This window comes from Myotis yumanensis, unplaced genomic scaffold (genome assembly GCF_028538775.1).
Source record: "Myotis yumanensis isolate MYYU_CA2020_CCGP unplaced genomic scaffold, mMyoYum1.0.hap1 SCAF_4, whole genome shotgun sequence".
Lineage (NCBI taxonomy): Eukaryota > Metazoa > Chordata > Mammalia > Chiroptera > Vespertilionidae > Myotis > Myotis yumanensis.
The window spans coordinates 106,356,367-106,425,454 of record NW_027223755.1 but is presented as its reverse complement, the minus strand read 5'-3'; the positions used below and the strand labels follow the sequence as shown (position 1 = coordinate 106,425,454).

At 53.5% G+C, this 69,088-nt stretch overlaps 3 protein-coding genes and 1 pseudogene across 6 annotated transcripts in view; 3 read left to right on the top strand and 1 right to left on the bottom strand.

Moving 5' to 3' along the window:
• LOC139009542 (zinc finger protein 250-like) overlaps positions 1-14,334 on the top strand; it is a 19,946-nt gene extending 5,612 nt beyond the window's left edge. The window contains exons 4-6 of the mRNA XM_070413807.1: positions 9,275-9,573; positions 10,119-10,232; positions 11,136-14,334. Of these exons, the coding sequence (XP_070269908.1) occupies positions 9,275-9,573; positions 10,119-10,232; positions 11,136-12,052 (1,330 nt within the window). The 3' untranslated portion in view covers positions 12,053-14,334. The remainder of the gene's footprint in view (positions 1-9,274; positions 9,574-10,118; positions 10,233-11,135) is intronic.
• LOC139009331 (small ribosomal subunit protein uS14-like) lies at positions 2,645-3,396 on the top strand (annotated as a pseudogene).
• A 3,867-nt stretch (positions 14,335-18,201) lies between the features above and the next one.
• Positions 18,202-20,819, top strand: ZNF768 (zinc finger protein 768). The gene is made up of 2 exons (XM_070413579.1): positions 18,202-18,576; positions 18,870-20,819. Exons 1-2 carry the CDS (start codon positions 18,492-18,494, stop codon positions 20,339-20,341), a joined length of 1,557 nt encoding a protein of 518 aa, XP_070269680.1. The 5' UTR covers positions 18,202-18,491; the 3' UTR covers positions 20,342-20,819.
• Positions 20,820-26,832: 6,013 nt separating this feature from the next.
• On the bottom strand, positions 26,833-63,073 carry ITGAL (integrin subunit alpha L). 4 transcript variants are annotated; one of them, XM_070413571.1, is made up of 31 exons: positions 62,927-63,073; positions 61,710-61,812; positions 60,693-60,787; positions 60,514-60,581; positions 58,524-58,641; positions 58,270-58,400; positions 57,213-57,358; positions 54,023-54,155; positions 53,704-53,854; positions 51,326-51,399; positions 51,099-51,231; positions 48,152-48,303; positions 47,686-47,823; positions 47,013-47,210; positions 46,736-46,866; positions 45,050-45,210; positions 44,795-44,946; positions 42,936-43,025; positions 40,660-40,716; positions 40,491-40,564; positions 40,101-40,242; positions 37,901-38,011; positions 37,706-37,785; positions 37,515-37,601; positions 35,942-36,017; positions 31,339-31,452; positions 31,084-31,140; positions 30,900-31,001; positions 30,458-30,553; positions 29,658-29,768; positions 26,833-28,211 (listed from the first exon to the last, which is right to left on the bottom strand). In XM_070413571.1, the coding sequence occupies exons 1-31, from the start codon at positions 62,979-62,981 to the stop codon at positions 28,041-28,043; spliced, it is 3,507 nt and encodes a 1,168-aa protein (XP_070269672.1). In that variant the 5' UTR covers positions 62,982-63,073; the 3' UTR covers positions 26,833-28,040. The 4 variants fall into 4 exon arrangements, with proteins under 4 accessions (XP_070269672.1, XP_070269673.1, XP_070269674.1 ...); XM_070413572.1 differs by having other exon boundaries at positions 30,900-30,998; XM_070413573.1 differs by having other exon boundaries at positions 40,660-40,713.
• Between the last annotated feature and the right edge of the window lie 6,015 nt (positions 63,074-69,088).

Genomic DNA, 69,088 nt, shown 5'->3' with positions numbered 1-69,088 from the left:
TTCGATTCCGGTCAAGGGCATGTACCTGGGTTTCGGGCACATCCCCAGTAGGAGGTGTGCAGGAGGCAGCTAATCGATGTTTCTCTCTCATCGATATTTCTAACTCTCTATCTCTCTCCCTTCCTCTCTGTAAAAAATCAATAAAATATATTTAAAAAAAAAAAAAAAAAAAGGAGTGGGAGGGTGTGAAGGCGAGGGATGACCAGTACTGGGGAGGAGTGGGTCAAAGAGAAGGTAGAGCTGGAGAGGAGGTGCCACCAGGGAGGGGGGGAGCAGAACCAGGCACAGTGTGTCACGCACAGCTCTGCCACCAAGGTCAGCATGAAGCACAGGATGAGTGCTGTCTGCTCTTTCTCATTTATCTCTTTAACAGAAACCTAGTAAACATTTACCATGTACTAGGAACTGTTCTGTGTGTCAGGATATAGCAGGGAAAACTGACACAGGAATCCTCTTAGAACTTACCTCTGAGTGGCGGGGAAGGGGGGAGAGTAGTGATAAGCCAGTATATAAATAAGACTAGGTACTGTATTGCAAATAATAAGCACTACTAAGGAACTAAAACAGAAGATGTGCTAAAAGTGCCTGTTGCAGATGGATACCCAGGCCGGACTTGGTAAGGATGAGACATTAAAAAAAAATAAAAGATTTTTATTGGATTTTTGAGAGAGAGAGGGAGGGATAGAGAGAGAAACATCCATGTGAGAGCGATCACATCAATTGTCCACCTTCTGTATGGCCCCCATCTCCTGCATACCCCCTATTTGTGATCAGGGACTTGAACGGCAACCCTTCAGTGCAAAGGATGATGCCCAACCAACTGAGCCACATGGGGGAAGGGTACAGGTCACAGAGCTTTTGCTTGCCATGATGCAAAGTTTGGATTTAATTCTAAATATACTGGGAGGTCAGTGGGTTGTTTTTATTTGCGGTAAAATATGCACAACAATTTACCATTGAAAAAAACTTTAAATATGTTTTTATTGATTTTAGAGAGAGGGAAAGAGAGAGAAACATCGATGTGAGAGGGACATATCAATTGGTTGCCTCCCACAGTGTCCAATCAGGGCTGAGGAATCCGTCCTGCAACCTAGGTAAGTACCCTTGACCGGAAATAGAACCCGAAACCCTTTGGTGCACGGGCCAATGCTCTAACTACTTAGCAACACTGGCCAGGGCCTGAATGACATTTTTTTCCCCGTGACATGACCCCTAAACATAAGCCTCATACTTACTTTTCATGATATCATAGCCCATCATTTAAAATTTTCCTCTTTACATTTACACTGAGTGGCCAGATTATTATGACCACCTGACGTTTGTAGGCAAATTAGCTGTACACTGCATTGTATGGGATATGGAAGCCAAAGGCCTGTTCAAACACCTTTGCTGTCTGCAGTTACCAAGATAAAACGTCTCCAATTCGCACAGGGACACAAGGATTGGACAGTCGAGCATTAGAAAAAAGTCATGTGGTCCGATGAATCACGTTTCCAGTTGCATCATGCAGATGGCAGAGTGAGAATTTGGCAGCAACAGCATGAAAGCATGCACCCCACATGCATGAGTACAACCCTTCAAGCTGGTGGGGGCAGTGTTATGGTTTGGGGCATGTTTTCCTGGCATGATTTGGGCCCTTTAATTTGTGTGAAACAACGTCTGAATAGCACAACATACCTAAGTATCGTTGCTGATCAAGTTCATCCTATCATGTTGATGGCGTATCCAAATGGAGATGGCTTCTTCCAACAAGACAATGCGCCATGCCATGGTGCTTGTACTGTGCAGGAGTGGTTTCAAGAACATGAGGGAGACTTTACCTTGCTTAGGTGGCCCCCACAATCACCAGATCTCAATCCAATTGAGCATTTGTGGGACGAAGTTAAAAGAGCCATGAGGCAGCTGGTTCCACAACCATCAAATCTCACAGAACTGGACAGTGCTATTCATCAGGCATGGTGTCAGATTCCTCACATCACCTTTCAACATCTCGTGGAGTCAATGCCAAGAAGAATCGCCGCAGTATTGAAGGCAAAAGGTGGCCCAACGAAGTACTGATGGGGTGGTCATAATAATCTGGCCACTCAGTGTATATGATAATACAGAATTGTGTGTATGTGATCAGAAGCAGCTCTTCTGACCTCCTAGGTCCCTGCTTCTTGCACTGCCCCACATTACAACTGCATCCTGGGAACCTGGTCTAAAATCTCACCTCTCTTTGGTTGCTGAGATTATGCCTTCAGTCATTTGAGGCACTACAGCATGGGTTCTGGAGTTGGAGGCCTGGGGCAAGGTCATCCCTCCGTGCCTCAGCCTCCTGATCCAGAAAGTACCCATCTCTGTAGTGTGAGGGTCCAATGAGTTAACAAGCAAAAGCACTTACTGGTAGAGCAGAGGCTGGCATACAGGAAGTGATCATTCAAGGTAAGCGAAGATTACTAGTCTTCGTCACAGAAGCAGCTGCAGCTCTTGCATAGCCTGCCGTTATTCTGTTAGGAGAGCTTGGAATTGGGAAATCAGGGGGCACATTTAAATCATTAAAACAATGTGCCCTCATCCAGTAGCTCATCTAATTTTCTATGCAATCATAATTGAATAAAGAACCCAGTTCAGCCATTTGCCTCGCTGCTACAGAGTGAGCAAGATGGGTCACCAGCAGCTCTACTGAAGCCATCGAGGAAATTCGGCCAGGGTTCTCCTCCTTGCCGCGTCTGCTCAAACGGCCGCGGTCTGATCCGGAAGTACGGCCTCAACATGTGCCGCCAGTGTTTCCGTCAGTACTCGAAGGACATAGGCTTCATAAAGTTGGACTAAGAGAACTTCCATGAATGGGTCGTTCAAGACATCTACCTTATGGCAGAATGCTATCTCTTTGTACATAAAACAAAACAAAACCCCAGTTCACTTTCACAAGGCCAGCAGGGTCAGTAAATTTAAAATTTCATGTTGCTTTTCTGGAACAGGCCTGCGGAGGCAGGAGGAAGTGGTGGAAAAGGCTGGCATTTCGGAGTCTAAAGACCCCGAGTCACATGGGCTGCCTGACTTTGGGGAACAAACGGGCCTTAGTTTCCTCTTCTGCGAAATAACTGGACTCTAAGGCAGAGAGGCACTCGGCTCAGTGTCCTAGTTAAAGACACAGTAAATGTTGGAAATACCAGATATAGATAATAGAGTGACACATGCATGCATAGAGACAAACAGGCCATCTCTGGAGGGATATTTAGGAAACTGTTAAGAGGAATAGGGTGGGAAGAGAGAATATTATTCTATACCTTGTAAATGAAAAAAAAAATTGAGAAACGAATTGGCTTGCCAAAAAAATAGTTTTTATTAAGGCCATGGAGTGGGCCTTCTGGCGGGGATTAGGAAGTGGACATCTGGCCAGTGGCCCCCTGAATGCTGGCCCCGTGTCCCCCTCTGCTAGACCCCTCGCCGCCGCGGGCGCACGCGCACCCCAGCCTCCCCTTTCACCCGCCCACCCCCCAGGGCCCCCAAGGGAAGCCGAAGTGGCCGCGGCCATCTTAACTGTGGGCAAGGGCGCTTCCCAGGCCGCTCGCGGGACAGCAAGAGAAGAAACTCGAGGAGGTTAACAAACCAGGTCATCAACATCAGACCCACACTGGAGCTGCTAAACGCCTTCCTCTAAAAACAAAGACGCCAGAGAACCACCATCTTTTCTGAGGGCTCCTTCATTTCCTCGGTCCTGGGATCACCGAGTCCGCATAACCAGTTCTCGGCGTCCTAGAGCGGCCACGCCCGGAGCGAGTTCCGGTCTCCTAGGTCCCCGGAGGCCAAGTGCCCCTCCTGGGAAGGGGGCCGCGCATGCTCCGGGTGCGCGCTTCCGGCTTCCGCTTCCCTGGAGGTGCCCGCGAGGGTCCTGATGGGAGGAAGCGTGAGGTGGGAAGACCAGGCGCGGGAGCTTCGTGGCCGTGGCCGAGTATTTCCTCCCCAGGAGTGGGCTGTCCGCTGCCCGCGAAGAGGGCCCTGGCCCGCACGGGATGCGGCCGACCTAATGCCACCAGGCGCGCTCCCTGAGGGCCGGCCATCCCTGATCTCTGAAAGGGGAAGGGGGCAGGTGGGACCGGAAGGAACAGGTGCCCACTCGCCCCACGCCGGCCCCAGGCGGCTCCGTTTCCTGTGACTCCCGCTAGATTACCCTAAAATTCACAACTGCGTCTCCCCTGGCCGACCCCTCCAGTGGCTCTCAGGACTCCTGCAAACGGGTCAGAACCTGTGCCACAACACCAAGGCCCCGGGCACGCCGCCCTCCAGTTCAAACCAGATCTCGCTCTCCCTACAGGCAAGCGATCCCACTGGGCTGCAGGTAAACCGGACCGTTGGTTCTGAGACACGCCTCTAGCTCAGTGGGCCTGCGCTCTTGTGTTCTGCACTGTACACACCACACCTGCAAACCTAACATCCTTCCATGCCCTTTTAAATGCTGTCTCCAGGAATTCCTCTCAGAGCGCCTCTGCCCCATGCAGAAAACCTCCGAACGCCGCTCTGTGTCTGTACAGACCTGAGCAAAGTCTGCCCAAAGGCCCACACCTGTGCCAGCAGAGCTCATACCTTAGTGTAAAATTAGTGTCAGTTTAGAGCAGGAAGCTTATCGTGGTTCACCAATACCTCCAACACCTAGAACATCTCGATGCCTGAGGAATGCATAGGTAGTATTAAGAAATGTATTGTTTTTTGGTGTTGTTTTTTTTTTTTTTTTTAGTGGTTTAGTTTCTTCCCCAGGATTCCCAGACCCCAAAACAGCCCTCCTGGGTAGAGCAGGAGACCCAGCTGTGGGGTGCAGATGCTCAGGATCCACAGGAGGGAGGAAGCCTGGAAAGATGGAAAGGTGAGAAGTGGGAGCAATGTCCCAGTTCCAGCTGGAAGGGAAAATGTTTTATTGGGCGAGAAACCATCTACATGTCCCTTACTAACTTTTCTTGATCTGAATTTATGACACCCATTGGAGATTGAAATCTTTTTTTTTTTTTAATATATTTTATTGATTTTTTACAGAGAAGAAGGAAGAGGGACAGAGAGTTAGAAACATCGATGAGAGAGATCAATCAGCTGCCTCCTGCACGCCCCTCACTGGGGATGTGCCCGCAACCAAGGTACATGCCCTTGACCGGAATCGATCCCGGGACCCTTGAGTCCGCAGGCTGATGCTCTATCCACTGAGCCAAACCGGTCCGGCTGAAATCTTTTTTTGTGTTTTTTTTTGTTTGTTTTGTTAATCCTCACCTGAAGATATTTTCCATTGATTTTTTAGAGAGAGTGGAAGGGAGGGGAGAGAGAGACAGAGAGAAACATCAGTGTGAGAGGGACACATTGATTGGTTGCCTCCCAAACGTGCCCTGACAGTGCCAGGGATCAAGCCTGCAACCAAGGTACATGCCCTTGACCAGAATCAAACCCGAGACCCTTCAGTCCAAGGGCCGGCGCTCTATCCACTGAGCCAGACTGGCCAGGGCAAGACTGAAATCTTTTTTCCGCCCCCCCCATAATGTGAGGAGAGACTGAAATCTTAACCTTCTCTTTCTAAGTTGACTGAGACATCCAGTGGTCCCATGGTCAGGTCACACTGAATGAATCATCCGATCTCCAGCTCCGAGACAGTGTGTGAATTAAGTTTAGGCTGGAGGCAGTTCACCTTTCTGTCTCCAGGTCCCTGGGCCCTGTAGTTGACGGTATCTGCTCTGGTTGATCCTGAGGTAGGTGGGAATGTCCCTGACTCATGAGCCCTTCAGTTGAGCAACACAGTTTAGGGGGAGCTTCCGGGGGCTAGGCACCCATCTGAATGCTTCTGCCCTTGTGAGGCTTGGCTCTGGCACCTGAACATGAGTAGACCTTGGACAAGTAACAGGGCGAGTTCTGAATCTGCTGTTTCACAGCAGCCACTCAGGAAAACAACACATTTAGAAAGGGCCAGGAGAAGGAGTCCATCGGGAGTTGTCATGGGCCCCTGGGATCAGAAACACTGACGTGTTCTCTGAGCCCCCTCCTCTCATCTGTGCCCAGCCTCAACATCGGCACTAATGCAGCACTCTCATCCCTGCCCGAATGCAGTCATGCTTGGCCATCATCTTTAACCTGGTCCAGCGCGCTCTCTGGAGAGGGACCCTGTGGGAACCCTAATCAGAATACGGATGATCAAGGCCAATTTGCCACATGCGTGCATGCAGGCGAGGATGTAACTGTTTATGTTAATCTAGCATCTGTGTCACTCATTGGCACGAGGCCTCTTCTGTGTGAGCGTGTATATAAGGCCACTGACCAGCCAGGGGGGCTTGGCCGCTTTGTGTGGCTGCTTTTGTGGGGCTACTTTGAAGAACTACTTTGATGGCTCCTATAGTAGCAATGGCTACTTGGTCTACAATAAAGTCTCTCCCATAAGCCTGCGACTTCTCATGTCTCCGTCTAATACAGGGGTGGGCAAACTTTTGACTCGAGGGCCACAATGGGTTCTTAAACTGGACCGGAGGGCCGGAACAAAAGCATGGATGGAGTGTTTGTGTGAACTAATATAAATTCAAAGTAAACATCATTACATAAAAGGGTACGGTCTTTTTTTTTTTTTTTTAGTTTCATTCATTTCAAACGGGCTGGATCCGGCCCGTGGTCCATAGTTTGCCCACGGCTGGTCTAATACCTGGTGTCGGGGGAGCTGCGCTCCCACAGTTGGTGGAGTCGAGCAGGATCAAGGAGCCGTGTGCTCCCACAGAGCCTTTGCAGCTAGCGCGGCACCTGCCTTCGCCTCAGGCAGTACCTCTCATGCTAACTGCTGACTCACACAGGCAAGTGGCCCTACTCCTGTCCCCGCTCTAGGAGGTAGGTCTTCAGCTAGAGGCCCACCAGCCTGGTGCCATAGGCCCCAGGGGCCAAGCCAGGGTTTTAAGCCCTGCCCCAGCTTGTTCCCCAGGAAGGTCCAGACAGCCCCGAGTGTCTAGGACTACCCAGAGCTGTTCGAGGCCTGTGTGTCATGGACACCATGGCAAGGGGTGGGCACTGACAGGTGACAAAATGCTGTTCGTTTTAATGGAAATGTTCTGTTTTCTCTTGTGTCCTTCAGGGTTCCGAGAGGCTGACAGAGCTAGGGCTGAGGTTGAGTCCTGGGCAACTCTGAGCCCTAACCCTTCCCAGACTTTTTGTCTCCTCCTTTCCCCTTCCTGCCATAATCAAGTCTTGCCTTTCAAGCTTCCCTGGTGGTGGGGAGAAGCATCCGCCAGATACACCGCCAGGCGGAAGCCTCAGGAAGGCCTTTGGAAATGCTGGCAGGTGTTAGACTTTAGTTCAGCAACCTCAGTACGTGAGTTCTGGCTAAGAAAGAATTAAGAGCGAAGACTCAAACTACAAAAGAAAGTTTAGCATGGCCAGCGTGGCTCAGTGGTTGAGCGTTGACCTATGAACCACGAGGTCCCAATTCCATCTTTGGTCAGGGCACAGGCCCGGGATGCGGGCTCAATCCCCAGTGTGGAGTGTGCAGGAGACAGCCAACCAATGATTCTCTCTCATCATTGATGCTTTTATCTCTCCCTCTCCCTCTCCCTTCCTCTCTGAAATCAATAAAAAAAAATTTTTTTAAGGAGAAAGTTTATTTAGAAAGTCACAAAGGTAGAAGAAGTGAGCCATAGAAGAAATGGGCTCAGGAAATGAGCTACAGAGCCAAAAGAAGGGCCCTTGGAGCTTGGGAGGGAGGGAGAAAGAGAGAGAGAGAGAGAGAGAGAGAGAGAGAGAGAGAGACAGACACTGAGACTTGCCTTGAGAGATGGGAGAGGGAGGAAAGGCTTGAGCATGCACACTCTCGGTCCCTGTCTTCAGAGCTTTTATCCCTTTATCTCGTGGTCCCAGGGGAGGGTCCAATAGAATATTCATCAGCTTTCCAGGTGTGCCCCCTCAGGGTGGCAGTCTCCACTGATTGGTTGGCTCCAGGGGTCATTAGTCAAGGCAGCTGGTCCTGATGCCAGCCATGGCAGTCACTGATTTTGCTGCTTCGCTGGGCCTGGAGCACGGCTGAGGCCTAAAGCGATCCCCAGGGGTTAATGCTTAAGGGAGTGGTCCTGCAAGGGCTTGTAGTTTTGCCGGTTGCTGGTCACCTGGGGTTCTCCTGGTGACCACCTGCCTGTGGTTCCTACTCATGCCTCTGTTGCCTGCTACAGATGGAGGCCAGCAGAGAAAGTTCAGGACTCCAGCCAGAACCTGCTGAAGATGGGGAGTGCATTTCCACGAAGTGTGGGAAATACTGTGATTGACTTGTTGGCCAAAGGAAAAGTATCGTCTTCTTAGGGCAGGGTGTTTATGAAGGCGTGTGGAGCAGGGAGGAGGCAGGCAGTCACCGCCCAGGAGAAATGATGGGGGAGTCGGTGCATTTGCTGAGATAAAGCTCATCTCAGCGTCACCGTTCACAAAGAACATCAACAAGGAGGGGCAGGTTGGAGGGAGAAAGGGGTGGGTTCAGCCTGAGCCATGCCAAGTCTGGTGTGCAGAGGCAGGGTGGCAGGTTAGCTCGGGAGCCGGTCTGAGCTAGAGGCGTGCTGATGTTGGGGAGGCTGCTGCAGGCATGTGGGGAGGTGAGCTGCAGAAAGGGTCCTCTGACCTCTCAGATCTCACCTGCGCTCCCCCCACTGCCCCCGATCTCCTGACAGAAGTCCCAGAATTTCAGGCCCCAACAAGCTTCCAGCAGAGAACGGTCCCTTTACTCACTACTCCCCGCCCCCCCCCCCCCCCCCCCAACATTTAGGAAAAGGTTGATGGCGCCCTGACCGGTTTGGCTCAGTGGATAGAGCATCGGCCTGCGGAGTGAAGGGTCCCGGGTTCGATTCCGGTCAAGGGCATGTACCTTGGTTGTGGGCACATCCCCAGTAGGGGGTGTGCAGGAGGCAGCTGGTCGATGTTTCTCTCTCATCCATGTTTCTAACTCTCTATCCCTCTCCCTTCCTCTCTGTAAAAAATATTTTAAAAAAAGAAAAGGTTGCTGGCACCCAGGGATGGGCCACAGCCCAGTTATAGGCGGCCAGCCACGAAGAATAAGGCCCGAATTTCCAAAGGCGCAGTGGGCCGGCGGGTCCTCCAACCTGAGCGGGGGCGGGGAAGGGGGGCGGGGGGCAGGGGACGGGGGGGCTGGCCCAGCGAGGCGGGGCCGCTCCGCAGGGGAAGCCGGGGCGGCCATTTTGGTTGAGGGCTGGCGACCAGGCCCCCGGAGACCCCGGGATGGCGTCATCTGGGCCAAACTCCGGAGGAGCCGGGTGCGTGAGGCCGCGCGGCCGCCATTTCTTAGGAGGGCGCCGGGCCCCGGTCTCTGTAGCTTCATCCGCCGCGTGGTCCCCGCAGAGGCCGCCCCGGGAGCACGTGGGGCCGCGGGCCAGGGGCCGGCACTCCCCATGGCGCCGCCTCCGGCCCCGCTCCCCGCGCAGGAACCTGGGGCGGCCGCGCGCGCGGGGAGGAGCCCCCAGCCCGTGAGCTTCGCGGACGTGGCCGTGTACTTCTCCCCGGAGGAGTGGGGCTGCCTGCGGCCAGCGCAGAGGGCCCTGTACCGGGACGTGATGCGGGAGACCTACGGCCACCTGGGCGCGCTCGGTGAGGCCCTGCCGCTGGCCGGCCGCGGCCCCTCTCCCTGCGCAGCCGGGACCCTGCACGGGGAGGGGGGCACTGCAGGGAGGAGGGGGCCCTGCACCGGGAGGGGGGCCCTGCACCGGGAGGGGGCCCTGCAGGGAGGGGGGCCTTGAAGGGAGGGGGACTCTGCACGGGGAGGGGGCCCTGCACGGGGAGGGGGGGGCCCTGCACGGGGAGGGGGGCCTTGAAGGGAGGGGGACTCTGCACGGGGAGGGGGAGGCCCTGCACGGGGAGGGGGGCCCTGCATGGGGAGGGGGGCACTCCAGGGAGGGGGGCCTTGAAGGGAGGGGGGGCCCTGCACGGGGAGCGGGGGGCCCTGAAGGGAGGGGGGCCCTGCAGGGAGGGGGACTCTGCACGGGGAGGGGGGCCCTGCAGGGAGAGGGGGGCACTGCAGGGAGGGGGGGCCCTGCACGGGGAGCGGGGGGCCCTGCACGGGGAGGGGCCCAGGGCCCGCGCCGGGGCGGGTGGGCGGCAGCCTCCGGGCAGCGCGGTTGCGTTCCTCTCCGCAGGGCTCCGGGGCACCAAGCCGGCCCTCATCGCCTGGGTGGAGGAAGAGGCTGAACTGTGGGGGCCAGATGCCCGCGACCCGGAGTTGGGAGCGTGTCTGGCAGGAGAAGACACGGGTGAGGTGCTGGGGACGCCGACTCCTGGGCCTCCTCTGGGCCTGACCATCCTGCTGACCATCCTGCCGCCCGCCCGCCCCGGCCTGAGTCCCCCCTGGAGCTGGCCCCGCGGAGGCGGAGGAAGGGCTGTGTGACCGGCTCTGCTGGGAGCATCCCACCCCTCACATCTGGTTGGCCTAAAGCTCTGTTTTGCTCCACATCCTCCCTCCTGTTTGCCTTCATCTAGCTCCTCTGCCTGTGCTTTAGTTTACTTTTTTAAAAAAATATATTTCATTGATTCTTTACAGAGAGGAAGGGAGAGGGATAGAGAGTTAGAAACATCCATCAGCTGCCTCCTGCACACCCCCTACTGGGGACGTGCCTGCAACCAAGGTTCATGCCCTTGACCGGAATCGAACCTGGGACCCCTGAGTCCGCAGGCCGACGCTCTATCCACCAACCGGTCAGGGCAGTTTACTTTCTTTTTTGTTACATTTTGGAGCAGCGTCCTTCCTCTTGGCTCCTGCTGGTCTCCTCTAGTCACTCATCCTGCACCTTGTTGCACAGTATGCCAGCGCCTCTGAACTTGGTTCAGCCAAGCTCACGTCTCTGTGCGGTGCCTGCTGCCTGAGCATCTATCTCCTCATCCCCCACAATCCAGGCCACACATCTGCTGCCGGCCCCCAGCCATTCCCTGGCCCTGAGGTAGAATGTACTGTTGCCTCCTACTCTGTTCCTGATGCTTTGCTTTCTGTCCTCCGCAGCTGAGGAAAGGTGTCCTCAGTTTCCCCGCCGTCCTGAGCTGAGGCCCACAGGCAGCTGTGGGTCTAGAAGGTGGCTGTGTGCCTCTCTCATCACGTGGGGTGTGGGATTCAGGGACCAGGATAAGTAAGCCAGGGTCTGAGCTCTCCCCTTACCTCCCAGCAGGTTCCAGAACCAAGGAAGAGAAAGGACTGAGAGAAGGCACCGGGGCCCTGGAGCAGATCCTTCCTACGGACGCTCGGCCTCTTGGGCTGAAGGCTCTCACACCCCCTTCTGCTGGTCTTCCTTACAGTTTGGAGCAGCCATCCACAGTGCCTCACCGGGGCCGCCCCCCACTCTTTGCCCATCCCCCCGTCCCAAGGGCAGACCAGCGTCATGGTTGCTACCTCTGTGGGAAGAGTTTTGCCTGGCGTTCCACTCTGGTGGAGCACCTGTACACCCACACAGGTGAGAAGCCCTTCTCTTGCCCTGACTGTGGCAAAGGCTTCGGCCAGGCCTCCTCTCTGAGCAAGCACCGCGCCATCCACCGTGGGGAGCGGCCCCACCGCTGCCCGGACTGTGGCCGGGCCTTCACCCAGCGCTCTGCCCTCACCACCCACCTACGGGTCCACACGGGTGAGAAGCCCTACCGCTGTGCTGACTGCGGCCACTCCTTCAGCCAGAGCTCTGCCCTCTACCAGCACCAGCGGGTCCATAGCGGCGAGACCCCCTTCCCTTGCCCAGACTGTGGCCGTGCTTTTGCCCACGCCTCAGACCTTCGGCGCCACGTGCGCACCCATACAGGCGAGAAGCCCTACCCGTGTCCAGACTGTGGGCGCTGCTTCCGGCAGAGCTCCGAAATGGCAGCCCACCGGCGAACCCACAGCGGGGAGCGCCCTTACCCCTGTCCTCAGTGCGGCAGGTGCTTTGGCCAGAAGTCGGCCATGGCCAAGCACCAGTGGGTCCACAGACCTGGTGCCGGGGGACGAAAGGGCCAGGGTGCCAGTGGGTTGCCTGTGCCCCTGACCCCTGGCCAAGGGGACCTGGACCCACCTGTGGGCTTCCAGCACTACCCAGAAATATTCCAGGAGTGTGGGTGATGGCCTCAAAGTGCGAAGACAAAGGGTGAGGATCTAAACATTTCCTGAGGCCCAAGCTGGAATCAGTCCTGAACCTCTGGGGGCGCCAGGGAGGTCATAGAATTCCTTGTAAGAGCTGGGCATGGGGGACGAGCGCCATCATGTTTTAGGCCTCTCCAGCTTGACAGGGGACTCCTCAGTCTGCTGGCCTGGCCTACAAGCCCCCTTTGCTGAGTTAGGACTGAGGTAAGACCGCCGTTGACCTCCGCTGTGGGAAGAAAAGGCCGTTTCTCAGATGTGTTAAGAGGATTGAGGTGGAAGAGAACCTTGTTTTACCCGTTTGCCTTTTCACTGCCTAAGTTAAAACTGGTGGCCATGCACTGAATCTGGCCTGCAGCTCTTTTATTTTTTGGCCTAGTCAGAATTTTAAAATGTTACAAATTATTGGTTAAGATTTCACACAAAATCCGGGTTTCTGACTTCTCTTGAGAAATCCAAAGATTTGGCAACTCTGCCTGAACTCCCACAAAACCACAGCTGGCAGGAGTCGGGGCAGCTGTTCCCGTTGGATGGAGCCGGACCTGTGCTCCGGTTCGGCATGCTCGCCACCCTCATCAGCTCCCGACCAGCGTCGGCTGGCGCTCATGGCTTGCCCACGTCTCTTCCAGGCAGGCTCGCTCCACCTGGTGTTTTCCTCGCCTTTACATGACCTGTTGGGCTCCTGTGGTAATTGGAGTTTGCAAACCGGCGTCTATGGCAGCCGTCGCCAACCTTTTGGACCTCACAAACCACCAGTGGTCCACGGACCACCGGTTGGCGTCTGCTGGTCTATAGCATTCAAGTTTTCCTGAATCAGGGATTTAGGTAGAGAGCATATATGTGAAAGGGCACAGGAGAGAAGTAAAAGCAGGCTTTATTTTAGATCTTGCTTGCATTGTATCTTATGGTTTACAAAGTACTATCTTTTCCATGAACTTATTTCACCCTCATAACTGCCCGGTCAGGAGGAGGCAGGCAGGCCTGAATCTGCCTACACCAGTGGCATTTCTGCCACAGCACTGCTCTCAGCTGACCGGGAGTGCCCGCAGTCATCCTTGGGCCTCCCTGGGAGAGCCATATGGTTCAGGCCTTATCCACCCTAGACCCAACCAGGAGGGTCTCATCACGTTTTAGAACTGGAAGAGATTTGAGCATTTGCAGTTGGGGACACAGATTGGGGAAGGCGAAGCAACCTGACCCAGGTCACACACACAGATGGCAGGGTCTTGGTTTACTGTTGCCTTGGTCACACCGCTCGTGAATTTCTTAGTGTCTCAGCCAGGGTTCTGGGGTATCTGCCCACTCCCTCTGAGGGCACCCAGGCACTGACCAGGACAGGAGACAGCCCAGCCCTGTGTCAGTGAAGCCCAGGTATGAGAAGAGTGGAAAAATGGCCATGTAGCCGACCAAGGCGAGGGAGAAACCAGCCTGAGATGAGAGTTCAGGGCAACAGAAGCAAAGCTTGATCTTCACTATGTGCCCACCATCATGAGCTAGGCCAGGAACATTGGGAGAAGTAGCCAGAGGAATTGTACTCATCTATATTCCCAGGCTCTGCACACAATCTCTGCCCTCTCACCTTGTGACTCCATTAGCCCTATTAACAATTCCTTTGTGGTCAGAGCCCAGCCTTGTCCGGGCAATGGAAGCAGCCAGGCATGGGCAGACCCTGTCCTGCCTCTGGTCAGGACACTCTTCACTTGAGGAGGAATAGGGGTTATGTCCTCTGCTGGTCCGTGTGTACTTGTCTTCTTTACTCAGCCCCGTGGCTGCCTACCTCAGGGAGGAAGATTTGTCAATCTGGAGAAACTTCTAAAGAGAAGACCTGGGGAAAAGACACTGTTCAGGTGAAGTCATGAACTGACTTGATTCCAAGTCTGAGCCCACCTGAACTTTTCATGGAGGACTGGCTAGTGTGCCACCTGTCATAAGTGGGACATGGTGTGAGAAGGCACCTTAGTGGTAGGAGCTACCTTTGTACCAGCTTTTAATTCCCTAAAGAATGTAGTGTACATCTAACTCTCAGGCTGCCTGGGAAAACCCAGCCTGAAACACCATTCTCACTCAGCTCAGACTCAAAGCCCAATTTGGACCCTAGCCTCAGCCGATTAAAGATGCCATAATTACTACTTTCTCTGAGTGCTTTGAAGTTTGCAAGGCTTTCTTAGGGCCCAAACTCCAGACCCAGCTCTTCTGCTTCCTGCCTCAGGACCCAACTTACCACCATTAAAAGATAATCGTGTCATGAAATACTTAAGCCGCAACCTCATTCCATTCTTAGCTCCTCATTTCTTGGCACAGATACTTCCACCAAGCGTAGGGCTCTCTTTGTGCTACTGCAGGCCTCTGAGGCTCAGAACCTGAAACAACTGAAGCCAAAAGAGTTTCTAGGGCTTCACTGGAGAAGTGCTCATCTGTACCAGATATGAGCCCATCCATGTGGCCATTGTGAGAGGTGAGGCCATGACCACATGTCCCTCGCTTGTCTAAGACATCTAAAATAAGGGTATTGATTTGAGTTCCAAAGACCCCTAAGCTTTTGAGGAATGGTTACATGCATCTTTTTAGGAACAGGATGTGCAAAGCTGTGACCCAAAAAAGCTAAAACCTGCATTAGGCCAGTATTTTTCAAAGTAAGGCCTTCCTGCCAAAGAATCACATACTGTTTCTTTAAAACGTAGCTAGCACCCTAGTTGGTTAGGCTGAGTGGACAGAGCATCAACCGTGGATTGAAGGGTCCCAGGTTCAATCCTGGTCAAGGGCATGTACCCTAGTCTGGGCACGCGGGAGACATCCAATCGATGTGTCTCTCTCACATTGAGGTTTCTGTCTCCTTTCCACTCTAAAAAATCAGTGGAGAAATACCCTCAGGTGAGGATTAACAACAACAATAAAAAAATGTAGCTAGCTTCCTCAGGCTCTGTTCCTAGCTATTGAATCTGAATCTTCAGGGATGGAATTTTTTTTTTTTTTTTTTTTGAATGAGGTCCAGACCTACTTTAATTAGCATTAGTGTTAGTATTCCAAAGAGTTTAAAAGTCTTCATTTACATTTTTATTTAGCCTTAAAAATATTTGGTAAAGTACTTTATCCATATGGAAATTAAAATAGAAGTATCTAATTTAGGACTGATGGGAGCTTAGACCACCACACATCTACTAGAATAGATTTTTTATTTTTTTATTTTATTTTTTTTTAATATATTTTTTTATTGATTTTTTACAGAGAGGAAGGGAAAGAGATAGAGAGTTAGAAACATCGATGAGAGAGAAACATCGATCAGCTGCCTCCTGCACATCCCCTAGGGATGTGCCCGCAACCAAGGTACATGCCCTTGACCGGAATCGAACCTGGGACCTTTCAGTCCGCAGGCCGACGCTCTATCCCCTGAGCCAAACAGGTTTCGGCTAGAATAGATTTTTTAACCTAATAAAATTTACTATAATACAACTTGATTTATATTTTTTCTAAAACTCTTTATATTTTCAATTTGGCTTTTTAAAAAAATTTAAATTCTTTGTTGTTTAAAGTATTACTCCAGGGATGGAATTCTATGCCTGCTAAACTTTGAGAACCACTGCTCTGAACGAAATGTTATTTTCTAGATGCTCTTAGCTTTTGAAAGAGGAGGGGTTGGTCTCAGGGCCTGTGTCAAATCTTAGGTCAGGGGATGACCTAGCTGGACACAAGACCATTTCCTTTGTTCTTGCCAAAGGGGCTGTGCTGTGGCAGGTCTCTTCCTGTGTACTTCTTTTTAATTTATTGATTTTAAAGAGAGGGAAGGAGCACACCAGGGAATGATGTGGAGAAAGTGGCTGCTCACCTTGGGACACACACAGGCTCCTCACCAGCACACAGCGGTGGAGCAAGGCCAGTGGACTCCTGCCTTGGATTAGCACCCTAGTTGGGACAAGTTGGAACCGTCATCAGAGGCTTTCCTGTGCTTGGAGCCTCTCGCTGCTATGCGTGGCAGACGGGGCTGGCTGCCGCCTCTTGAAAGCCTATTGCATAGACAGGTCTGGTGCTGGAGGCTGCCTGGGAGCCAGCCAGCCACTCTTCCTCTAGGCACCGGTGAGGCTGAATTTCCACGTGGAAATGATGGTGCCTGGGCAGCTTGAAGCCCTGGACCGACTTCTGCTACATGTGGGCTTGTAGCCCATGCTGTGGGGAGTACAGGCAGTGGACCATGTCAGACCTGTGCTTGAATCTTCGCTACTCACTCTGCAGAGCGGCTGCTCTCCCGTGTAAATTGTCTGGGTAAGCAGGTCAGAAAGTCTCATGAAGGAGACTTTTGTCGCTCACTGGTGTGAGTGCTCTGGGGATGAGCAGGGGGTATCCCAGGTCCAGCACTTCCCAATCAGTGCACTTGTAGGCGTTCATCCTAAAAGAGGTTGTAGGGCAGACTTTGGATGGAGAGGCATGGAGCTGGAAGCGGTTGCTCTGGAGGGCAGAAAAGTCTCCGCTTTATTTGTCGGAAGGTGTCAGTGATTCTATTTGTAGGCCTCTGTGCAGACAATTCTCTCCAGCCTTTTACCACTTGGAATTCTCCAAATTCTGATCCCGCCTCTTTTCAGGAGAATGGAAGATGCCATCTTTCCTCCTTACCAGTTTCTTCCCTTCATTTGTCTGGGAAGGTAGGAAACCACAAACCATGACTCCTGCCTCCCTCACATTGAGAGCATTCGGCCTTTCAGCTACCAAGAAGGCGACCCAACTAGTTCTCAGCGGCAAGAACGAGAACTGGATCCTCTTAGGTTGTCTTCTGGGGTCATTCTCCCCCTTGACTCAAGCTGCACCTCAGGCAGCGCTTCTCGGTTTCCTTTCTTTACGAGCCTCTCCAAGAAGCGACTGGGAAGTTCTCCGCCACCGTGAAGGCCAGATGGTTCTCTCTGTCCACGTCCACTCCGACTATCACTCTCCACCCTCACCTGGGAGAAGTTCCCCCAAAGTCCTGGCCTCCCTGGGAGAAAACCCAGGAACCAAGGACTGAGGCTCCCGAGGTCGGAGTTAAACCCAGGCTTCGGGGAAGGAGGAGGCAGGAGGCGGGGGGTGGGGTGGGGTAGGGGTGGTGGTGGCTGAAAAGAAGGCAGCCTCCTCCCGGAGGGCGGACCTCCCAGCTGGCCCCTCCAGGGAAGCGCTGGCGGCGAGCGGGGGAGCCCCGGGAGGAGGGGTGTCTGCCCTCACTCCTCTGGGCTTTCATCCTTCGGGAAGATAAAACATAATGAAGGGAAAACGGGGGCGGGAAGAGTTCTGAAGGCAGAGGCCCAGCCGGAGGGGAGACGCCGGGCAGGTCCCGCCCACTCCTCCCGCCGGCGCTCTGGTGGGACTCGCGTTCCCGGCGACCTTCAACGCCGAGCGGCGGGTGTAGCGGGAGTGGGCGGGGCGGCGAGAGCGCGAGCTTTGCTGGCCAATCGCTGAGCGCTCTGAGCGGCAGGGGCGGGGCCTCTGGAAACCCGAGGCGGAGCTGTTTCCTTGGCAACAGTCCTAGCCCAGCGGGACGGGGTAGGGAGGGTGGAAATTAGGAGCCGGGAGGAGGGAGCCTGCAGGGGCGGGGGTGGGCGCGCCGGCGGGGGGCAGTGGAATTCTAGCGGGAGCGTGGGGTGCCCCAGAGTTTCCATGAGTTCACGGAGGGGCGAGGGCCCGTCCAGGTTTCCGAGGCGCGACCGGAGCTGACCCCGAGGCCCGGGAGCGCGGGGAGCGAGACACCGCCCCCGCCGGCGCCGGGAAGCGTCGCTCCTTCTCGCTGACCTTGGTCTCGCTTGTCCCCTCGCCCTTGGCCACAGTCACTGACGGATGCCGAGCCCAGAGGAAGGACAGATAGGCCGCCGGACGGACGGAGGCCGAGGACGTAGGCACACAAACTGCCCAGCCTCGCTCGCCGGCTCCAGGGTGCTCGGTCCTCGCCCACCTCGACGCCGGGGCCATCCAGCCCAGGGTTAATGCCAACGAGTTTCCACCTCCAGCCGCTCCTAGAGAGGCCGCGGCGCTAGCCACCGGGGGAACTGGCCGCGGACGGACACTTCCTGCGGGGGGAGGGGTCGGCTGCCGCAGCCCAGCCCGGGGCCGGGGGCCAGACGGCGGGGGTCGCGGGCGGGGAGCCGGGCCTGGGGGCAGCGGGGCTAGTCGTGAGGTCCCCCCTCCCTCCGAGGCCACGCGTGGGGGCCTGTGAGGGCCCCAGAGCCGGCCGAGACCTTGTGGGTGGAGGCGGGGCCCCGGGACGGGGAGGGGAGGGGAGGGGCCCGGCCGGCCAGAGAGGCCCAGGGTCAAGACGTCCGGCCTTGGGGGCTGGGGCCGGGCAGCCGGGTCCCCCGGGCGTCGCTGAGTGGCGGGCGGCGAGGGCCTGGGTCTCGGGGCTCCCAGGCCGGGTCGCAGGATCGTTCCGCCATCGCCGCCGCCGCCGCCGCGCTGGGAGCCAGCGGGGATGGAACGGGAGGCGTCGCCGTGGGGCCTCGAACCCCGCGATGTGCAAAGTCCTGACGAAGTGGGGCCCGAAGGGTCCCTCGAAGGTGAGGGAGGGAGCGCCCCTCCAAGGAGCGTGCCTGGGAGGGGAGAGGGGGCTGCGGTCCGTGGGCGGGGAAGGGAATGGGGGGTTTGGACACCTGGGACCTGGGGAGGTGGGGGCGGGGGGCCGGGTGTCCCGGGTTTGCTGTGGGGAAGGTGGGAATTTCAGCACCTGCACGAGGGCCAGCGACCATGTTTGAGGAGCAGGGAGAGGCTTGTGCAACTAATTAATGGTGGGACCCAGCGACCTTCCAGGCTCCACACAATCTGGGTTTTCTGTAATTCTCTGATCCTGCAGGCAACATGCGTGAGAATGAGGAAGAGGAAATTTCTCAGCAAGAAAGCACTGGGGACTATGAGGTCGAAGAGATACCTTTTGGGCTGGAACCCCAGAGCCCTGGGTTTGAGTCACAAAGCCCAGAGTTTGAACCCCAGAGCCCCAGGTTTGAGCCTGAAAGCCCAGGTTTTGAGTCCCGAAGCCCTGGGTTTGTGCCCCCAAGCCCTGAATTTGCACCCAGAACCCCTGATTCAGATCCTCAGAGCCCTGAGTTTGAACCACAAAGCCCTGGGTATGAGCCCCAGAGCCCTGGGTATGAACCCCGGAGCCCTGAGTTCAAAACCCAAAGCCCTGAATTTGAAGCTCAAAGTTCCAAATTCCAGGAAGGTACAGAGGTGCTTCTCAATCCCGAGGAAAAGAGTCCCTTGAGCATCCCCTTGGGAGTCCATCCCTTGGACTCCTTCACACAGGGGTTTGGGGAGCAGCCCACAGCAGACCTTCCCCTAGGGCCACCTTTTGAGATGCCCACGGGGGCCCTGCTGACTACCCCCCAGTTTGAGATGCTCCAGAATCCCCTGGGCCTGACAGGAACCCTTCGGGGTTCAGGCCGACGGGGTGGTCGGGCCAGGGGTGGACAGGGCCCTCGGCCTAACATCTGTGGCATCTGCGGGAAGAGCTTCGGCCGGGGCTCCACCCTCATCCAGCACCAGCGAATCCACACGGGCGAAAAGCCCTACAAATGTGAGGTCTGCAGCAAGGCCTTCTCTCAGAGCTCTGACCTCATCAAGCACCAGCGCACCCACACGGGGGAGCGGCCCTACAAGTGTCCCCGTTGTGGCAAGGCCTTCGCCGACAGCTCTTACCTGCTTCGCCACCAGCGCACTCACTCTGGTCAGAAGCCCTACAAGTGCCCGCACTGCGGCAAGGCCTTCGGAGACAGCTCCTACCTCCTGCGGCACCAGCGCACGCACAGCCACGAGCGGCCCTACAGCTGCCCCGAGTGTGGCAAATGCTACAGCCAGAACTCATCCCTGCGGAGTCACCAGAGGGTGCACACTGGGCAGAGGCCCTTCAGCTGTGGCATCTGCGGCAAGAGCTTCTCCCAGCGCTCGGCTCTAATCCCCCACGCCCGCAGCCATGCCCGCGAGAAGCCTTTCAAGTGCCCCGAATGCGGCAAGCGCTTTGGTCAGAGCTCCGTGCTGGCCATCCACGCCCGCACCCACCTGCCAGGCCGCACCTACAGCTGCCCAGATTGTGGGAAGACCTTCAATCGCTCCTCCACGCTGATTCAGCACCAGCGTTCCCACACGGGTGAGAGGCCCTACAGGTGTGCTGTGTGCGGCAAGGGCTTCTGCCGCTCCTCCACGCTGCTGCAGCACCACCGCGTCCACAGCGGGGAGCGGCCCTACAAGTGCGATGACTGTGGGAAGGCCTTCTCCCAGAGCTCCGACCTTATCCGCCACCAGCGAACCCACGCCGCTGGCCGTCGCTGACCAGGGCTGTGGTGGGCAGAAGGGGAGGGACGGAGCTAGAGAAACCTTTAGAATAGTGGAAGAGCTGGAGGAGTTGAGGATTCTAGGAGGAGAGGGGGCTAGGGAGGAGAAAGTTATATGCCCTGGAGATTTATGGGAAATGGGTTGGAGGTAGGCCAAACAGGCTGCAGGAGGCTCTGGAAGAATTCAGAAAGAGGTCAACAGAGAGCTGGCCTCAGCAGCAGCATGCTCCTTCGCAGACACCTGCTTGGCAAAGCGCTAGATGGGGGAGGGCGGGGAGGGTTACTTAATTAGAGTGGGGTAGCTTAGTTCCGTAGCTACTGAGACCCTTGTTGAGTCAGGAAGGGGTGAGGGGAGGTGGGATGGGGAGTAAAGCCCAGAGGGGGCCTGGGCCTCTGAGTGCAACCCCCAGTCTCCCTTGTCCTCAGGCTTTGGAGCCCCTGAATTTGAGTTCAATAAAAACCTCTCTGTGGTTAAAGAGATTTGTCATTAAAATGTGTGCATGGACAGTGCCCTGGGCAGTAGGAGCACTAGGTCATCACTGGAAGAGCCAGCGAAGCCGTAGGGCCGTGTCTGGGAAGTGCTGTTACAGTCAGGATTTCACTGGCCTTGGGCTCAGGAGAAGTGACTTGCCCATATCTGCCCAAGTCCTCTCCCATGCTTTGAATGCTGCACAGACACAGAAGGGCCTATTGTGGGTTTGAGAAAGCCTTTCACCTTTGTGGCTATCCCTCTCCCCAAACAGGGAGGGTCTGCCCTTGGGCCAGAAAACACCCTGGTCCTCATATCTGGGCATGGAGCCTGCGTACCATTCCCCCCCCCCCAACCGCCGCCCCCGCCCCGTGCCGCTCTCCCACCTCCAACCCCTCCCCCCCCCCCCTCTGCTGCAACCTCTAGCCACCACTCTGTGCAGATCCTGACTCTGACCAGAACTTCAAGTTTCAACCCCATCCATAGGGGTTTTTGTATTGGACCCAGTAGGAGGATTGGTGTCGGCCTTTAAGACCCTCCCACCAGGCTGGCCTGATTTGCCACAGCTCTGCCTCCTTTTTAGGACCCCTGTACCTTTCGGTGGGGTCACCCTGTTACCACCCCACCTTTATCCGACTTTCCACCTGAGCCTCAGCCCTCCTAACACTTGGCTCCTTAGGAAAGGATGGGAAGTTGGTGCCGTCAGTGATTGGGGATTGCGGGGGGGGGGGGGGGGGGGGGGGGGGAGCGGCGTGGAGAGGGGGGGAGGTATTCTGGGGCGTGGCCTGTGATACCTCAGCTGAGGGGACAGGCCCTGCCTTGGGGAATCACCCTGCTGCTAGGCACATTTTGAGATGAATTCCTGCTAAGGGCCTCACAGTGAAAGGGCCCTGTGAAAGGTTTATTTATTCTATTTCACAGATTAGGAAAATGGAGCTCAACTAAGTGGCCTGTTCAAAGTCACTCTGTGACTTAAGAGGCAGATAAGACATTCAGACCGGGTCTGCCCGGCTCCACCTGTCCCCAGCTTGGCCTCAGGCAGGTGGGGAGTGTTGCTCTCTAAGGCCTCTAGGGCCTCAGGCTCCTGACCTCATCCCCACCCCATGCCCAGCCTCAGGGCCGTATAACTTGCCAAGAGGAAACCACTCCTCAGCACATTTCAGTCCAGCCTCTCAGGATCTGCAAGCCCTGGAAGGGCCAAGAGCATGTGGTTCAGTAGAGTTTGGTTGTGTTTAGTGGTTTTCAAAATTTTCATTATTTTTGGAAGTAGATCCCTTAAAGTCTCAGTCTTTTAAAGATGTTTATGAATGTTATGTACATTTTTGTACAGATACCCTACCATACAAAAGTTCAAATATTAAAATACTCTGACTCCTATACTTAATATAGTTCATATCCTAGTATGTAAGTATATACATAGAACTGCATTTGACCACCTGAAATACTACATTTGGAGACATTACTTCAGCATTTGTTTCAATTACACAATTTAATTTTTATATTTTGGAATTGATTCTTTTTTCAGCTTCCAAACATGCTCATGCCCTTCTAAGCTGGGAGGCCCTGGGCACGGTGCCTGTGGTGCTTAATTGATAAAGTAGCTTGTACGCACAGAACACCATAATAAAAGGCTAATATGCAAATGGTTATTACGCCGTGATGCGTAACGACCGATCAGCAGGGACCTGAGGCTGCGTGGCGCCTGGCCAGGGTGGGGGACCTCAGGTTGTGCCCCCTGCCCGGCGGGGCTTGATGGGGGACCTCAGGCTGCGCCCCCCACCTGGCGGGGCTTGATGGGGGTGGGGCTGGCTGGGTCTGGTCTCGCCCAATGGGAGTGGGGCTGTCCAGGTCTGGGGCTCCTGTGATTTCGAAGCATGTGCAGGTGGGTGGGGACTTGACTCTGGGTCCCACGGCACGCCCCAGACTCTGACAGGAGGGAGATTAAAAAATATATATATATATTATTGATTTTTTACAGAGAGGAAGGGCGAGGGATAGAGAGTTAGAAACATTGATGAGAGAGAAACATCGATCAGCTGCCTTCTGCACACCCCCTACTGGGAATGTGCCTGCAACCAAGGTACATGCCCTTGACTGGAATCGAACCTGGGACCCTTGAGTCCATAGGCTGACGCTCTATCCACTGAGCCAAACCGGTTAGGGCAGGAGGGAGATTTTCATATACATTTTACTAATTTTCTTTCATTTCTGACACTTCTATTATAGAGAAAGGGCAAATAGCAATATTAAAATATTTCCTCTAATTAATTCCCTTTTAATGTGCATCAATTTCGTGCACCGGGCCGCTAGTTAGTATATAAAAGCTGATCAAATGAGGGTGGGGCTCAGCTGCTCAGCCCCCACCCCTTTCTCTCGTGACAATTCCCAAGGTACCTCCAGATCCCAGGTGGGGCAACCAGACCCAGGAAGAGCATGCGTCTTCCTAAGATCACGGTGGGAGAGCTAGTGGGAGAGCCAGAACTCCAACACCAGCTGTCTTGACTTGTGGTCCAGGATGCTGCTTTTACCACACCATCCTACATATCTAAACCACCATTTCTGCCGTAGCCGGCTTGGCTCAGTGGATAGAGTGTCAGCCTGCGGACTGAAGGGTCCCAGGTTCGATTTCGGCCAAGGGCACATGCCTGGGTTGTGGGCTCCATCCCCAGAGGGGGGCGTGCAGGAGGCAGCCGATCTATGATTCTCTCTCATCATTGATGTTTCTCTCTCTCCCCCTTCCTCTCTGAAATCAATAAAATTACATTAAAAAAAAAATAAAGCACCATTTCTGCCCACTGTTATCAGGCACTGATGGGCTAGGAACAGTGATCCACAGTTTATAGGTGCTATTTAATGCTCATACCGGCTCTGAGATGGAGCACAAGTAGGTTTACTGTTTTGAGTATGTGAAACACAGAGTTTATTCTTGTATTATTATTTATTATTTTCCATACAAATAACTGCAAACCTACTTTTTCCCACCCCTGTACAGTTATTTCTATTTTACAGATGAAGAAATGAGTCCCAGAGAGGATAAGTAATTGCCCCACATCGCACAGCAGAGCTGGATTCAAACCCAGGGCTGACTGGGTTTTGATTCCTTTTGTATCAACACTAAGCTGTTATTTACTTTGTCGCCGTCTCTCTCCCATGAGCGGAGTGTTTTCTAGGGGCTGTGTGATTCATCATGGCAGATGGCATCACTCTGATGGGCTGTGAGGCCTGTAGGCTTGGGTGTTATGCTTTAAATTTTTCTCCATTTAATTTCTAACCAGATATAACTGGATGTAACCCATGTAAAAAAAAAAAAAACCTCTTTGGGAATCCTCAGTAATTCTTAAGAGTATAAAGAGGTCCTGAAACCAAAACATTTGAGCGCCACATCGAGCACTTCCTTTGTGCCAGGCCTGGGGAGGGGTCAGTATTGGTAACATATCTGAGTGAGGCCTGAGGCCTGCCTTCCAGAACCTCCTACTCTCGAGACAGGAGCCCACAGTCAGCGTTATTGTGCTGGGCTGCATATCTGGCACTTCGGCCAGACGGGGCGCGCTGTGCTGTGTGTTCCTAAAACACATAGACAGGAAGGTACTGACATCAGGCCAGGCCTTGAGATATGGTCTCATGGCCCCTTCTCAATATGCTGTACTCTGTTCCTAAAACACATAGATAGGAAGGTACTGATACTATACTGTGTCAGGAACTAAAGTTTTGTAACTTTGTGGGTTTTGCAAATAAAAACACTGTAATTCCTGTAGTCTGGGCTGCAGTTCAGCCTTTGCTTTGGCAGGGTGCTGTGACTGTAGTCAGCTGGCCAGCTTAATAAAGGCTCTTAAATTTAAATTCTGAGTCGGTGGTCTATCTCGTTGAGTGAACCCATAACATTTGGAGGCCGCAGCGAGATACCCGGCAGGAGTGAGAGGGACCCCTTATCTAGAGCAGGAGACTCTCCCCGATCCATCACTGGGCAAGCAGTGAGGACTTACTGAAAAATCCTGCAGGAGTTCTTTCAGGCTTTACAGTCTACCCAGAAAGCAGACCAGAAGCACGTCCGAGATGTTCTGCCTGTATCCCGTTCATCCCTTCCAACCTGGTGACTCTGTTTGGGTAAAGAAATTTCCCACCCACAGCAGTCAAGGTCGATGGGATCCTAATGTGGCTTCATCACACCCGGCTTAAGACAGCCCAGGCAAAATAGAGAGTCTAGGACTCTTCAGACCCTCTGAAGATTACTCCTGGCCCTCATTCCAGGCCCTTATATTATAAACAGGCCCACTGACTTTATTCGGCAAAGAATTAATTCTATCAAGCTTATAGTCCTCAGGGGTCCCTCCCCAACAATGACCCAAAAGAGTCTATGATTTGACTCATGTACATAAAACCAGTGGGGAATGTGCTGGGCTGCATATCTGGCGCTTTGGCCAGACGGGTCATGCTGTGCTGTCTGTTCCTAAAACACATAGATAGGAAGGTACTGACATCAGGCCAGGCCTTGAGATATGGTCTCATGGCCCCTTCCCAGCACGCAGGCCTTCTGTCTCCGAACGCCTGGAAGTCTCATTCCAAATTTGGGAGACAAAGGACTGGAAAAAGTATAAATAAAGAGAGTTTCCTCCATACTGGGGGGCCCAGAATTTGAAAGACACATTTTTCTCTGGGCCTCCACAGAACTTAATAATAAAATGTAACTCCTGTAGTCGGCACTGCAGTTCAGCCTCTGCTTCGGCAGGGTGCTGTACCTGTAGCCGCTGGCCAGCTCAATAAATCCTCGCTTGCTGTTTAAGACCTAATGGGAGTCGGTGGTCTTATTCTCGGGACTGTCACTCCACAACATTATGTGCACCAATGAGGTACAAACAACGTGGTGTGGAGGGGGCTTGTGTCCAGAAATTGTGGGATTGAGAAAAGCTTTGAAGTAGGAGGGTTTTCATGGATAGGAAAGGCGGGGACTGCACGTGCTGACGAGGGGAACACATGGGCAAAGGCACGGCAGCGGAAAGGACACAGATTCGAGGACACGTGCTGGGCAGGGAGGTGGGATGTCTGGGGACGATGATGGCAGGTCTGGTCCTAACTAAGCCTCCAGATCTTTTTAAAACAATTAATTTTAAAAATATTTTCTTTTTAAAAAGGAAGGGAGAAGGAGAGAGAGAAGCATTGATGTGATTGGTTGCTTCCTGCACTCCCCTACTGGAAACTGAGCTCGAAACCCCGGGCATGTGCCCTGACCGGGAATTGAACCAGCAACTTTTTGTTGCACTGGATGCCACCCAACCAACTGAGCCACATCGGCCAGGGCACGCCTCCCAGATCTTCTGTGCTTTTTTGCTTCCAACCTGGATGCAAATATCGACTTTCCCCGCCCCCCCGTCACAGAATATCACCTCTTTAGAGAGACTTTCCTGACCACCCATCTAAGAGGACCCTCTCCATCACCCTCTAACTTGGTATTTTGATTTATTTCTTCACAGCCCTATCACTACCTGGAATCACATTTCTACCCTTTTACTGTTTTCTCGACGGAGTGAAGCTTCCCATGTCCTCGGAGCACAGAACAGAGTACGACACAGAGCATTCAAAGGAATATCCCATAAGTGAACACAGCCTGACAGGCTAACCCTACAGACACTGTGCTTTTAGTGGCTCTGTGATGTTCCTGACAGTGAGAAGGGACCACAAGAGGGCAGTAGTGACTGGCCCCTCTGTCCAGTCTAAAGGAGGGGGCCTCGGGGTTTTTAAAAAAGGGAGAGTCTAGTCTACTCTCACCTCTTAGTAAACTGTCAGTGCCTCCCTAGCCTCCTCACTCCGGTGTCTCTCCCTGCTTCTCTTTTGAACGAGCCCACAAGAGCAGGTGCAGGTGAGTCTCAGGGTCCTGAGAGAGAGAGAGAGAGAGAGAGAGAGAGAGAGAGAGAGAGATATGAGAGCTACTGTGTTTGGGTCTCACTTAGTGAAAGGGTTGAGAAGAAAATGTTCATTGAATGAGCCAGGCTGGGACGTGGCTCCAGCACAGAAACATCACAGAATTGGACAGACTTTCCCATTTATTGGACTGGGAGCAGGTCCCCACCCCTGAGCTCAGAGTCTCACAGGGGAGGCTGGTGGGGGTGTGACGAGTCCTGGCGGGGACTTTGGAGTAGGCGCCTGCGGAAGACTGAGCCTTCAGAAGGGATGCCCTGGACCCATCCACACGTTTCCCTCTATCTCCCCACAGGCCCCCTCATTAATGGAGTGACATTGTGTCAAGCACCGACTGCGCGTCTAGCTCTGTGACATCATCAGGGATGCCAAGGTACGGTTCCTACCCATGGAGTTCACTGCTGGATCTGAGATACGGATATGAAATAAACCATCTCACAATGAACAAATAGGGTCCCTGCTGTGACGGACAGCTGCAGGCTAGTGTAAGTGCATGATAGGGGAACCCAGATGAGCCGGGGGCGGGCTGCCCTGGGGAAGCGATGTGAGAGATGAGATCTGAAGACTGAGGAGAGTCAGCCAGGAAGAGGGGGAGGAATGCCCGGGCAGAGAGCAGTCTGGGTGAAGGCAGTGAGGCAGGAAAAGGCTTGGCGAGTGAGAAACGCCTGTGGAACTGGAGCTTAGCAGGGAGGTGGGAGGGCTCTACCAGAGGCCAGGAAGGCCTGTGGCATCGGCACAGTGAGGCTGTTTTGCGGGTTTGGAAGGCACATTAAGGAACTTGGTCTCTAGCTACAGAGCAAGGGTTTGCAGCAGATCAGATCTGCTCTCTGGCGGCAGAATGGGAGCCGGACCGTGCAGGGGGGAGCGGGGCATGGCTCTGGACGCCTGAGGCCTCTGCGGGCCTCCGAGGGCCTCCACGGCCAGTGGGTGTGAGGGCTGGGAGGGTCACTGGATCCCGGGACGAGTTTCTCCAAATTTAGATGAGACGCTCTCTTCCAGGGAGGACGCTAAGAGGGGCTGTTAGAAGCCAGGACCAGCTGGTACCCACAAGGCCTCACCTTGGCAGCATTCCTGGCCCGTCCCTTGGAGGCAGGCGGGAGTGAGCTCCATGTTCAAGACTGAAACCCGGGGGCCTGGGGAGGGGCAGACTGGCTAGCGCAGCAGTCGCCAACCGGTGGTCCGCGGACCGCTGGGGGTCCGTGAGGTCCGAAAGCTTGGGGACTGCTGGGCTAGAGGACACAGTGACATGCAGGTGGAGCGGAGTGGCACCAGCACCCCAAGTCCAGCCCCGGGCCCTCTGCGTCAGGCCTGGGCCTCAGTCCGTGCCGCCTCCGTCCAGGGCATCCTCCTTGGGGAGGAGGTCCATGCAGCTGGGGTCCATGGCCTCTCCCTCCGCCGCCGCCTGCCCAGGGTCTTCTCCGGGGATGCCATTGGCGGCATCGGCGGCCTCCATCTTCTCCTTCAGGTTCCGTTTGAAGAAGCCGACCTGCAGGAACACCAGAACTGAGTGAGCAGACAGTCCCTGGAGCACGGCTGGTCCCGGCAAAACATGAAAGCACTCTTTATGTTAATAAACCACGGACACCTGGTTCCACTCCAGGGATGGGCGAGAGCGCCTGCCACACCTGGTTCTTGGCAAAATGCTAAAAAGCTGTACGTTTCCTGGTTCATTCTTTTTTTAAAAAAATATAAATATATATTTATTGATTTCAAAGAGGAAGGGAAAGGGAGAGTGAGATAGAAACATCAATGATGAGAGTCATTGATCGGCTGCCTCCTGCACGCCCCCTACTGGGGATCGAGCCCACAACCCAGACATGTGCTCTGATCAGAATCGAACCCAGGACCCTTCAGTCCGCAGGCTGATGCTCTACTCACTGAGCCAAAGCAGTTAGGGCTACTGGTCCATTCTTTTGGCTCAGGAGAACCCCAGGTACCAATACTTTAGGTGGGTGGCTTGGGATGCATATTACAATATCGAGTAACATTAATAAGAGCCCATGCTTATACAGCGCTTAGTATGTGTCATGCAGTCTCTATTGAAAGCTCAAGACGTACATATTATTTGGCTCAGCAATTCCAGGGCTAGGAATTAATTTTAAAGAATATTTGGACCAGTGTGCGAAGATGTGGGTAACAAGAACCTTTTCTGTCATAACGCTTGAAACAGATGTAAATTACAAACAACCTAATTGTTCACCAATAGAGAACGTGTTAAATAAACGGTGGGGCACCCGGAGGGCAGGAAACCACTGGTTACAAAGCGAGAAGTGGATATAATTGTGCTCAGAGGGGAGGGCATCGAGGTATAACATCTGGGAATAATTCAAGTTCCCAGGCAGTAACACAGTCTAATCCATATGCATTTTCTTCATATATACACATACGCTGATCTCTCTCTCACGCTCACACATACACACATATGCCAACAACAAAACCACGACCTACAGAATAGAAACAAAAACGTTGTTTTCATGACAACCCTCTGGGGGTTCAATAGAAAGAAACTTTAATTTTATGTTCTTTCCCGGACTACTTGCCTATTTTACAGGCAACATCTGCCCGCCAGCGCTCTTCCTCTGGCTAACTTCCCCTCACCCTTTAAGCCCAACTCCAGCGCCACCTCCCTGGGAGGCCTTCGCAGCCCCTGGCCTACGCGAGGCTCCTGCCTACAGGCTCCGGAGCACCAGGCCCCGCACAGTAGCCTCCGTCACGTGTCCCTGTGTCTCCCCCGAGACTGTGAGCTCCACAGAGGCAGGGGCCATGCTTGTGGCCCGCGCCTCCGCACCCCAGCGCCTGGCTCTGGATAGCGGGCGAGCGCTCCTTCCTCTCCCTGGTCCCCGCCCTGGCCTTGCCGTTCTCCCCACTGACTGCCATTCCCCACTCCCCAGCCTGTCTACTCAGCCACGCCCGTCCTTCCCGAAGCTCCGACCTTGTAGAGCGCCAGGAAGATGAGCAGCAGCAGCAGCAGCCCCCCGGTGCCGCTGAGCACGTAGAGGTAGAGCATGTCCTTCTCATACACGACTTCAACCTTCAGGACGACCTGGGGGAAGACGAGAGGAGGGAGTGCAGAGAAGGCCCCCACCCCAAGATGTCTTGTGAATCTGGCCTCAGTCTCCGGGTCTTCGAATCTCCAGTCTGGACCGTGTCACACCAGGCTCTGACCCGGGCCCTCCCGCTGCGGCCACCAGCGTGAGCTGGCGAACACGCACCACCGTCCCTGGGGCGGCCCCTCAGTTCCAGGAGGAAATGCCAGAATCGCAGCTCCGCCTGCAAAGCCTCCCAGAAGCGTTTCTGCTCTGCTCGCCTCTTTAGCTGCAGCTTCCCTTCTCCTGCTCTGAGCCTTCGGCTCTCGAACCTGCCCCCCCACCCCTAGCCCCCGGCCCCCGGCCCCCACTCTCTCAGCCTTGGCCCTGCACTTGCTGCTCTCTCGCCTTAGCGTCTTCCGGTCATGCTCTGCCTGTGGAGTGGGGCCCCCTTCGCTGAGCTGCCATCAAACCCATCTCTACCTGACGCATCTCGGACAGGTGACCTTGGGGCCTGCTTGCCTACCAGTGGCGGGGAAAGCCAAGGCTGGTGGCTCTGGCTGTGGGGAGTTCTCACTGTGCTCAGCCCAAACCTCCTCCCTGGCTGCCCACTTCCGGCTCTGCCCTGCGGTCCCTCAGGCCTCTCTGCTGACCTCTGCTCCCGGGGCTTCTGAGGAGGAGGAGGAGGAGGTGGGGAGATAGGTACCTGGGCCAGGGAGGCGTTGCTGCCATACAGGTGGAAGTGCTTGCTGCTGTTGAAGGAGACGGAGAGGGAGCTGCAGAGGCTGGTCATGGAGGAGGCCTGTGGGAGGGGTGGGAAGGCATCAGGGCCGAGGACCCGCTGGCTCCGGCCCCACCTCCACTCAAGGGGGGACGCGGGGGAGAATGGGTCCTAGCGGGCGCATCGCAGCCCTGTGTGCCACTCCCACTGCTGGGAGGAAAGTTTTCCCATAAGGAACCTATGAAAACAGCCCTGCACATTTCAAACACATCATGGTTCTCTTTCACCTGCAACTGTGTAAACATCGGGGACTGTTCAAGATAAAACAGGAAATGCAGGAAGACCTCAGGTGAGAACCCCCACCCCACAAGGCCCCCCCTCACCCCCTCCGCCCGCAAGCCCCCCTGTGGGTCGCCAGCAGCGCTACCTTGATCTCCCCCACCAGCTCCACAGTCCCCGTCACTCGGACGAGAATCTCCCTCTGGAAGACCCCTGGGCAGCGGAACTGGGCTCCAGGCAAGCAAGGCTGCTGGGAACAAGGACGAGCAGGGGCTGAGGGCCTGTCCTCCCGCCGGCAGGCTGCCAGCCCCTCCGCACTCACATATCCATACCTCAGCCGCGTTGGGTGGCCTTTCCAGGCTCTCATTGTGACAGTGGACAGGAGGCTCCTAGGAACGAGGATCAGTTAGTCCAGAGCTGAGAGGACACTGGCCTTCCTCTCCGCCCCGACAGACCTGGGCGTTCCTGTTCTCCCCGCCGGGCCCTGGGCAGATGCAGACATCCCTCCTCACTCCCTGCCCGGCACCTGCACCCCCTCTGACTCACCCCCACAGACCTGGGCATGCCGTCCGCTGGGCAGCACTCACCATCTGCACATCCCACGTGTGAGTGATGGGCCCCTCACTCTGAGGCACTGGTACCCCAATCAAGGCCTCCAGGGGGGGCACGTTGTGGTCATGGGCAAACGGCTGAATCTTCACCTGGTACAGAGGACAAATGGCTGCTGAGCCCTGAATGCCAGCCACCCTAATGCCAACCCGACTCCAGTCCTCACTGGCTGAGGCCCACTTGTTAGGCTGTGGGCACCCCCTCGCCCCCCCCCCCCGTCCTCAATGACACGTGTGGGTCACATGTGCCTCTCTGCCTTCTCCACGTGGCAAACCCGCCCACGTCCTGCAAGTCACTGCTCAATACCATCCTGAAAGTTCGCCTCAAGACAGGGCAGCTGCCCACTCCTGTGTGTCCACAGCATTCTACTCCCCGGCAGGATGGCCACGTGTCCGCTCGCGCATCCGTATCTCCACTGGGCTGTGGGCCCCCGGGAGCAGGAGCTGCGGTTTATTTCACCTGCGATGCACTACTGCTTGGCACAGAGACCAGCACATAACAGGCCTCAAGAAAAGTCATTTTCTGAATGAGTAAAAGCATGAATGACATTTGACAAGGCTAGCTGCAAGAATTATTTACACAACACGGCTTGGGAAAGACTCATTTTGGCAGTTGCATTGACCTAACTTAAGAAACATTTCCTGAGTACCTTTTGTACCGAAAAGCTGGCTGTGCTCGGGCTGGAAGGCCCAGAAATGTATAAACACGAACGCCTCAGGGAGGCCAGGCAGGGAAATTTATATCCAGTTTGAGGCATTCTATTATTTACTCACTCAGCAAACCTCTGTGGACACTTTTTATTTTATTATTTTTTTTAAAAGATTTTTTTAGTGATTTTTAGAGAGAGAGGAAAGAAGAGGGAGAGAGAGAAAAACATAGGTGTGAAAGAGAACATTGATCAGCTGCCTCCTGCACGCCCCCTTACCGAGGATTGAGCCCAAACCCAGGCATGTGCCCTGACTGGGAATCAAACTGGTAACGTTTTGGTGCATGAGATGACGCCCAACCCACTGAGCCACACAGGCCAGGGCTGCGGCTGCTTTTAAAATGTCAGTTAGATTAAACTAAAAAGACCTAATGTCAGATGCAGCATTTGAATTTAACTGTGAAAGATACAGGAAATGAACAGGTGAAGATGGGGACCGAGGGCGACACAAGGTGAGTGGTATGGCCAGAGGGAGGGGAGGTGCTTGGGGAGAGAGAGGAGACAAATCTGGAAAGGAGACCTGGGATCAGACTGTGGGGCCCAGAAGGCCTGGGGGTAAGAGGTCGGGGTGGGCCGGGAAGTCACGGGAAGCGCCCGAGGAGGATGGTGCCAGGGGACTCTGCAGGCATCGGGTGGAAAGCAGTGGGAAAGGCGGGTCAAGGCCCAAGCTCGGAGCTGGGCCGGCGACCCAGGAGCAAGAAGACGAGACGCTCAGTCTGAGCAGTCCTGGGGACAAAGGGAGAAGAGGGACAGACAACACACGTGAGGAGGCGGTGGTCCAGGCGTGCTGGAAGGAGAAGTTCACCGACCTGGAAGTTTTGTTTGAGGGGAAGAACTGGGGCGATTAAAGGAGTCTAAGCAAACCAGAGAAGATGCTGGTTTAGGAAAAGATAATAAAATGAAAACAACCCAATGTCCACGATCTGATAAACCCATAAATCAAAGGTAGCCTTTCTTACCAATGGAATGTTATTTGGCAATAAAAAGGAATGAAAGATTGATACATGCTGCATCATGGAGGGACCCTGAAAGCACTATGCTAAGTGAGAGAAGCCTGTCACAAAAGTCCACATGCTGTGTGATTTCAGTTACACGTAATGTCCGAACAGGTCAATCCATGCAGAGACAAAAGCAATGGTGGCCAGAGCTGGGGCAGGGAGGGTGAGGGAGTGACTACAAATGAGCACAGGGCTTCTTTTTGGAGAAGTGAAAATGTCCTACAATAAGATTATGGTGATGGTAGCACAACTTTGTAAATGTACTAAAAATACCATCCTCTTGTATACTTGAAGTGGGTAAATTGTGTGGTATATGAATTATCCTATATAATAAAAGGCTAATATGCAAATTGTCTTCTCCGGAGTTTGACCGACTGGGAGTTCAACTGTTCGCTATGATGTGCACTGACCACCAGGGGGCAGCGCGGAATGAAGGAAAGCCCTGACCAGCCCTGATCACTGGCCAGGCCTAGGAACCCTACCTGTGCACAAATTTTGTGCACCAGTCCTCTAGTATATCAATAAAGCTGTTCAAAGTCCAACAAAAAGAAAAAGTTGGTAGGAAGATGTCCCAGTGGAGATGAGCGACACGCTGCAGGGACAGGTGAGCTGGAGAAGGAGGAGGGACACAACCTGGAGTGTCAGTTGAAACGGGGACACGGGCCCTGTGGACACTGATACAGAGCAGTCGGTAGCACCAGCCCAGAGCCAGGCACCGGCTCTGAGGGAATGGCGGTGATGACAAAGCAGAAAACAGACGGTTGGAACCCGCGTGCAGTATCACCATTTACTGAGCACTGCGTGCGAGGCCCCTTCTGATTCCCACTAAATGCATCCTCTCTGTGGTGGACAATGCTCCCACCCCCATTTCACAGATGAGAGCACTGAGGCTCAGAGAGATGCACTAATTTGCCTGCCGCTATCAAGTACTAGAGCTGGCATTTCAACCCAGAGCACTGTGCTCCATCTCCTTCCTTGGGTAACAGTGGCAACAATAACACGAAGACAGATAAGGCTCACAGATACCTCATGTGGCAAGGACTAGGCTAAGCACTTGCAACGTATTTCCTCATTTGCTCCCCAGTACAACTCCATAAAGTAGGTGTTATTATCCCTGCTTTATAGATTGAAAAACAGGCCCAGAGAGGTTAAGTGAACTGTCTAAGGCCACACAGCTGTAAATGGCAGAGTTCAAAAAGGTTTCAGGTTGGCCTGAAGCCTGTGCTTCTTGCCAGTGGGGGGCGCAGGAGCCCGCGAGGAAGGAGGTCCCGAGGCCCAGCTCTCACTGGGTTTCATGCCCGTCGAGCTCATAATAAACCTCCATTGTGAGAGCTGGCCTCCTTGTGGCAAAAAGGGCCTGGCTAAGGGGACAGTTTCAAAGGAGAGGGAATGGATGGCCAGCGCCCCACACCGGGCAGGGTCTAGTGCAAACGGGGATCACATTAGGGTCGTTAGCGAGAGTGGCTGCGTGGAGGGCCAGGCGCTGCAGCCAGGGGCTCGGCTTACAGCGCTGGAGGGCGGTGAGGTGGAGGGACGTGTCTGGCCCTGCAGACTCTTCCGAGGGGAAGAGGCAGCTCAAGGGGTTTGAGCTGGTTCTGGGCTCAGGGAGGCAAGACATAAGGAGGCTTCCAGAGTAGCTGGGGCATCTCAGGGCTGCAGCACAGCATCCACCTCGCCCCTCGAACAGCCCACGTCCCAGGCACTGCCCCAAGCGCTCTCCAGGGAGGACGCAACCCACTGCACCTCACGGCCACCTCCAAGCTCTTATTTCAAACTCCATTTGTGAAGGGGGAGCTGAGGCACGGCAGGTAGGTCCCTGCCCAAGGCCGCACGGTGTGCGAATGGCAGAGTTGGGTTTGGGCCCAGGCCTGCCTGGTAATACGAGTGCCTGGTCCAGCGCCCGCGGGAACTGGGAGCCACCCCCATGAGCAGCACCGGGAGCCAACTCAGCTGCCCGAGCCAAACGCTCCATTTCACCGCCCGGGGGCCTCTCTCCCCAAAGGCCACGCTCCCTCGTCACAGTCCCCGGGGAGACGGCTCCAGCCTGTTCGGAAGGGGCCTGAACAGCTCGGGTCCCTTACGCCTGGGCTCCTCTCCCGTCTGCCTGACTCCAGAGCGGCCTGGGTGAGACCGGTCCTCTTTGGGCCTCAATTTTCCCCACAGTCAAATGAAAATGCTCTTGGCCGGTCAGTGCCTAATCCTCTCCTGAGGGTCCACTAAGAAAGCCCGAGGCTCCTCACGCCTCGCACCCAGGGGGGGCCTCCTTCCGACTTCCGCAGCGAGGACCGCCATTGCAGCCCTGAGCACACCGCATGGGAGCGACAGGCCTGAACCTCGAGGCGAAACACAGGGATCTTCGTATTCGAATAAGAGCTTGAACCTGACCTCTCCCCTCATGGGCTGTCTACCCTGGGCCAGTTCTGGACCTGCCTGGGCCACAGACCTCGCGTCTGTAAGACGGGAATGGCGACGCCTCCCCCGGTACGGCTCTCACTGGTTGGCGTGGGAATTATGCGGGCGAGTACATGAGCACCAGGCACAGAACGGGTTCGGTGAGTGGACGGGGACCCTGTTTCACCTGCTGCTGCCCAGGGCCTAGCAAAGCACCCAACCTAGAACAGTGCCTCGTTAAACGTCGGAATGAAAAGTGGGGCCTCTCTCCCAGCCGCCGGCTCTTGGGTGCTGTGCTGCTAAGGCAGCGTCCCCGGCGGTGGGCAGCGGCCAGTGCGCTGTCCCGGAAGCACAGAAAGGGCTGGAGAACAGCAGAGGCCAAACCCCCCGCGGGCGAGACCCCGTCTGACTGTCTCTGGGCCCTTGGTCCAGGAAGGGGCTGCGTAGATGTGACCTTCAGGGACCTTTTCACACTGCGGTTCCTACCTGGTAGATGTGCTGGACATGGTGGACCTTGGTCCCCTTGGGGGTGAAACTGATGTAGAGTGTGGAGTTGTCCTGGCTGTGGAGAGAGGAGAGCAGAGGTAGAAGGGGGAGAGGACAGCAACGCAGGGGGCTGGGCCAGGGGAAGCTTTTGAGTGGCCAGCACTGGCGGGGACCTCGCTGGCGACCGAGTCATCCTCACATCGCCCACTATTTCCCTTCGGAGACTAAGCTGGTGGGAGGGGTCAGCCTCTTGCCCAAAGTCCTGCCCGGAAGAGCCAGGGCTGGAGCCCAGGGGGTGCCTTTGGAGCCACGCTCTCCCCAGCACACACCACCTCACGGGGTCGCCCTGTGCTGGCACCACTGCTCTTCGCCTACGCAGGTGGGTCAGCCTCCGGCCGCCTCCCCACCCCATCTTCCCTCGACCTTCCTAACAGCGCTCTTGATCCTGCCACGCACCACACAGAACCCAGCAGAGGCTCCCAGCCCCCACAAGGTCAGGTCCAAAGCCAGATCCCGGTCTGCCTGCCTGCCGGCCCTGCTCAGACCTGCGTGTCCTGAGTCGCCCGCTCCCTGCTCCCAGATCTGCCCGGCGGTGGCTGCCTCTGTGCCTTCTCCAGGCTGTTCTCCCCGATGAGAATGTCCCCCTCCTCCCTGGCCCTTGTCCCCACGCTCCAGACCCCGGCTCAAGCCCCAACGTTCCCTGCCCCTTCCATCTCTCCTCCAGCCCACATCGTCCTTCCTGGCTGTAATTTCACAGCGAGCTTCTGACAATGGCATTGTGTTCGGCATTTGTTTCAAAAGCACCAGAGACCCTGGCGCAGGCCTGGCCCTGTGCTCATCTCCCTGAGCACCTTGAAAAGCCACTCCTCCACTTTTCTGGCTTCATCTCCTTTTCTGCAAACGAGAAAATCCAACGAGTGCCCCACCCCCCACCCCCGGGCCCTTCCATCCACAATATCCTGAAACCCTCTGTCTCCATGTGCGCAGGAGTTCGGGCTCTGTTGTCTGAGTACCAGCTCCGAGCGGGCAAAGCCCCGGGAGAGCTGTTCTCTCACCTCTGCCCACAGCGCTGGGCAGGAAGGAAGGGGCCTGGGCAGGAAGGAAGGGGGCCCCCCTGGCGCAGCTGCAAACTAAAGGGCCTGGCTGGGGTCTTGGACTCAGACTCAAGTTCAGATTCTGCGTCAGAGCTTCCGAGCTGCAGGACTCGGAGTCCGTTTGCTCATCAGTGAACTGGGGGGCACAGCTGCTCCCTGGGCGCTGGACGCCCCAGGAGAGCGTGGGCTGAGCCGTGGGCTGAGCGTGGGCTGAGCGGTGCCGCACAGTCTGGGAAGGTCAGCACGTGCTCTCTCTTCCATCAGTAAACGCTGATCTGACTCAGAGCTCTTAAAGGGCCTTCGCTCTTTTGTGTGTTGAAGACTGTTGGGTTGTAGCTGGAGTCAATTCTAATGACCCCGGGATGGCCAGGCCGGGGCTGGGGGGGGGGGGGGGGGGAGATGACCCTGGAACAGGGAGGGGCTTTGAGGGACAGCTGGGGAGGCAAGGTCTGGACCCTGGGTGGGGGAGCGAGACTCACCTCTCAGTGAGGATGTTGATGGGGTACAGGACTGGGATGCTGGTGGTGGCTGAGTTGTCCTCCAGGAGGCCCAGGTCCTCGTTGTCACTGCATGGGGCAGGGAAAGGCCGCGTTGAGAGAAGGGCTTGGCCTGAACTGCCAGGCAGCGTGAGTCCAGGGCGGGGCGCGGTGGGGCGGCCGGGCCTGCTCACCAGCTCACGTTGGCGTGCAGCTCCACAGAGTCCCCCCAGGAGCTGTTGAGCACCGTGTGAAACATCACCTGGATGACAACCTGCTGGGGGCGGCGGGGGCGGGGGGGGGGGGGAGGGCGGGCGGTGAGGAAGGGCTGGAGCCCCGGGGCACCACAGAGCCCCCAGTCCAACCCCATATCACCACGGAGCACTCACCGAGCTGCCTGCTTTAAAGATGGGGGAGCTCACGTTGCAGGAGAGGCCTCTGGTCGGAAGCCGGGGCTGCTCGGGGAGCTCCTCGCAGCTCAGAGGCAGCTGGCTGTGGGGCTGGGGGTGAGGAGAGAGAGGACGAGTTTTTTAGCAGCTGAGATGCAGGGTTCCCGAGGCCACAGACCTCAGCTCTGCCCCTCAGGGCACATTCTCAGAGCAGCGGGGCCAAAGGACAGGGCACAGCAGGGGTCCGTGCTGAGTGTTTGCTGCGGCGCTATTTCCAACAGGGAAAAACTGGGAGTGACCAAGCAGTTCAGAGGCAGGAATGGGTCAGCAGATTGCGATGCCCTCACAGGAGGGGGTATTGGGAGGGGGTTAAACTGCTCTCACAGCGACACATTCAGCAACCACTTTTAAAGCGCTCGATCGAAGCAATTCAAAACCATTCAGCGTCATTGAACTCTGCGAGGAACAGGTTTCAGCCGCAGGCGGGGAAGGGGACTCGATAAGGGAACAGGTCAGGGAAGCTGAGTGACTTGCTCAAGGTCTCACAGCTGAGGAAGCTGGCAGGGAGCTGGTGGGGGCTGGAGCACAGGCCTGTCTGACTGCACAGCTCAAGTTCGTTATCACTCCACTAGGTGCCCCTCGAGGAAGCACTGGGTGTTGCTGTGTAAGAACAAGGCCGGTGTCCGCTGACAGACGAATGGAGAAACAGTGTGGGCTATCCATGCAATGGAAAACTACCTACACTTAAAGAGAATGAACTTTACACATGGACCTCAACATTATTCTGAGTGAAGTCATACAGACACAAAGGACAAGTATATGATCCCTCTCATGGGAAACATCCAGAATAGGCAAATGCACAGATGGAAAGCAGATTAGAGTCACGTGAAGAAGGTGGGGAACAGGAAGTTATTGCTTAATGGCACAGAACTTCTGAAATGATGAAAAAGTTCTGCAAATAGATTGCGGTGATGGTTGCACAACATCATGAATGTACTCAAAGCCACTGAACTGTATGGTTAAAATGGCAATGTTTATATTACATATATTTCACCACAATAAAAACATTAAAAAAACATGGAGAAAAAAAATGCCATTTTAGTAAAAAACAAATATAAAATAGATAAATTGTCCTAGCTGGTTTGGCTCAGTGGATAGAGTGTTGGCCTGAGGACTGAAGTGTCCTAGGTTTGATTCCAATCAAGGGCACATGCCCGGGTTGAGGGCTTAATCTCCAGTAGGGGGTGTGCAGAAGGCAGCTGCTCAATGATTCTCTCTCATCATTGATGTTTCTATCTCTCTCTCCCTCTCCCTTCCTCTCTGAAATCAATAAAAATATATAATCCTATATAATAAAAGCCTAATATGCTAAGTGTCTGACTGTTTGACCAGTCGCTATGATGTGCACTGACCACCAGGGGGCAGATGCTCCAACCGGTAGGTTAGCTTGCTGCTGGGGTCCGGCTGATCAGGACTGGGCGAGACGGGCTGGACATGCCCTGGACCCTCCTGCTGTTCCTCCCTGCCCCGATTGTGCACCAGTGGGTTCCTTTGGCCTGGCCTGCACCCTCTCACAATCTGGGACCCCTCGGGGGATGTCGGAGAGCGGTTTTGGCCCGATCCCCGCAGGTCAGGCTGAGGGACCCCACGAATCCGTGCACCAGGCCTCTAGTATATATACTGTGTGTGTGTGTGTGTGTGTGTGTATAAATAATGCAATTTGTATGTATAAACAGAAGGATAAATACCAAAATATTCAAAGTAGTAATTGCTGAGTTGTAGAAGTATGGGTGATTATCTTCTTTAAATGTTTCTATAATTCCCCAGTTTCTGTGGGGATCATGTATTGCTTTTGTACTAACAATTTTAAAACTACAAGTTGTATTTAAGACAACCCAGGCCTCAAAAACACATTGGTCACCTTGCGGGGGCGGAGCTGGGTCTCAGGGCCCCTGGCGCAGGCTCTTGCTCAGCAGGTCCAAGAGCCCCTGTCACGGGACCCTCTCAGATTCCCATTTTTTGGTTGTGGAATCTGAGGCTCAGAGAGGGTGAACCTTGTCTCTCAGGCCACACTGAGGGTGGCCATCGGGCTGCGAGCCCAAGCCTGGCCCAAAGACCTCTGTGGGCCGCCTGAGTGTCCAGAGGCGGCAGAAGCTGCAGGACGCGCAGGGAGCCGGGCGGGCCCTGCCTCCTCACTCACCTTGAGCATCTCCACTTTCCTGAAGGAGAGGCCCCGGGGGAAACCCAGGCTGAGCTGGACCCAGTACGCGTCTTCGCCCAAGTTGCTCAGGGTCAGCTCCACGGCCAGGCTGGCAGAGGGGGTCAGCCGCAGGACGCTGGACCTGGGGGGAGACCGGGCACGTCACGGGGGTTAAGGTGAAGAAAGCGGGATCGGAGGCGGGAAGTCCAGACAAAATAAAACCACAACAGCTCCTGCGCGCAGGCTTGATGTTTTGCAGCCTCGTCTAACCCTGACAGGAGAGCTGCAGGGACTTGCGTTTCTCAGAGAAGGAAACTGAGGCCCAGAGAACACATCTAGTGAGTGCGGACGCGGCTCTCCCGAGTGGAGCCGGAGGGGAGCCTTACAGACCTTGCAGGGGAGAAGGACAGCCCCAGGTCTGCCTCGCATTTCTTGTCCTCTCCACAGTTCTTCTCAAAAGGGATCTGAAAGGCCAAGGAGAAAGGGCAGAGAGACTCAGGCCCCCAGACCCAGGAGGGGGTGGCGCTGGCTTCTCCATCAGCCCCTCCTCCCCTCTTACCTCCTTGGTCTCTGAGTGGGGGGCGGGTCTCAGGATGGGCCGGATGTCTTTGCCCTGCTGAACACGAGGAGTGACAGGAGCGGTTAGCGGCTCAGGCTCAGCGGGGCCAGCTGTGGTCGCCGCTCCCAGGAGCCACCCCCTCCCAGGGCAGGGCCCACCCCCTGACCCAGCCCAAGGCCCTCTGTGCAGCCGTCCTCGGGAGGTAGCTCCTCGGGGGAGGCTGCGGATCAGGGTGTCCATTCCCTCTCTGGACAGGAGGTCAGGCCTGACAAAGCAGCCCACGCTCCTCCCGGCCCAGCTCCTTCCCTGGCAGGAATGTCCCCTGGGCTCCCTCTGTGACCCCCAGCGCCCCCGACAACAGCTCTCTAGATCAGTGATGGCGAACCTTTTGAGACAACAGCTCTCTAGATCAGTGATGGCGAACCTTTTGAGCTCGGCGTGCCAGCATTTTGAAAAACCCTAACTTAACTCTGGTGCCGTGTCACATATAGAAATTTTTTGATATTTGCAACCATAGTAAAACAAAGACTTATATTTTTGATATTTATTTTATATATGTAAATGCCATTTAACAAAGAAAAATCAACCAAAAAAATGAGTTCGCGTGTCACCTCTGACACGCGTGTCATAGGTTCGCCATCACTGCTCTAGATCAAGGTCAGTTTTTGCAACATTTCCAGAGCTCCTGCTCTGGGCCAGGCCCCATGCCGGCACTGGGTATGCGCCAAGAACCAAATGGACACACTCCTGCCCTCCCAACTGGTGGGAGAAACCACCTGGCATCTTCAGGCTTACGGTGGGTCACGTAGAGGAAATGTAGGAGGAAATCCCACCCCACACGTGGGAATGGGGGTTGGCCTTCCTGAAGGAATGGCCTCTCAAATGAAATCTAAAGGATGAGCAGGAGGGAGCCCAGGGAAGGAAATGGAGGGGTGGGGGGGGGGGTGGGGGGAAGAACAGTACACACAAAGGCTCGAGGCAAGAGAGACTGTGCCTGTGCAGGGCCATGTGTCAGAGGGGCAGGAGAGAGAAGCCCGCCCAGACCCCCTGGGCCTTGCAAGCCCTGAGAGGGAGCTGGGACTTCATCCTGAGCATAATGAGATCACAGAAGTATCTTATGGGTTATCAGTTGTATGTTCTAGAGCAGCGGTCGCCGACCGGTGGTCTGCGGGCCACTGGTGGTCCGTGAGGTCCGAGAGGTTGGCACCCGCTGTTCTAGAGAGAGTCCAGCCTCCTCTGCTTCCAGGTCAACTGCCAAGCAGCCTCTTGACTTCCTTGAGGGGCAGGGGTCCTGGCAGCCTCTGCCGACTGCTCCAAGCCAACCTCAACCTTCATACAGATTCGCACCACCCGGCCACAGCCAGCCCCCAAATGGGCAGTCAGGGCCTCTGTCTTGCTCAGCTGTCCTGCCAGAAGCCAAGCCCACCTCCCATTTGCCTGGAACTTACCCGCTACCTTTCCTCATGCTGCGCCCTCTGCCTCTCCTCTCTCCACCTACCCAGAGCCACTCATCCTGCAGGACCCAACGACAACGGCGCCTCCCCCAGAAAGCCTTTTTCTGACAATAGTGACCGCAGATCACTTTTCTACCCTGAGTTCCTATATCACACAGCTTGGCTTTTCAAAAATTAGTGCCAATGGCAGAGTGCTGGTTGTCCCCATATATCCTCCCTCCCCATCTACCTTTAAAGTAGAGCCACCAGCCCGATCGGCGTGGCTGAGCGTCGACCTATAAACCAGGAGGTCGTGGTTCGATTCCCGGTCAGGGCACATGTCTGGGTTGCAGGCTCAATCCCCAGTGTGGGGTGTGCAGGAGGCAGCCGGTCAATGGTTCTCTCTCATCACTGATGTTTCTATCTCTCTCTCCCCCTTCCTTCCTCTCTGAAATCAATAAAAATATATTTAAATAAATAAATAAAGTAGAGCCTCCATTTTTAAAATCTGGTCACATGATCACATGTGTTTCTCAGACTGCTGTAATCAGGTGTGACCATGTGACTATGTTCTGACCAATGAGATGCGTGCCCTGAAGAGTCCATTCATCATTTCTTCCCCTGGAGAAGCCCCAGAGCCTCCACCCTGATTCCCCTTCTTCCCAATCTTGCTTTTCCAAATTTCTCTTAAATACAAACTCCCATAAATTCCTCTCCTGCTTAAGCAAGCCATATTTGGTTTCTATTGCTTTAAACCAAAGACTCCTCTATAACACAGTGTTGCTAATTGGATTTCTACTCTCCTCTATTTCCTGTCGATTCTCCCAGCTGATGTCTCCTTACCGCCCTTTGGTCCCTCGGTGTCCCTTCTTCCTCCCAGAGAGAGAAGTTCAGGGAGACGTTGATGGGAGAGATGAGGTCCTGAATGCATACCTGAGGTTGAAAAGAATACAGCTTACGGCAAGAGTTTAACCTTTGCCACACTTCCAGGGACATGCACCCCTTGTCCGGGTTTCATAACTGATGGAATGCTGGTAACTAGTTGTCTTCGTACTAGTGGCGGGAATACATTTACTCCACATCGGGGTTGCTTCTCAGCCCAGGTGTCATTCCTCAGCTCCAGTTCCACACAGACATCGCTAAGCCACCACAGGAAGACCCCGAATCTTTGTCCAACTGCTCTAGGCAACCTTTATCAAAGTCTGCACTAAAAAAAGACTATTCTAGAACTAGAGGCTCAGTGCACGAAAATCGTGCACTTGCCGGGGCGGGGGGGGGGGGGGGGGGGAGATGTGTCCCTCAGCCCAGCCTGCGCCCTCTCGCAGTCCAGGAGCCCTCAGGGGATGTCCGACTGACGGCTTAGGCCCGCTCGCAGTCAGACATCCTTAGCGCTGCCGCAGGGGCGGGCCACTGCGTGCACCACCGTCAGCCCGGCATGTGGCTGAGCCACTGACCACCAGATTGGCCAGCCAGGGAGGAACCACGGGAGGGCTCCAGGGCATGTCTGGCCCATCTCACTCAGTCCCGATCAGCCAGATCCCAGCAGCAAGCTAACCTACCGGTCGGAGTGTCTGCCCCCTGGTGGTCAGTGCATGTCATAGCAAGCAGTTGAGCTGCCTTAGCTATCATTAGCATATTACACTTTGATTGGTTGAACAGCTGACTGGATGACTGGACACTTAGCATATTAGGCTTTTATTATATAGGACAGCCTAGTTCCTTGAGAACAGGGGTGGGTCTTAGTTGCTGTTACCAGTGCCTGACATGACATTTGAAGTTACTCAAATCGTATTCACCTAGTTTTTACCAACCCTCCACATTAAAGAGGAGGAATATAAGGTTTAAAAAGGTGGCACAATTTTTCTAAGTACTAGAACTAGGAAATGAACCCAAATATTTCCAACTCCCAAGTCTAACCTTTATTTTTTTCTAGCATATCATAGAGCCTTTTCGCTGGCAAATTTATGTGTAAAATTTCCAAGTTTAGTAATGGGGGTGTGTGGTCTGTGAGGAGGCACAGGGACACTAGTTGAGCTGTGAATGAAATAAAGTTGAGTTGATAATTGTTGAAACTGGGTGAGAGGTACTTGGGGGTTCATTCAACTATTTTTTGTACTTTCGTATGCCTGAACATTCCCATAATAAAAAATATAAAGCCAACTGCAAGATTTTATCCACTAATCATATACCAAGTCTCTTATGAAATATTCAAGAGACCAGAATAATTTAAAGTCAAACCTATTTTACACAGGACCATGAGGAGCAAATGGAATTTGGGTGTTTTAGCAATTGTTTAAATCAATATTAAAAATCCTTTTCTGAGATGGAGATGAATAATAACTGCCCATGTGTTCCTGGCAAATAGTGATATTCTCCCCTCAGTATTCTGTAGTCTTGACAAATAATTATGAAAGCGGGACAGCAGCATTAATACACGACGTAGGAAAAGAGTAGGAAGGAATGGTAAGTACCTTACAGTCATAGTCCTGTGGAAAACGCCCTTGTATATAGATTAAGGACCGGAAGGAAGTACGCTAAAGGTGTTATTACTATTGTCGCACAGGAGAGGAAATGGTAGTACAGAGAGATCAAAGTGACTCGTGACTCAGCTGTGACCCAGAGCTAAGCCTGGCACCCAGAGCTGCCTCTCGGCTCAGTCATCCACCCTTCACTTCCTGGTGCAGCCTCGCTGGCTCCCTCACCGGGAAGTGGAACCAGAACGCAATGCAGGACTCGACTTGGGTCACGGCTATGTTCCCATTGAGTTCACGCTTCCCTCCCGGAAACAATCCCCGGCTTCGAATCCGATGGCCATCCAGCTGCAGGGTGTACGTGAGGCTGGTAACCAGGGGTCCTGAGCGGAGTGAAAGGCAGGAGTTGAATGGTGGTGGATCCTGGGGCCATAAGCCTGGGTTCGGGGGGGCAGAGGCTCTGGGGAGCAGGCGGACAGCACTGACCTTGGAACTGGGGCATGAGGGGCTTGCCCTGGAAACAGACTGTGATGTTAACTCCCTCCTTCTTCTTGCTGCCGGCTGCCTGGGAGCACTCGACTTCGTGCACCGGGATCTCGGTGGGGGCGAAGGACATCTGAGTGACGACATCCACCACGGGCCGGGAGCTGCAGGGCAGGAAACAACCATTCTCTCTCCCTTGGCCTCAACTGCAATCCCCACTCAGACCTACAAACCCATCTACAGTCCAGAGGACCCCCCTCTCCAAAGCAGACGGCGACGTCAGTGTCTCCTTGCAACGACAACGATAACACATTAACTCCTGGTTCCGTCTGGCAGTCTTCGTTTTCCATACAGAAGAGTGAGCTTTCAGAAAGAGAAATCAGCCCTAGCCGGTTTAGCTCAGTGGATAGAGCAGCGGTTCTCAACCTGTGGGTCGCGACCCCTTTGGCGGTCGAACGACCCTTTCACAGGGGTCGCCTAAGACCATCCTGCAGATCAGATATTTACATGACGATTCATAACAGTAGCAACATGACAGTTATGAAGTAGCAACGAAAAGAATTTTATGGTTGGGTCACAACATGAGGAACTGTATTTAAAGGGCCAGAAGGTTGAGAACCACTGGAGAGCGTCGGCCTGCGGACTGAAGGGTCCCAGGTTCGATCCCAGTCAAGGGCACATGCCCAGGTTGCAGGCTCAATCCCCAGTAGGGGGCGTGCAGGAGGCAGCCGATTAATGATTCTCTCTCATCATTGAGGTTTCTATCTCTCTCTCCCTCTCCCTTCCTATCTGAAATCAATAAAAATATTTTAAAAAAAATAAATAGAGAAATCATACTGAGCTACTTCCATGCTTATAACCCTTCACTGATGCCACGATACTCCAATAAAATCCAAACGTTTTACTGTCCACACCACCCTGCCCTCCTCCCGTCACCTCTCCCGCACACCCTCCCTTGGCTGAGCACGTCCCAGCCACACCAAACACTGGCCGGCCTCACAGCCTGGGCACAGCCTGGGCTTCCCACCTGGAAGCTCTACCCCGACTTCTGCAAGCCTGGCTCCTTCCATCTCCCAAGTCCCAGCTCCCACCTCCCCTCCCCAGAGAGGCCGTTTCTGGCCCCTCAACCTATAGTGGGTCTCCCCTGCTCGTCGCTCTCACAGCGCCCTGTTCGTTTCCCTCCGCACTTACAATTGCAATTACACTTTTATTTGTCTAATTTCCACAATTGGTACCCAAGTCAGTGTTGAAGGCATAGTAGCTGCTTAGTAAATATCTGTTCACTGTGTGATGTTACACGACATCTCCAATAACTCTAAGATATGGGCAAGGCAGGGGCTTCATCGTCATTTCACAGACGAGGGAACTGAGGGCCTGAGAAGCTGAGTGACGGGGTAAGACCACCCGGGAAGTAAATGGCAGTGCTGAGTCCAGCACACTTGGTTTAGAGCCTCCACATGCGGTTGCTTCTCTAGGCTTTACTGTCAGACAGGCCTGCGTTCAAATCCTAGTCTGTTGTGGACACAGCAGTTTTCCTGGGAGGAGGCATGAAGCCTGTGTAACAAGAGAACCCATCACAGGGTGGAGAGGAGACCACGTGAGCCGGCGCCCGTAAGCCGTCAGCGCAGCACCTGTTGGAAGGACGGAAGCCGCGCTGACTGTCGGTGGCGCCTGGGAGTCCTGTCTTACCTCAGCACGATCACCTGCCCCTCGGCGCCCACAGCCACGTCCGCCAGGCCGTCCCCTCCCAGGTCCTTCACCCCGTGGATGGAGCGTCCAAACCATCGAATTCCTGGGAACACCTGGGTCCCTTCTATCCGCTGAGACCAAGAGAGAAAGTCACGCTAAGCTGGGAAGACTGGCTGGAGGGTGGGACGAGGGGGTCAGGCGGGGTGGGGGTGGGGTCTGGGCTTAGAGGCTGCCGGGCCCTTGGGAATGGGTTTATCTGGCAGGCAGGGTACCTCACCTGACTGGGCCGGGGGCTCAGCCCACTGGGTTGCCCATTGAAGATGTACACAGCCCCCCACTCCTCCAGAGGGGCGCCCACCGCCACGTCCATCAGCCCGTCCCCGTTGATGTCTGCCAGGGCAGTGATGGCTGCTCCGAATCGCCCAAGGGGGTAGCCAGGATCCCCCTGCAGCTCCGAGTCCGCCTCGAACCCCAGCTAGGAAGGAGCAAGGCGACAGGGCTCACCCCAGTCACTCGGCAAGCTTTCACAGGGCGCGCCTTCCGTGCGTGAGGCACACTAAAGAAACGCCGGCTGTGGTCCCTCAGAACTGGAATGATGCCACCCGGCTAACCAGGTTCAAGTCCCAGCTCCACCTCTCGCTCTCTGGGTGACCTTGTGGCTCTGGAAGGTCCCAGCCTGGCTGAGTGGCGGAGTTCGCATTGGTCAGATACGGCTCGTAGCGCCGTGTGAGGTGCCTGTGAGGGTCACGTCAGGGCTCACACACAGACCGGGTCTGCCCTGGGCCTGCCACAGTCTGCCCGCCGTCCGTGAGTGCTAGCTGCCGCCTGCCTGTCTGTGGTCCGGAAGGTCTGATTCACACAATCCGACAGGGCAAGACTCCAAATAACTGGGGCCTGGGCTGCCTGGAAATCTGTTTATCCCACCCCTCAGCTCCATGGCTGGTCCTCACCTGCTTCCTCTTGTAGATAAACACCCGGCCGCCTCTCTGCTCCCCGTAGAACAGGGGCGCTCCAATCAGCAGCAGCTCGGCCTCGCCATCTTGGTTCACGTCAATGCCACACAGCTCGCCACCGAAGTAAGAGCCGACCTGCAGAGGGAGGAGGAGGCTGAGGAGGAGCCTGCGAGCAGGAGACCCCGTCTCCTCAGCTGCATCCAGTGCCTCAAAGGACAGTCTGTCCATCCCACTCAGGGCCTGGGTGAACCAGGACAAGTGGGGTTCCTCGAGGTCCGGTTTCTGTAACTGGCGAGTGGGGATGACCACGCTCGCCTCGGAGGGCGTCCTGCGGAGCAGGTGTGACCGGCTGGGCACAGGCTGGGCACCGGCCGGCACGCAGCAGTGGGCCGTGTGCAGAGGCAGCGCGAGGTCCCCGCACAGCAGCCCTGTCCCGCGGGCGGCACCCGTGGGCCATGCTCACCTGGGTCCCGTCTATTCTCTGGATCTGGCTCCACTGACTTTTGTCCCCCGACTGTTGGAAGAGCAGCACCCGCCCCACATGCTGGTATCGGGGGGCTCCAGCGGCCAGCAGTGCTGCGAGACCCCGGGAGGGCAGCCAGGTCACGGTGTAACCTACGGAGAGAATGGACTTGGAGTCAGCAACGCAATGACTGCTGGGGGAGGGTGACCAGGGGGAGGGTACAGGCCCCGGGGAACTGGTCAGCAGCAAAGATGCCCTGAAACGCCCAGGAGGCCTCCTGAGAAAAGGAGCTGTGTGCCGGGCGCGGCGCCGACCCTCCGTCCCGGTCACGGCCACGGCTGCGTTTCTCAGGCCGTGGCAGCACCAGCCAAGCAGAGCAGCCGCAGCGCACGCCGCGCCTTCCTGCTGCTCAGCTCACCTGGGGTGGTAAGGAGACTGCATTCTTAAATACGTAATACAATCAAACGGGATAGATTAGCAAGAAGGATGCAAAGTTCGCACAAATATTGGAACATTTCCTGCTTAAAGATAAGGCTGCAGGCTATCTTCCTGCATCACACCTCGCTGGCGGTGGCGGTGGCGGTGGCGGTGGCGAGGTGCCAGCCCCTCCCTCCCAGCACTGATGAAATGTCTGAGATGCTGCAGGAAGCACCCAGGAGTCTGCAGAGCAGGCGCCAGCCAATAGGGGTGCTCTGATCCAGAAAGCAGGGCACTGACCCAATTTTATCTTCTCTGCTTAGAGCAGCTGACAGCGAGTGCGAAGGGCAGAGATGTCTGGGGCCTACGGCACATGAGCCGGGGTGAAGAGGCCGAGCCACTCTCCCTTCACTCATGTCTGTTGCTGAAGCACAAGGTTAAGAACTTGCCCTTTGAAATCAGAGAGACGCGGTTTTAATCCTATGTTATTACTTCCTAGCTATCGAGCCTCAGTTTTCTCATCTAAAAAAATGGGGATTGCCCTGGCTGGGTGGCCGGGTGGTTGGAGCTTCGTTTCATGCTCCAACCAAAAGGATAGGGTTCCATCCCCAGTCAGAGGGCGTGTATGGGAGGCAATCGACAGATGTTTCTCTCTCACATCAATGTTTTTCTCGCTCCCTCCCTCTCTCTCTAAAAATCAATAAAAACATATCCTCAGTTTAAGATTTTTTTAAAATGGGGATAGTATCAACCGTACAGGGTGGTTTTTGAGAAGTAAATAAGGCCATTGATATAAAACGCTTAGCACTAGGCTGGCGATCTCTGAACTGAGGTCTGAAGGATGGTAACAGGCACTCAGGATTATATTTATTCATAATTTATTCATAAGTATGTACGTGTGTGTGCGTGCACGCGCACACGTAGTGGGTGGAGATTAATGTTTGGAGTTATTTCTCCCTCTTTACTGAGCAACATGGCAGCTATTTTACGGATGTTAAAGTACAAAACTCCACCCTGAAGGCAGTGGTGCAGGTACTAGCACACCTGGGCCAGGACTCCTGGGCTCCCCGTCCCGGTCTGGGACCCGAGCGAGTTACTTACCTCTCCAGTTTCTCCAGCCGTAAACTAGAGATAATAAAACCCTACTCACAGGGCTGTCGTGAAGATAAATGAGATCGAGTATGCCAGTACCTGCATGCGCTCAGAGCAGCGCCTTGCTCAGTAGAGAACATCAGAAAAAGGAAAAAGAAACAAATCCCCGAGCGCAGCCTCCCTTAAAGAGCAGGTGCCGATGAGGAATTTAATAAGATCTTCGTGTTTTGATTGTTGAATAAAGGAGCCGCCCCCCCCCCCCCCCCCCGCGCCGCCCCCCCTGCCCCGCCAGGTCCTGCATGAGGCAGGTGGTTCTCAGCCAGTGGGAAGGCAGAGCTGCAAGCAGCCCTGTCCGGGGCCCTGGGAACCCGTTTGTGCCTTGGGACAGGCTGACGACATGAATGTGATGGGGAAGAGCTCTAAGGCGAGGCCCCTCTGCAGCCCGAGAGGCCCGGGGCGATGCCTCGCTGCCTCGCGCTCCACATCGGAAGAGCTCGGGGCTGCACCCACCGCAGCTCCGGGAAACTCAGCAGGAGGAAGCCGGGCGGTGCTGCTGGTCCTCCCGTAACCTGCGGGTTGTCTAACTGTCCCTGGGTTTCATGTAGAGGAACGACTAGTGACTACACAGAGGTCACTGCCGTGAGAGACGCTTCTGACTCACAGCTCCCCAAAGCAGGAGGGCGGGGGCAGGCCACAGGGGCCGCACAGGTCAGGAAGGAGGCAGGAGGAGGGAGGGCGAGTGCGGCCTGAAGCCTCCCCTGCGGCCGGGCAGGCGAGCTTGAGCAAGTTGAGGATGGCACAGTGTGATCATGTCGGCAGGCTCTGGGTCACAGGGGTTTCTCTGGGTGCCCGGTGCCTGGCCCTGGGATGCGTAGGTCGGGGGAGACTGGTGTGGTGTAAGAAGTTAGGTAAACGGCAGCTGGTGCTCAGGGTCGCTGGCTGGCACAGAGAAGGCGTGCTGTCTGCTCTCTGTGGGGATGAGCTGGCTCTGGGAGGGGCAAAGCTTCAGGCTCTAAGGCAGCGGTTCTCAACCTGTGGGTCGCGACCCCTTTGGGGGTCGAACGACCCTTTCACAGGGGTCGCCTAAGACCATCCTGCGTATCAGATATTTACATTACGATTCATAACAGTAGCAACATTACAGTGATGAAGTAGCAACGAAAATAATTTTATGGTTGGGTCACAACATGAGGAACTGTATTTAAAGGGCCAGAAGGTTGAGAACCACTGCTGTAAGACCTCATAAAATATGGAAAATAAAAGCATGACTAACACCCAACTGAGGGGTTGTCCAGGGAAAGCTAAGAATGCTGTCACCTTATTTAAACTCTGATTGCGTTCCTGCCGCTTAACTGCTTTCATTTACTTGTTTTGAAAGTCAGGCTGAGCGACTCCCTGGCCCTAAAACCGCGTGAACCCGCGTGAGAGCGGCACTCACCCAGGTATCCGTCTCTCGCCTCCGGCGTCAGCGGGTCATTCCCAACAAAGGCGTTGCCCCGCAGGTCGGCCTGCAGGTCCAGAAAGCCCCCAGCCCAGTCCTTGGCGCCGACGGCCCCCACGACGCCGTGGTTCTGCCCGGGGAGGAGACGAGCAGGGTCAGAACGGGGCGGCTGCGTGCCCACGCCCGCCCTTGGCCCATTCTCAGCCCTGCTCAGCCCCACTCACCCCGCGGAGGTCTGCGCTGATCCCGCTGGAGGACAGCTCCATGTTGAAGGAGGTCAGGTCCTGTTTGTTTGTGCCTAAGGGGCAGGCGAGACCCAGGGGCAGTAAACACAGTGACATGCACGGGACTGAGGGAAAAGCACAGCGTGTGCCAGCGGCTTCCACTCCATGAGCCCCGATGCGTGTCCAGCCACTGCCATCAGCTTGTCTGAGACGCAGCATTCGACTTCTGTGCCCACTAGGACTTCCCCACTTCAGCAGATGACACCCCCACCTCCTCGGGAATCGTGCTGGAAACCCAGGAATAAACCTTGATTCCTCCCTGTCCCCCTGTTCTATCTCCAAGATATCACTAACTCACATCGGTTCTACCTTCAAACTACACCTGAACACTTACCAGAGGAAGTGACATCTAAACTGAGACCTGTGCGGCCAGCGTGGCTCAGTGGTTGAGCCTCAGACCTCTGAACCAGGAGGTCATGGTTCAATTGGTGGTCAGGGCACATGCCTGGGTTGCGAGCTTGATTCCCGGCGTGGGGCGTGCAGGAGGTAGCCGATCAATGATTCTCTCTCATCATTGATGTTTCTCTCTCTCTTCCCCTCTCCCTTCCTCTCTGAAATCAATAAAAAATTTTTTTTTAAAAATAAGTAAACTAAGACCTGAAGGATGAGCAAGGGCAGGTCAGAAGAGAGGATAAGGGCTACAGATAATAAGAGCTATAATTTAGAGCTGAGCAAGTTGCTAAGCAGTTGTTAGGGGTTGAGTTGTGGTCCCTAAAAAAGGTGTGTTGAGCCCCAGCTGGTTTGGCTCAGTGTTTAGAGCATCGGCCTGTGGACTAAAGGGTCCCAGGTTTGATTCCAGTCAAGGGCATATGCTCAGGTTGCGGGCTCAATCCCCAGTGGGGGGCGTGCAGGAGGCAGCCGATCAATGATTCTCTCTCATCATTGATGTTTCTCTCTCTCTCTCCCTCTCCCTTCCTCTATGAAATCAATAATATATATATATTTTTTAATTTTGTTTTATTGCTTAAAGTATTACAAAAGTATTACATATGTCTCCTGCCCCCCCCCCCCCCTTAACATTCCCCCGGTCTCCCCTACCCCCCAGTGTCTTGTGTCCATTGGTTATGCTTATAAAAATATATTTTTAAAAAAAGGTATGTTGAAGTCCTAACCCTAGTACTTCAGAATGTGACCTTATTTGGAAATATGGTCTTTAAGAGGTAATCAAGTTAAGATGAGGTCAGTAGGGTGGGCCCCAACCCAATATGACTGACGTCCTTGTAAAATGGGAAATTCAGACGCAGAGACAGACACGCACAGAGGGAAGATAAGGTGAAGACACAGGGGAGAAGACAGCCATGTGACTGAGCGACGCAGTGCAAGTCGAGGAAGGCCGCGGACTGCTGGCAAACACCAGGAACCAGGAGAGGCAAGGAGAACGCTCTTCTAGAACTTTCAGAAAGAGCATGGCCCTGCTGACCCCTTGATTTCACACTCCTAGCCTCTAGTACTATAAGACAGTAAATGTCTGTTGCTTTAACCACTGCTGTGTGGTACTTGGTTATAGCAGCCCTCGGAAACTAGCACAGCAGTTACACCTTACAATCCTGTGAGATCGGCGTCATCATCCCCCTCTAACAGAGAACGAGGAGCCTCGGAGAGGCAGAATGACCTGGCTGCGGCCCGCAGCACAGGCAGAGCGGATTCTTGAGCAGGTCTGCCTGGTTCTACTGTACACACCACACTGCTCCTGGAGCGCCCCCATTCCCGCTTCCTGGACACTGAACCGAGGCATTCCAGCGAGACTGTGGGGACCGGGCCAGATGTCGCCAACGTGCTGAGCTGAACCCCAAAGCTCTGGCCCAGCAAAGGTGCCTTCCCTGTGGGAACCATGTCCCTTCCAGCAGACGAGGCCTCCTGGGGAAATACCCTCCCATGGCCCGTCCTCCACCTGCTGATGCCAATCAAAATCTTCTCTATTCTGGACCAAGGAAGAGGGCCTATGGGCTACTTGCAATTGGCCGCAGCCCGCTTACCCATCTTAAGTCATTTGAGGCCTTGGATAACGGGAATGAAGAAGCTGAGGGGGGGTAAGGCATTATGGTCATTCCACAGGGCTCAGCTGACTCCGGCAAGATAGAGTTCAGTCCTGGGCCTCAGCCTGGGCCAAGCTAAACTTCAGGAGGAAGAAGGAATTTCAGAGGGAACAGGAGCTGCTCCTAAATTCCTGCCCGGGGTCTTTCTCAGGAAAGCTCTCAGCGCTGCGCCAGCCACCGAGGAGGTGCCCTTACTACTAGTCAGCGTGCCTCTAACCTAATGTCCCAGGTGAGCTTCTGTATGTCATTTCTTGAACTAGCTCTCCAGGGTCTGCCACTCACCCTCAATGGCATAGATCTTCTTCTGCAGCTCAGTGAACAGGTCTTTAAGCTTCTCAAATGTGTCCAGAATCTTCACAAACTCTTCCACGGGTTTTGAAGCAAATTTGTGAAGTGAATCCTGATTTTTCTTGGTCGCAAAATGCTTCCCGATCTGTGAGGGAGAGAAGAGAGAAGTGCTGACATCCCCAGAATCGCAGACCAATTTCCTATTATTTTCACACGACCATGGCTCCCGGGAGAAAGGGAAGTCGGGTCAGAAACAGGAGAGGGAAGATGAGACGTAGGAAGAAGGCAGAGGCTTGGCACCCGGGGCCCATACCCCAATGATGTAGCGGATGATGTCATTGGCCACACTGATGTCGCCGATGTCAGTGGCTTCCCCATCCGTGATGATGATAAGCACTTTGCTGGCATCTGGCCGCGCCCCAAGTTCCTTCCGGAAGACCTGGGTCCTGTATTTAAGGAGGCGGGATGTGAGAGACTCCCCCAAATCATATGAAGTCTCCCTCACCCCGCCCCCTCTCATTAACTCACTGCCCTGCTGATTATGAAAAGCTCTTCTCACATCCTCCCCCCCTCCACCCCTCCCACCTCCCTCCCCCCTCCCTCCCGGCAGCGATTCCCAGCTGCCAAGTTCTCTTCTGAGCCTCCCTCCTTGTCCTTGCTGCCACACCTCTCCTCAGCCAGTACCTTCAACTGAATTCGGGCAGCCAGGAGGTCGCCCCAGAACCCATCAGTGGGAAGGGGAGGCTTCGTGAGGGGAGACCTGGGCATCCTACCCTCCATTTCAACCATGTGGCAACTCTCTTCCATCAGATATGTTGGTGATTTAGGTGATATTTCCCGGCGGGGGGGCGGGGGGTTCCATGGCCAAAGAAAACGGGAAAGTCACTCGTCCTGAGCAGGCGCATATAGCACCCACCGTCTCTGCCGCCCGCGCCCCCGGCGGCCTGTAGGCCTCTGCTGCAGCAAGTCTCCCGCGGAAGTGAAGTAACTGATTTCTGTGTCAATTTTCCCCCAAACGCACGGACATGAGTCCCTCAAGGAAAGGGCCATGTTTACTTTGCTGCTGCACCTATGGCTGCTGACAGAGCAGGTGCTCAGCGCGTGTGAAATAGCAGGACGGGAGGACTGAGTACTGGACGGACCCGGCTCCAGGTTCCGCCCCTCTGCAGCCTCCTCATGAAGCAAGATCGGTCGCCCACAGATTTTGCTGGGAGAGCAGTTGTATTGGAACCATCTGACCCTCTTCCCCCACCCCACAGCGAACCAGCGACGGACAATTAATCCAGGAGCCGCCTGTCCACAAGCCCTGACTGTGACAGGACCTGCTTTAGGAGCAGAAGCTGAGAGCCACGTAGAGCGGCCACAGTGAGAGGCGAAGGAGAGACGCGGGGAGGAGGGCTGAAAAGTTCCTTGGGAGCCGCCAACGACACAGGAGCCCTGATGGGCAGGCCCCAAACACCTGCTGTCAAGACCTCTACTTCTATGTTGGATGCAAACTATTTCTCTAACCTCCATCCACACAGACATGGCCCAGCGTGGGTCCTGTTCATGGGTCTCTACCCCATCTAGATTTTTCAACAGCCCCCCAGCTGGCTTCCCTGCTTCCATCTCTGCCCCCTCCACAGTCTCATATCGACCCTGCAGCCAGAGGGAGCCTTTCTAAAAACATGAATCAGATGATCACCCCTCTGCTCAAAACCTCCCATGATGCCGCATTTACTCAGAGGAAAAGCCAAAGTCCCCACTAGGCCTCCCACTCCGCCCTCCTTCGTGCTCTTTCTCCCTCCCACACTTCTCTCCAGCCACGCTGTGCCCTGCTTTCCTTGGAACATCCCGAGCATCTCACCTCGGCCCTTTGCTACGCCCTCCGCTGGGTCTTCCCCCGGGTTTCCACATGGCTCACTTCCTCAACTCCAACAAGTCTTTGCTCAGACGTAACCTTCCCCGATCCTCCTATTGAGTATTGCTTTGTTTTTAATAAAACGTATCTTCTCCCGTATTAACTAATTTACTTATTCATCCTGCTGATGACATTTCTCTCCTCTGCTAGAATGTTAAGGTTCAAGAGGGCAGAGATTTTTCTTTGTTCTATTCACTGCTCTCGTCCCGGCCCCTAGAACATGGCAAATAACCACCTGCAGGCCCGTGCCAGCCCTCAGCGGTTTTTATATGGTCCATGAGCTAAAAATGTGTGCTTATGTTTTTGTTTTCAAAGGGTTACAAAAACAAACAAAGAATAATATGCAACAGATACTGTATGTGGCCAGAAAAACCTAAAATATTTACTATTTGGTCCTTTACAGAAAAACAAACAAAAAAAACACTTTCCAACTCCTAATCTGGAATACTGCCCAGCACACAGCCAGAATGTCAAGAAGTATTTATGAAATCCATGTCCATGACTTTCTGCTCCCACAGTTGACACCTGTTAGGGTGTCTTCCCATCCTGTGGTGACCCCTTTCTCTAAGAATTACCCCCTTCCCCTGGAGGGACCCCAAAATCCATGTCTGTGTCATGTGACTCTGCCCCATAAAGTAGACCCAGGCCGTGGCTGGGTGGACCTAACCCAGGCTTAGCCAATCACTTTCTCGCCTGGAGGCTGGAATTCAGGTTGAGGAACTGAAGCTGCCATTTTTTCAGTGGGTGTCGCCTGACTGTGTACCCACCAAAGCTGTCTTCAGAGAGAAAAGAATGAAGTGGCTAATGACAGGTCAAGCAAGCCCCAGAAGGAAAGAGCTAGAAACACGCATGCAGAGCCCTGGGATGTATCACACGCATGTTCAACTTGTGCAAATCCAACTCTACATCCTTGGCAAAGAAATGCAGAGGAGAGAAGTGTAATAGTATAGGAGACCCATCTGGCTGTTTCACTCAACTTGGGTGTCTATCCAGGGGAACATGGGAGAGGAGATGCAATTCTCTTCTTCCTCAAATTGCTCTCAGTTTCCATGGCCAGTCTAATGTTTAAAAATAGGTCTTTAAAAAATATACAATGTGGCCCTTCAACACAACCCTGCTTCGTCCATTTAGGTCTCAATTTAAACACAGCAATCTGATCCAGCAGGGGAAAATTTTTTTCTGTAATAAATTGAGATAGACTAGTTTCCAGTATGGGACTTGGACATATTGAATTTTATGAACAATTCAAGGATAATTCTGAGTATTTGAGATTTTTGTTCATGGGCTGACTTCAAAGCTGATCCCCGTCTAAGAAGTGACTCTGCTGTGGCTGCCGTGGTTCACAATCGCTTTCTGAGTCCTGGCTCTGGTCCCTCGTGAGGCCTGGCCATCCTCCCTGTCTCAGAGGCTCATGAGTACCCCTGTAGCCTCCCTTGGGATTTAGTCAGTTAAAGTCAACTTCTCTTACAGCCCAGAGCCTTGAGTTCTTACCATAACCTGCCCCTTGCTGCACCCACCTGTTGGGTTCTACACCCCAACTTAAAGAAGCCAGTGCGCACAGAACAACTGACGGATGGGCTCTCTCTTGCCAAAGGGAACTCACGCGACATAGTTTATGGCACCGAAGGTGTTGGTCAGCTGGCTCATATGTTTTGCTTTGCCCAGCAGCACATCAGGGTTCTTCTGATTAACATAATCCAAGAAAGTAAATTCTGTTTTGTAGGTCGTGGAAAACTGAACAGCAGCAAACTATAAGAAGAAGGAAGAAATGAGATGTTATATCAGCCTTCTCACTCGTCTGCTCCGATCTCTACTTCTTTTTCTTTTATGCTTTCATTGATCTCAGAGAGAGGAAGGGAGAGGAAAAGAGAAATAGAAACATCAATGATGAGAGAGAATCATCAATTGGCCACCTCCTGCACATCCCCTACCGGGAATGGAGCCTGCAACCCAAGCATGTGCCCTGACCGGGAATCCAACCGTGACCTCCTTGTTCATGGGTTGACATTCAAACATGGAGCCACGCCAGCCGGCCTGGCTCCAACCTCTACTTCTTATCCAGGACTTGGGTCACCCAACTCCACTGCCCTGCCTCGAATCATTCTTTTGAAAATAAACAGACACAAAATAAAATTAAATAAATCCCTGACTCTTTATCTGTTGAGCACCAGTTCTCTGGGTCTGCCTACCTCACTTACAGAACTGGTTCCCAGTAGCTCTTCTCCTGAGTGACCCTGCTGAATAGGGTACAGTTGGCTGAGCCAAGGATAGCTGCTTGACTGAGGGTAGGCCAATAATTTTTTCTCTGAGAATTTGGAATTTGCAGTGGGAGGGGTTGGTTGAACCAACCTCCTGAAACTTTAACGTGTGAACTTAAGAACTTTCCACAGGCCCATGTGATCCAAAGAAGCTGAGGGAGCCATTCTACACAGAGAGAGAGAAAGCGAAAAGGGAGGCAAAAGTAAAAAAGAAACAGAAATGAGAACTAGAGGAAATTCTAGAAGCTTTCTATTCCTTGTTCGTGTCCCTTGCAGAGGTCCAATTATACCTATCCATGCCCTTAGGGCCTGGGAACACCTAAAACTTCCTAGACGTACTAAAATTTCCTTTTATGCCTTAAGGAGGCACCGATAACCAGGAATCCTGGCTAATACACTTACCTGGTAGGAAGAGTTGCTGAGTTTCTTCATCACATCCTTCATGAAGGCCAGAATTTTCTGAAATTCATTTTGTTGCAAGCTCGCTGAGCCATCAAACAGGAACACCAGGTCTACGTTACCCTTGATACACTCTACGGAAGCCAGAAACAGAGGGATTTGGTAACGTGTCCCTGATGTTGGCCTGCCCACGCTGGTGCCCATGGATGGCCAGCCACTTGCAGGCATGTTTACCCACTGCGTCCCCAGGTCCTTACCCTGATAGCCAGGGCGCCCCTGCAGCACAGGGCCCTTCAGGTTCTGGTGGAAGAGGTAACACTGGCCACTTAGATAGATATTCTGGTCACATGTCCGAGAGAGCCCGGGGTCACAGGCCTGCAGGGAGCAACGGTAAAAGGGTTTCAGCTTCCTCTTGCGGTGCATGCGGATATCATCAGCCAAGAACAAAACCCTTCAGAGTCCTCATCCCCTGACCTCACGCCCTGTATCCGACTGGTTACCAAGCCAAGGGAATTCTGCCTCCAGGTTTCTTATTCCAGTATCTCCATCCCCACTGCCAATGCTCTATGCCAATCAATGCTCACTGCCTACTCTGGGTCCTGGAGGATAGGATCTAAAAGCCTTAGTTTCGGCCCTGACCGGTTTGGCTCAGTAGATAGAGCGTTGGCCTGCGGACTGAAGGGTCCCGGCTTCGGTTCCGGTCAGGGGCATGTGTCTTGGTTGTGGCCACAGCCCCAGTGGGGGGTGTGCAGGAGGCAGCTGGTCGATGTTTCTCTCTCATCGATGTTTCTGACTCTCTATCCCTCTCCCTTCCTCTCTGTAAAAAATCAATAAAATACATTTTAAAAGCCTTAGTTTCGCATTCATATTGTTTACAGGTGGGCACTATCCTACATTTCCAGGCCATCCCCTTCCATTCCCAATCACACATTCTGTGTTTAAGCCAAAATTACTCACTATTCCCAGAATACACACAGTGTTCCTTTCATTTATGACTACAACTAGAGGCCGGATGCATGAAATTCGTGCAAAGGGCTCAGCCCTCGCAGACGCAGTGGCTTGCCTTGGCCCTCACAGCCCCCAGCTTCATCCAGAAGGTCGTCCGGAAGGACATCTGGAAGGTTGTTCGGATGTCCAGTCTAATTAGCATATTACACTTTTATTATTATAGATTCCTGCCAGGCTACAATTTTTTGAAAGTCTGGGCTCATGTCATGGTCATCTTTGTATCTCACTCCCCTTCCCCCATCATAACCTAGCACACTGCTTGGCATGTAATAGTAGCTAAGTAAACAAGCTCCAATTAAATACGGGATCGATATTTCAATCAGTCTTCTATTTCTCACGTAGCTGTTGGATGCTGTTGAAATGAATTGTAAAGAGCAATGGACTTGGAATCAAATGGGAATTTGATTCAAATCCCTGCTCTATCTCTTTAAAACCATGTGACCCTTGCCAAGTCTCTCCCCGTTGGTCCTGTTTCCTCATGTGTAAAAAATGTGAAGAGGGTTAAAAGAGATAAAGAAGTGTTTTTCAAACTTTAGGCATTTGTGTAGCACTTCGCAATTTCTGCCATATGGTATATCATTCATACCATTATTTCCTTAATATTTTATTTACTTTAAATTTACTTTTAAAAAATACTTTAGCCTCATCCTAACCAATGCAATCTAAGAAATCATGAATTTGAAATGCTTGTTGTACATTTTTCTACTAGTTCATTAAATAAATATGTAACTATTCAAAGATTAAGTTTGTGTACCACCAAAAATCATCTTGTATATCAATCGTTATAGATAGTTAATATTTGGAAAAAACTTAGGTAAGTAAGGTCTTGAAAATAGCTGGCTCATAGTTTATTCTCAATAAACACTGACTCCAAATCGCTCTGATGCCTTTAATCTTCTATAGGATCTTTTTTTTAAAAAAATCCTCACCCAAGGATATGTTTCTTTATTGATTTCTGAGAGAGAGAGAGAGAGAGAGAGAGAGAGAGAGAGAAATGTTGGTGTGAGAAACATTGGTCGGCTGCCCCTTGTATGTGCCCTGACAGGAATTGAACCTACAATGTGGAAATGTGCGCTGACCGGGAATCGAACCCAAGACTCTTTGGTGCACAACCGACTGAGCCTCACCAGCCAGGGCCTTCACTATGACCTTTAATCCATTTTTTTCTTTCTTCTTTTCAATCAGTTTCCTAGCCTTGAGCTTCACGGGCTCTGACATCACACGACACAAAATTCTTACCAACATGTTTCCATTGGTGGGATCTGTCGCCAAGGTCATTCCCAAGTACTGAGAGGTGTAGTTGGAACCTGTGGGCACCATAAGGTTGGTCTGGAGGAATTTGGGCAATCCCGGCGTGGAGGGGGCCAGCCCCGACTTCCCCGAGGCACCTCCTCCCAGCTCCCTCACCAGCTACTCACCGCTCAGGCCCACTGGCAGGCAGCGGCCAGTGTCTGGCTGGCACTGGTAGAGGTTTCCTGGGCTGCTCCCCTCACCCGGAGCTCCCACAACAACCCTGATGAGAAATCTCACCTGTGAGATGGAGTTACCCAGGTCTTTACCTCCCCACTCCTACCTCGTAAGGGGTATCCTATCCCCGGCCAGGCACCTCAAAGCCATGCAGCCTTCTCCCTCGGGCCCCCACCTATTGCTTCCTTACTGAATCCCAGAGAAGTCACCCAACATGCCAGAACTCTAGAAAGTTAGGAATTATTTCCATCAGTCTAGAACAGCGGTCGGCAAACTCATTAGTCAACAGAGCCAAATATCAACAGTACAACGATTGAAATTTCTTTTGAGAGCCAAATTTTTTAAACTGAAACTATATAGGTAGGTACCTTGTTATTAACTTCATTAGGGTACTCCTAAGCTGGCCTTTGCTAAAGACGTCCTCAATCTGATTGAGGTACGTTCGCTGGGATCGACCCCTTCCAACTCTCCCATCCACACTCGTCTTGTATACTTGTTTCGTCTATCTCCTTTCCGAAAACCGACTTCTGCGCATGGGCCACGAAGTTTCAATCGCACTGCACCTGTGCGCCCGCACTTGGTGTTTTGTGGAAGAGCCACACTCAAGGGGCCAAAGAGCCGCGACCACTGCTCTAGAAAGACTGAGGACCAGAGAATATGCCAGAATGTTACATTATAAGTTCATTCAATCAGGCATCAAAGACCTACAGCTTAGCCGCTCTGTGCTAGGCAGGCAGGGGTGCAGCATGGCCAGGTGTTTGGGGGCTGGGACGGTTCCCCTTTGGGTTCCTATGTGGCGCTTGGGCGGTGCATGGGCCTCATCCTGCCATCCCGAGGCCTTGCTCCTGTTCCTGAGAAATCTCCCCACGTTCTCCTTGACCCTGAGGCTCTCACTGGCCAGCCCCGGGCTGACGTGGGTGCCTTGTCCCAGGCTCTGCGGGGCAGGGGCACCTGGGGCATCCGCTCACCCGTTTCCAACCTGCAGGACACGGTACCCAAAGTGCCTCCCGGCGAGTGGGAAGGACAAGTTTTGCACGTGCCGCACGTCCAGGTTGTAGCCGGAGGCCGGGGCTGAGGGAGACAAGGGGGCTGTCAGCCACTTCTGGCCAGGGACCCCCACCCCCACCCCCACCCCGCGCCCTGCACTCCGACTGGCTGCTGCCCACGTGCCCCACTGAATGGGTCGACCCCGAAGGGCCGGCGGCCTCCGGACCAGGCAGAGCGAGGGCTGGAACCAGCCTCCCTGGCCTCCCCCGAGGGCCTCGGCTCAGGGAGATGTGGGCTGCGACGCCCTGCTCCCCGGAGCCTGGCAGTCCCAGGGCCTGGGAAGGACACGACTTCCCGTTGGCCTTTCAGCAAAGAAGGAAGGATGAGAAGGCAGAGGCCCGTGGGAGAGGAGCAGACGGAAGGGGCCCCAGGAGGAGCTGGGGATGTCCCAAGGCAGGGTGTATCTCCCACACACTCATTTCTCCTTGAGCCGGGGGCCCAGGCGCCTGAGAACTCAAATGGTTATCCTCAGGCTTCCTCCCACACACAGCCTCAGGGTTTCAAGATCCCCGCGAAGCTCCCTCCTCCCTCCTCCCTCCTCCCTCCTCCCTCCTCCCTCCTCCCTCTTCCCTCCTCCCTCTCCCCTCTTCCCTGCTCTTATGCTCCCACGCTCCCCACCGGCCAGGGACCAGTCTCTTCCTTGGCCTCAGATCTCGGATTCCCGGCCTCAGGCAGCCTGGGCTGCAAGTCCCAAGCTTTGCTCGGGCCCTGCTGGCCTTCCAGGCACCAGGCTGATTTCACAGCATGCCGGGCTGTCAGAGGCGGGGCCCCAGCATTGTTCAGGTGAAGGGACTGAGGCCCAGAAAGGGGCAGGACTTGCCTGAGATGCCACAGAGAGGAGCACCGGGTGGAGCAGACCCCGCACAGCTCTGGGTACCCGTTTCCACCTGCCTGGGGAGGGGCCCGCGCTCTCACCTCTCCCTGTTGCCATCCTTGTCCCCCTCCCGTCTTTCCTCCACACCTGGCCTGTGCTTTGGACTCTGACTTTCTTTGGGGCCCTCTCCTCTAGATCCCTGGGCCCCACATCACCTTGGCCAGTGCCACCCGAGAGCAGCTCCTCCTTGGCTCTCGTTCTGTAAGGCCTGCGGCTCCCTGGCCACAGCCACATGTCCCTCCCCGCCTCTCCTCTCTTGCTTACCAAGGAGAAAAGGCCCAGGCAGCAGCAGCCTTGCTACAGCGATGAACCAGTTCATCTTTGAAGCAGGCGGGTCTCAGAGGACCCTGGGGATCGCTGGCGACCTAGAGGGGGCGAGAGAAGAAATGATAATGCCTCGGGGCGTCTTGAAGTGGAACTTTCTCACAGAGGCGCCAGCTGATACCACTGGGTGGTGGTGAAGGAGGGGTTGAAGGGGTTGTGAAACCGCGGAGTCTCAGAGAGGAAGTGTAAGCAGGTTAGAGACTTCCTGTGCTGCTTGCGTTTTCACATCATCCAGGAGCAAACGGCACCAAGAGCCGCCGCATCTTCGTCTCTCACTGACTCATGAACCTGAGCCGCTTTCAAGCTCCGTAGAGGGCGTCCAATAAACTGAGGTACAGCCATAATGGGGCGGCGTCCTCCTACCATGGAAAGATGCCCATAACACACTGTGAGGTAAAAAGAGCACGTTACAGAGCAGTGCATTTAGAAATTCATTTTTATTCTAAAAAATCAAAAGTAACGCCCACAGAATGGTAGAAAATATTCACACATTATACCCGATATGGGACTTAAATCAAGAACAGATAAAGAACTTTTGCAACTCAACAATACAAAGACAAGCCGTTATTTTAAATGGGCAAAGAATTTGAATAGTCATTTGTCCAAAGATGATATGCACATGGCCACCAAGGTGCTCAACATCATTTAGTCATTAGAAAAACTGAAATCAAAACCAAAACAAGATACCACTTCGCACTCACTAGGATGGCTAGAATGAAAAAGAAAAGCAGTGTGGGTGAGAAGGCGGGGAAATTGGAACCCTGGTACTTTGCCAGGTGGGATGTAAGATGGCGGAAAACAGTTTGACAGTTTCTCAAAAGACAGAAATGGCAAACATAGAGTTACCATCTGACCCAGCGATTCCGAGTATAGACCCAAAAGAATTGAAAATACATACACGAATTTTCATAGCAGCATTATTCGTTTTAGGGAAACTGGGAACAATGCAGTGTCCACCACATGATGAATGGACAACAAACCGTGGTTTGCAGCCACACAATGGAATATTACTTGGCCATAAAGAGGAATGAAGCGCTGCTGGGTGCTACAACACGGATGGACTTTGTAGATATTATAATAAGTTAAAGAAGTCAGGCACAGAAGGTCACGTGCTGCATGGTTCTATTTAAGTGACATGTCCAGCATAGGCAAATCTAGAGAGACAGAAAGTACTAGTGGCTGAGAGGACGGGGGGAGCAGGGAATGAGGAGTGGCTGTGGTGGGTATAGGGTTTCTTTTTGGGGTGATGACATGTTCTGGAATTAGGTGGTGGTGCTTGTTGCACAACGTTATGAATGTATTAAAAACCACTGGGTTATACACTTAAAAACGGTAATTTTATGATATGTAAATTATACCTCAAAAAAGGAAGAAGCTGAAATTATGTGTGTTTGTGTGTGAGTGTAAAGCAAATCCGAAAGGACACAAACTAAACTCCAAACAGAATAAGGTTTATACTTTCTGTATTGCCTGAGAAAAATACCTTTTACAACGAGGACGTATAATGGGAAGTTTTGAAAGAATAAAGATGTTAAAAGCACAACGGGATAGAAGCGCTGTATCTGTGTATGCGAAAGTGGGCAGGACACCGAGCCGCCCTGTGTGGTGAGGAGGGCCTGGCCCCCCTGCCGGGCCACTGCCAGCGTCCGGCCCTGGGGAAGGCGTGTGTACGCCGGTCACTCATCACCCCCTGCCCACAGCTACCAGGTGGCACGCTGGCTCCTGGGCATTAGGTGAGGTCAGAGGGCCTTTTTCAAATTCAGTTAAAATCAGATCATCAGACTGGCTTCTCTGATGCTCTGTATAGCAGTTCCAATTTGCATTGAACCAAATTCTTTTGTTTTGTTCTGAAATCACAACACTATGCATTTTAAAATTCAAAAGTTACAGAAGTGTGTAAAGGATAAAGACTCTCTCCTAACATCCACCTCCTGCTTCGAACGCTCAAAAGGAACCATTGTTAGCGGTTTGGAGCCCTGCAATCGTCATGACAAGATGTTGTTAGTGCTAGTCAACCATACAGGTCACACCCGTTTGGAAAAACTGTCATTATCTCAGCAGAGAACATCAACCGGAATTAACAGGCCAATCAGCTCTCTCCAGCATGAAGGTTTTCCTATCCAGCGGTTCTCAACCTGTGGGTCGCGAACAATGAAAACACATCCTGCATATCAGATATTTACATTACGATTCATAACAGTAGCAACATTACAGTTATGAAGTAGCAACAAAAATAATTTTATGGTTGGGGGTCACCACAACATGAGGAACTGTATGAAAGGGTCGCGGCATGAGGAAGGTTGAGAACCACTGCTTAGGCCAGTGGTCAGCAAACTCATTAGACAACAGAGCCAAATATCAACAGTACAACGATTGAAATTTCTTTTGAGAGCCAAATTTTTTAAACTTAAACTATATAGGTAGGTACATTGTTATTAACTTAATTAGGGTCCTCCTAAGACGTAGGAAGAGCCACACTCAAGGGGCCAAAGAGCCGCATGTGGCTAGCGAGCCGCGGTTTGCCGACCACAGACTTAGGTCATCTGCAACACTTGGATGCACCCTGGCTCCTGTGGCTTCTCAGTCTGGCCACATGCCTGGGCTGTGGGCTCGATTCCCCAGTAGGGGGCGTGCAGGAGGCAGCCGACGGATGTTTCTCCTCCCTCTCCCTCCCGTTCTCAAAATCAATAAAAATATTTATTTTAAAAACAATTTTGGGTGTTTGAATTAAGGTTTAAGCTTATAGAAACTGTAAACGTGTCAGTAGCACCACCTGGGATGAAAGGCATTACAAGTTCCTGTGTGTGTTTCAGCAGCAAGATACTCCTTCACATACTTATCATGTTCTGTTTAAGAAAAAAAAAATACTTTTTCTCCTTCTTGTTGAGGACTATAAAGCTGAGGAAGCTACAAAGTACACGTAAGCAAGCCCCAAGGATTCTGGGAAGTAGGCAGAGGCTCGGTGCCCGGAGAGCAGGTAATTCCCCTGAAGAGGTGGACTGCAGAGACCTCAGGCTGCAGGGACCACGTGGGGGTGTCCTGAGGCAGGATGTCCCCCGCACCCACACACACGGGACTGGCTGACTTCATACCTCAGACTGTCAGTTCTCCGAGGCCCCAAGTACCCTGCACTGTCTCTCGATTCTGTTCTTTTTGTTTGAATCCCCATTAGTTCTCAGCAGAACCTTCACTGCCACTCCAGTTCTTCCTTTCCTCCGCTGGCTCCCCCAGGAAGGCTCTCTCTCCCACGAACCACCAAGTTAACCTTGAGAAACCTGAGCACGTCTCTCTTAGGCTTTAAAACCTCTCACGATGCCCCTTTGCATACACAAAATCCAGTCCACGCCTGCTGGCATGGCTGTCAAGAGCCTCATGATCTCTCAGGCCCCGGCTCTACCTTAGCAAATCTCTCATCAGGGTTCCGAGAGACCAAGTGTTTAGAGAGGAGGGTACCGGCCCTGCTTGCACCTGCTGATGGCGCGGAGTGATTGGGGCCAGCACCATCAGCGGGTGCAAGAGGCAGCTGCTGCCCCAACTGTCCCTCAGGAGCAGGGGGAGGTAGAGAAGCCCCGAGGGGCAATCAGGGCTGGCAGCTGCCGCTCGCACCCACTGTTGGTGCCAAGCGATCGGGGCTGGCACCAGGCGCTGGCAGTGGGTGCGAGCGGTGGCTCTGGTGCCGGCAGCAGGTGCGAGCGGGGCCTGCGCTGGCAGCAGGTGCAAGAAGCCAGCTGGACCTGGTGTGTGAGAGCAAAGAATTTTCAGTAACCACCAGAGGCTGGCCCGGAAGACAGGCACCCCCACTCACCTGCTCCACCATCCCGCTGTGGCTGATGCCCGTCATGTTTCATGTGTGCCCCCTGGTGGTCAGTGCACGTCATAGCGACCAGTTGTTCAGCTGTTCGGTCTATTTGCATATTAGTGTTTTATATATATAGATTGTTTTATCCAAGGATCATGAAAATGACTCAAACATATAATCTCACAGGTGAATCACAAATGAGATCCTAGACTGGGAAGTCCTGGGGTACACAGAATCTGTGCATCTAAGACAGAGCCAGTGGTCTGGATGCCTCAAGTCCTCTGTGTCCTTTGTCAAGTAAAATTATTTTAATAATGTCTTATTTCTCTATATATGGATGAGAAAATAATGAGAGAGCATTTTCTCTTGCTCCACTTAAGAGAGTAAACAGGCCCTAGCTGGTTTGGCTCAATGGATAAAGCATCAGCCTGTGGACTCAAGGGTCCCCAGTTCAATTCCGGTCAAGGGAACATAACTTGGTTGCAGGATCTTCCCTGGACCAGGCCCTGGTCGGAGCTCAGGACTCGTGCAGGAGGCAACCAGTCAATGTTTTTCTCTCACATCACTGTTTCTCTCTCTCTTTCCCTTTCTCTTCCACTCTTTCTAAAAATCAATGGACTTGGAAAAACATCCTTGGGTGAGGATTAACAACATAATAGAATAACAGGACTTTGTGTCCAGCCATGTCTCATCTTCATCACTGCTCATTCCCTGGTCTAAGATGGCATCATCTTGTGCTTCCTGGATTTTGCATTACTCCTCTAACTGGTCCACCTGCTTCCAACCTTGTCCCGGCTACAGCCTATTCTCCACACAGCAGCCAGAGAGATCCTTTAAAACTATGTCAGACCATGTCACTCTCTTACTCAAAACCTTCCATTGACTTTCCCTTTCACTCAAGCTACAAACCGAAGTTCTCCATGTGGCCCATAAAGCTTTAACCTATGGGACGTCTCATTATCTCCCTGGCCTCTCTAGCTTATTCCTTTCCAGTCACACTCTTTTACCATTCCAGCACACTGCTGCCTCAGGGCCTTTGCACATGCTGCTCTCCTGCAAAGCCTCACAACTCTTTCCTTTATCTCCTTTAGATCTTTGATCCTTAACACTTACAGACATCTGCTTACCTTTCTAATTTATTTACTCATCCAGTTTATTGTCCCTCTTCCCTACTAGGACGTAAACTCCACTGGGGCTGTTGTTATTCACTGCTGTATCCTCAGTACCTAAAACAGCGCCTGGAGCACAGTAGGTAAGTACATAGTAACTACCAGGTGTACCGGTTAATAATGCGGATTTTTTTCAATAGATGAAGTTACACGTATGTTGATATATATGCGGTTTGATATGTATGCTATTTTGTTGTATTGACAGCAAGCGTCAAAACTTCAAATGTCCAATTTTCTCAAGATGTTAACATCATAGATGTTTTTACGCTTAAAAATGTCAAATTTTATTCCAAAAAAAGAGCATTTGCAGAAAGTCCTAATTCATTGCTTTATTTTGAAGAAAAGTGCTGCTGAAAGTTATCATATACTTCTGGAAGCTTATGGTGAACATGCTCCATCTCAAGATACTTGTGAACGCTGGTTTAAAAGCTTTAAAAGTGATGATTTCGATGTGAAAGATAAAGAACGTCTAGGTCAACCAAAGAAGTTTGAAGACCAACAATTACAAGCATTTTTGGATGAAAATGCATGTCAAACTCAAAAACAGCTTGCAGAAAGATTAAACGTTGCTCAACAAACAATTCCTGATCATTTACAAGCAATGGGAAAGATTTTAAAGGAAGGAAAATGGGTGCCACATCAACTGAACAAAAGACAAATGGAAAACTGAGAAGTCATCAGTAAAATGTTGCTTCGACAGCATGAAAGAAAGTCTTTTTTGCATGGAATTGTGACTGGCAATGAAAAGTGGATTTATTGTGAGAATCCCAAATGCACAAAATCATGGGTTGATCCAGGTCAACCATCAACACTGACTGCAAGGCCAAATCGCTTCGGAAAGAAGACAATGCTCTGCGTTTGGTGGGATCAGGAAGGTGTGGTGTATTATGAGCTTCTAAAACCAGGTGAAACCGTTAATACTGATGGCTACCGACAACAAATAATCCATTTGAACCACGCTTTGATTGTAAAACGACCAGAGGAGCCAGAAGACACGGCAAAGTAATTTTGCTTCATGATGAGGTACCATCACACACTTCAAAACCAGTTAAAGACACGTTAAAAGATCTTGTCTGGGAAGTATTAACCCACCTGCTATATTCACCAGACCTTGCTGCTTCAGATTACCACTTG

Coding starts and splice junctions, on each gene's coding strand:
- ZNF768 (XM_070413579.1), top strand. CDS start 18,492: ATGGAACGGGAGGCGTCGCCGTGGGGCCTCGAACCCCGCGATGTGCAA. Junction 18,577..18,869: donor GCCCGAAGGGTCCCTCGAAG/GTGAGGGAGGGA, acceptor CTGATCCTGCAG/GCAACATGCGTGAGAATGAG.
- ITGAL (XM_070413571.1), bottom strand. CDS start 62,981: ATGAACTGGTTCATCGCTGTAGCAAGGCTGCTGCTGCCTGGGCCTTTT. Junction 60,582..60,692: donor CCTGCCAGTGGGCCTGAGCG/GTGAGTAGCTGG, acceptor TGGTGCCCACAG/GTTCCAACTACACCTCTCAG. Junction 31,453..35,941: donor ATGTCCAGCACATCTACCAG/GTAGGAACCGCA, acceptor CCTCTGTACCAG/GTGAAGATTCAGCCGTTTGC.